The following is a 72,089-nucleotide window of genomic DNA, read 5'->3' on the forward strand; positions in this document are numbered from 1 at the left end:
AACTGCTTTTGTAACTCCTTTCGGACACTATGAATGGAATGTAATGCCTTTCGGCTTGAAAAACGCACCAAGTGAATTTCAAAATATCATGAATGAGATTTTTAATCAATACAGCCATTTTTCGATTGTTTATATTGATGATGTATTAATTTTCTCAAAATCAATAGATGAGCATTGGAAACATTTGCATGCATTTGTTAGGATCATTAGGTCTAATGGGTTAGTCGTCTCGGCATCTAAGATTAAGTTATTCCAAACCAAAGTTAGATTTTTAGGTTACCATATTTACAGGTCTACCATTTAACCAATTGATCGAGTCATCCAGTTTGCTGATAAGTTTCCAGACCAAATTATTGGCAAAACCCAGCTTCAGCGATTCCTTGGATCTCTCAATTATGTTTCAGAATTTTATCCTCATCTTCGTCAACAATGTAAACCTTTGTTTGATCGTCTCAAGGAGAATCCTCCATCATGGACTCAAAATCATACTTCCATTGTCAAACAGATAAAGAATCATGTCAAGACTTTACCTTACCTTGGCATTCCAACTCCCGGCTCTCTCAAAATAGTCGAGACCGATGCTTCTGATATCGGTTATGGAGGTATCCTCAAACAAAAAACTTCTTCCGAATCTCCTGAACAAATTGTTCGTTTCCATTCAGGAATTTGGAATCCGGCTCAAAGTAACTATAGTACTATTAAAAAAGAGATTTTATCAATTGTATTATGCATTAGCAAATTCCAAGATGATTTATTAAATCAAAAATTTTTAGTTCGTGTTGATTGCAAATCTGCAAAACATGTTTTACAAAAGGATGTTCAAAATATTGCATCAAAACAAATTTTTGCACGCTGGCAAGCCATATTAAGTATTTTTGATTTTGACATTGACTACATTAAAGGCAGCCAGAATTGCATACCAGATTTTCTGACCAGAGAATTTTTGCAGGGGAAGAATGGGTTCCAATCCTAATCAAAGAAGGCTTCCAGCCACTCTCACCCAAACCCCAGCACCAGTAAAACAAGAGTCTATTCCCGACTGTTCATCGGCCCTCGCCATTACAAACAGATTTACTCCCTTAGGATCAACAGTAGGAAATATCCGACCAAACTACCAAACGGCCTTAGCCACCCCTTATGATCCCTACTCTTCAGTTTGTTCTCCAACTCCTTCACAGCCTAAAACACCTAGCTATGCTAAAACATCTCCATATGTCCACAATCCCAATTCAGAAAAGCTTTTTAGCATCCCTCTTCACATTGACAAAAACCAACCCCCAGAGCGCATTGCCAAATTACTCCTTCCACCAAATTTTCATTTCTTACCAACTGAATCCTATAAAAGCCTAAAATATTACTAGGCTATCCTTTCAGAAACAGAAAGCATTGCTATTAAGCCAATTTACAGTACCACTCATCAAAACAAAATATTGTATCATTCACTCCATATTGGAAAATTCCTTACCGAACTCGAATGGGGAATTCCCCTTTATCACACAAAACCCCTTCATACTCAGCATATCCTCATCCCAAACAACCATTACAATTACTATGATTATATCCAAGCATGGACCAACATTTTTCTCCACCAGACAGAAGACTTTAGTCATTCATGGTTCATAACCTTTGATAAAAATTTCAGATTACGGTTTCCTACATGGTTTCCAGATTGGTGGGCTTCCCATGGCCCAAGCTCTTCTATCATTCCAGATGACCTTCGTCATGTACTCACAAACAATTTCCTGAGTTGCTAAAAACCCAGGAGCCAATTCAATCCCTATCAGACATTAGTCCGTCATCTTCCCTCAAAAGAAAACCTCTAAGTCCTCCAGCTCAAAGAAAAAGGAGAAATCTGATAAGTCCTCCCAGCTTCTGGACTTGGCTCAACAGCTCATGGCTGAAGCAGCGATGCTACAGAAAAGAAAAGGTTCAGATTCGGACTCTAACGCTTCTGATGCAGGGTCTCAGCCTCCCGCCAATTGGGCTGATCAAGTGGACCTTCAGGACGCACAAGATCCGTTTGATTATTGAACTGCATTTTTGCCCATGTGATTGTGTCAGCCAAACAACATCATCAGCAGTAGCTGCTATCATTCCACAAGACAAGGCATTATTCTTCAACAGTGAAAAACAAAAAGGTTACTGTTCATTCAGCTTTTGTAAAAGAATCAAAGCATCTTCACTATTCATTTAACTTTTGTAAAAGAATCAAAGCATCTTCACTATTCATTCAACTTTTGAAGAAGAAACAATGTGATTACACAGCTTTGCCAGCCTTCTTCAGAATACAGCGGGATTCTCGGATCTATTTGGCAAGCCTCATTCAGTCTCCTCGCTCTATATAAGGAGGACTCATCTTCAGAGGAAAGATATAGTTTTTTAAACACTCTCTGCGTATTCAAAAGAACAAAGAATATTTCCAAACACTTGTAATACATATTATTCAGGATACCTGCGAGCTCCACCTTGTTTACTTGTTTCATCTGCCATTAGGCAATACCTGTTTGTAATCTGCATTGCAGTAAGTTTTCAATAAAACTTATTTTCCAAATATATTTGCATCATTATATTTAATTTATTATTCTTTTAATTCAATATATTGATATGTTTCTTTGTTTTTATATGCTACTCTGTTTTTATATGTTTTACTTCCGCATTTATATGTTTTACTTCCGCACTTTAAATTCTATGGACGGCTTTGCCGCCTGCTGCTATTTTATATTTTACTTCCGCACTTTACATTCTATGAAAGGCTTTGCCTCCTACCAGTAGTTCCACCCCATTTGGTATATATATATATATATATAGGGAATTGTTATTAGCACTCCCAAAATCTCATTTAGCACTCCAAACTTCCTATAATTAGAAAGAAAAATACACTTGTGAAGAGTTTAGAATGAGATTTTTGAAGTGCTAATAACAATTCTCTATATATATATAAAATCCAACGCATTTCGATATGAACATTTCTCCACTTTTAAATTTAAAATCTTAGGATTTATTTTATGATTCGACGCCTGATTATGGAAGACATGTGTAAGCTTTTGATTGCATGAGCCTTGTTGCGGTGTGGGGCAGTTGTAGTTGTACCAACTTTGACATGTCTACACAAAGCAAAAGGCTCCACAAATTGAAAATTGAGCACCAAAAAACTTGAAATAGTGATGTATAAATATACTTGTAGAGCTAATGAGTCCTTACCTACTACAAGACCTCACCCTGACATTATCTTTAGTGTTTATTATCCTTTGCAATATGTCACTCTCTTTACCGACCAATATGTACTATCTGTACCGATATTTTTTTATGGGGCTGTTTTATGGAGTAGGATTCTTTCTTTTTTGGTTTTTTTTTTCCCTTCACTTCCATCTCTTTCTATTTAAGCTGTCACGGTTAAGCTATATCAATATTTTATATTAATTTTTTATAATAAGAAAAAGACAAAATAAGATAATGTAAGACGAGGAGATGGAATGATATGGAAAGAGGACGGGGGATAATCCTAGTCCTTGTTTTATTTCCCGATTTTAGCTGCGTAATCTTTGTAATTTGTACTTAAAAATTCCCTTTGACCAAAAATAAAAAATAAAAAATATCCCCTTTGTTAGGCCACCATGCAAGTTCAATGATTTAGTGCTCTCAATGATCTTAGGAATATATACGATGCCAATATTTCACCGTTACTAGGTCCCACTTCAAGAAATGAAGTGGGTCAACAAAAATTCAGGAAATAATACTGTCTTCTACATGTGTTGATCCTAAAAATTACAAAATTTACGTGACGCGCAGGCTGAGTAATTAATAAGCTAAATACGTCATTCGGTTGAATGCGGGGCATGCCAACTCGTCAGCCGATCTCGGCCGAGGAGTAATATTTGGTCATGTTGCGTTGCTGACTTCTTTATCTTGCGACTGCAGTCGAGGAAGGAACAAATCTCGGCCTTTGGATTTTCGATCATGAAGACAAGGCTGCTAGTTCTGCAAAGTTCACAAATCACCGACGCCGGATTCGGTCACAGTGATTATATTTGTGAGAGTATAAGCACGTCAAATCGACACCAGACTGTACGGACACAAGTATTCAAAGGTGATGTATGTCTTGATGGTGAATGTGGTTCGGCCGTCAGAATGCCGAACTCTGAAACTTACTTGTGAATATCCAATCATAAAATCACTCGGCGTTCAATGCGCCAAATGTCGTAACTCGTAACACCTTACTTCGTCGAGAAGGCTAACAAGATGACCTCTACCAATAAGGATTCGGAAACCCTTCTCGACCGAGACTTGGATAGGTAACTAGTCGGCCTCGACGCAGTGCTGTTTATCCAAACTGAAGGTGCTCCTCGATCGGCTGATTCTACGGCAACAGTGTTGTTTATCCAAACTGAAGGTGTTCGCCAGTTGCCTTCACAGTGCTGTTTATCCAAACTGAAGATGTGTCGGCGGGAAAAAGAAAATAAAAAAAATCTCAAGATGTTTGAGAGGTTTTGCGCATGGCAGTTGTGTGTTGAATTGGAGGTCCTTTTCTGTTTTCTACGCATCTCGTATTTATAAGACTATCATCTTGATGGCCGTCATGTTGTAAAACTGCCGTCAATACCAACGCTTCCTCCTGCATAACAATCTTATGCAAAACAAAAGATTGTTATGCCTTATCACTTACCAGCATGACACCACCACTTGCTAATTAATAGCATATACCCATTATTAGCTCATATCTTTATGCTGATAAGCATCCTAATTTGAAATATGCCAATAACCTTTATGCACGGCTAACCAACTCCAAGCACACATGGAGTTGATTCTCTGTTGATTACGCATCTTGGTATCCCATTTAAATGTATGCATTAATCTTCTCTGCCAATCAATATCCGTTTGCCAACCAACGTCGCAATATATTAAGACTCTTGATAAAATGCTCTAATGCTCCAATCCGTCACGCGTCTAAACTCCAAGAATCCCAAATCAAATTGAACTGTATTGCTTGCTTTGGGGATATAATTTGCATCTCATCTATCTTGTACAAGATAATATCAAGATAACTCACAATTAAAAGATAATTATTATGATAAAAAGATCATAATATTACCCTTTAACAATAATAAAATTATCTTCACTTTTATCCGACGGTGTGGAGCTATGCTTATTCAACGACCTTGATTGCACGAGCCGATAAAGTAAATTTAAGTCCAAACAGCATGAAGACTAATTGGTGTTCTTAAACTATATTTTAATAAAAATAAATAAATATTTTCTAATCATGCGTTTACTTCTTTGGTATATTTTGTTGAGCATATCTAAAAGAGTGATTAGTGTCGTACTAATTGATAGCTTCTTCTGATATGTATTTGCATTTTGTTAGTTTACTTGGTGTTTTTATTTTGTGTGATTAAACTAATATGTCAAATACATACTTAGCAGTTGTAAAGATAATGGAAAACCCTGAGCAGTACCATACAAATTCACAAACCAGAAGCTATGAGACTTAGAGTTGGAGTTCACCCCAGTCAAACATACCCTGTATGAAACTGTCAAGAGCTGGCAGGAGAAGGGTCACCTTCCAGTCCTTACAAACAAGAACAAGATTCCATTAAAATTCAATCTTACTTATAATTGTATAAAGAGAAAAGAAGCATGAGTATGTATGTTCAAGTCCTTAATTGTTTGTTTGTTTAAATACTCATCTTATTTTGGTCCCTATAATAAAGCTGCAACGGTATTTTTAATACTCGCTTCTAGTGGAGGGCACAGTTTTTAGGAAAGATGTTTGCATTCCCATTTCTGAATTCTGAGAACCAAAGAAATTTTGTAATGATGTCAATAACTCTTAAGCCAAAGTATCTTTTATCTTTGGAAACAGTTAATTTTCTGACTTCTGTTCGTAATTTCCAACTAATTATAGATTTGCATGGTAAAAGTTGAGGAAAACATCCCCATGATAAGGAAAGATTTTTAGTGTATTAGGAACATACCTTCATATATCAAGTGTTATTATACAAGTGGATGAACACTTGAAAAAAAAAAAAATTTCTCACTTATTTTATGACACTTGAGTACCGAGCTGTATTCTCAGTACAGTGCAAAATCTCTCTAATAAGCAAATGGATAAAAGGAAATTTAAAAGGAAAGCAAATACTATTGTGCAAAATTGTTTTAACAGTTTGGAATTTTCATTGTACTATTAATACCAAGGTGTGATCGTTTATCTCAGAATACTTTGATACAATTTAGGAAGTTACCACTTAATATGTAATATTATACAAGGACAATTACTTTTTCTGACGTGCGACAATTGTATTTGATTCTCTATTCCTAACAACGCTCTCTCTATCACATAAGTGAGAATATTTGTTCAGTTCAAACGGAACCGGATCCCAATAATCTGAGCTTAAGGATCAAATGATCCAGGCCATTGAAATTTCATTCAATGGTTGCAAACAGGAGATCTCTCTAAAAGTTATAATAATTGTAGCAATTTGATTAAATTTCAACGGCTTAGATCAAATAATTTTTGAGCTTAAATTATTGGGATCCGTAGAGGCAACGTGCCAACTCTATCTGCAACTTCATTTAAGAATTTAATTATTTGAACTGGTTTAGGACTTTGAGGCCTCAAATTCCTCCTAATGTGGGATTTGATGCCATTGTAGGGCGGCTAATTGGATGACTCAAAAAGGGGTGGAATAATAGAAGGGAAAGATATATACACGTAACCAACCGACCAAGGAACAATTGGTTGGTTTCTTGGTGAAGCACGTGCGGTGCGAAGTTGGTCGATTAATTATATTGTTAAACAGTCACAAATATTCAATTGTAATGCTGACCCTTTCAAAGGAAGCTCCACTATATGAGGACCAAACAAAACCTATGATGCCATGCCCATGTATTTCGTAAGCCTGCATGAGCAATATACCATATAAATATTAATAAGGAAATGGTTTTCAATCATTTTCACGTTACACACTTCTCTGTTTAATACTAACTCTTTATTTCATTTTATTATTTAATTTGATGATCATAAATTAAGAAATTCGTGTTAAAAGTTAAAATGAGTGTGCGAAAATTACTTTCCTATATATATATATGTGTGTGTGTGTAATAAGTATAGGTATAGACATTGACAGATCCAAGATTTAAATCTTGGGGATCATAGTGTTAAATACAAGTTTTTTAAATAGGAAAAGAGCGTGAAGCGCTCAAAAAAAAGAAAAAAAATCAATTTATTCACTTGGTGGGCTTGTTATGCACATGTCAATAGATATCGGCATGCGCCGAAACAATCTGATAAGTAATTGTTGACCCGAAAAATTACAAAACCTACGTGGCGCGCAGGCCAAGTAACTAATAAGCTAACTACGTCATTCGGTTGAATGCGGGGCGTGCCAACTCGTCGACCGATCTCGGCCGAGGAGTAAAATTTGTTGATGTTGCGTTGCTGACTTCTTTATCTTGCGACTGCAGCCAAGGAGGGAACAAATCTCGGCCTTTGGATTCTCGACACTAAAGACAAGGCTACTAGTTCTGCGAAGTTCCCAAATCGTTGGCGCCATATTCGGTCACAATGATTATATTCATGAGAGTATAAGCACGTCGAATCGACACCAGACTGTACGGACACAAGTATTCAAAGGTGATGTATGTCTTGATGGTGAATGTGGTTTGGCCGTCAAAATGCCGAAGTTTGAAACTTACTTGTGAGTATCCAATCATAATATCACTCGGCGTTCAATGCGCCGAATGTCGTAACTCGTAACACCTTACTTCGCTAAGAAGGCTAATAAGATAATCTCTGCCAATAAGGATTCGAAAACCCTTCTCGACCGAGACTTGGATAGGTAACCAGTCGGCCTTGACGCAGTGCTGTTTATCCAAACTGAAGGTGCTCCTCGATCGACTGATTCTACGGCAACAGTGTTGTTTATCCAAACTGAAGGTGTTCGCCAATTGCCTTCACAGTGCTGTTTATCAAAACTGAAGATGTGTCGGCAGGAAAAAGAAAATAAAAAAAATCTCAAGATATTTGAGAGGTTTTGCGCAGGGCAGTTGTGTGTTGAATTGGAGGTCCTTTTCTGTTTTCTACGCATCTCGTATTTATAGGACTATCATCTCGATGGCCGTCATGTTTTAAAACTGTCGTCAATACCAATGCTTCCTCCTGCATAACAATCTCATGCAAGACAAAAGATTGTTATGCCTTATCACTTACCAGCATGACACCATCACTTGCTAATTAATAGCATATACCCATTATTAGCATATATCTTTATGCTGATAAGCATCCTAATTTGAAATATGCCAATAACCTTTATGCACGGCTAACCAACTCCAAGCACACGTGGAGTTGATTCTCTGTTGATTACGCATCTTGGTATCCCATTTAAATGTATGCATTAATCTTCTCTGCCAATCAATATCCGTTTGCCAACCAACGTCGCAATATATTAAGACTCTTAATAAAATGCTCTAATGCTCCAATCCACCACGCATCTAAACTCCAAGAATCCCAAATCAAATTGAACTGTATTGCTTGCTTTGGGGATATAATTTGCATCTCATCTATCTTGTACAAGATAATATCAAGATAACTCACAATTAAAAGATAATTATTAATATAAAAAGATCATAATATTACCCCTTAACAATAATAAAATTATCTTCACATTTATCTGACGGTGTGGAACTATGCTTATTCAACGGCCTTGATTGCACGACCGATGATGTAAATTTGATTCCAAACAGCAATATAGAGAGAACTTGTCTAGTATTGTCAATGCAACATGTCGAAATATGCCTAGCATGCATTGCACCGAACATTTAATAGGCACAAAAGGGACCTGTAATAACATTCGGAAGGTCATCAGAAAACCTTCACATGTATATTTTTCGAACTTGGATGGTCCTGGGACCACCTTGGTCCCTACTTCTATCCACCCCAGGGTATAGGGAAGAACATATTATAAATAGTGTGCATATTTGACCGTATGTATTGGCCATATAGGAAGGGTTGAAAAGATACCATAATGTTGCTGCTGCTCAACAAACATCCCATCCCGCCATTAAAAAAGGGGGTATTTTTTCTTCGAAGTTTCACCCATGCAATGTACGTACTCAAGTTCAATTCTAATCCCCACCAACTGTATTTTATTTTATAGTTGCGTAGACTCGTAATTCCAATATTACAAGCAATTTTCTCCTCCATCTCCAAACTGTCCTTTATATTCCCTCCCCCCCCCCCCCCCCCCCCCCCCCGCTTTTTCTGTAGATAGATTGACATTGGCGAAGTAATATATTCTACTTTTAGAACGAGTCATCTTCTACGTACAATAAAACCTTCTATATATATATATATATATATATATTATATAGCTATAACATTGAGACCGAACCAATTTTATTACTATTACTTAATAGAGGCATAATTAAAAAATATATATATATTCTTTTACTTAGCTATTCTTAATGAAAGTTGAATAAATACAAAGAATTACGTGTAGTGAAGGATGTTAATTTTCAAGTTGTAACATTAGAAAAGTAGACACCTAATTATTCAAGAGAGACCTATTTCATGCAAAATGTTGTGTTTAAAAAATAACTCAAGAAATATGAAGTATTTGATAGATTGCTATGAGTCTGGTATGGTAAACAAAGGATTTGCTAGAGGATAAGTATGAAATTATGATCTATTTTATCAATACGAAACATTTCTCACATGAAGAATATATGATTTTCCTACATGTTATATACTTGTTTGGATTATAAACGAAAGACATGAGACTTTGTACCATAGGGAGGACTTACATTTGAAACCTTCCCTACACTCCCCCGATGTGATGTGAGCTCAAGTGCAACTGATTGCATACCATTTTTTATCTCTCTTATCACGTGACGATAGATAAATTGTATGCAAAGCGTTACACGCATGTTTCTCCTCGGTGTGAAAGGGCTGTTGACGAAGAAGTTCTCCCATGCATGTTTTAAGGGGTTGTTTGGTATTCAGTTTGAGACTTGATAGGATGTAAAATGAAAAACTAGCGTAAGTAGCTTATGGGGGAGTACAAATTATATTTGATTTATGTCAAAACACATGGACAAGAGTAGATTAAAAGCTGTGTTATGGATCTAGTTTAGACAACTATTTTCCTTTCAGGGTGCCTAATGTCCGAGAAAAACTGCGTTATTAATCTATCTTGTGCAACTACTCATCAGTCGATATCTTCGGTAGACCTCTTCTGAGGTAGCTGCATGCTCATGATGTCTTCTCTTTCGAGATGATACATCGATCCAGTACCTTGCTGCCCAGTTTCCGTTTTCTTACTTTCAGGTGTTGTTACGCGATTCCAGCCAAATACAATCCCACACCGGAGAATCCTAATATTCCAAGAAAGACAATGCCCACAACATTGAAGTGGTTGTGAAGAAGCAACTTGATAAATCTACTCATCAGGTAGTATACAATTATGGCCATCAGCAGAGAACCAATGATCCAAGTGAGGGCTGAAACCTGCAATTGGAGACATATAACATGGCTGATAAAAACGATTTTTCAAGCTATGGAGCATACAACAGTTTCAGATTGGCTTACTCTAATAATGTGAAATAACGAGTTTACGGGAAATTCATAAGTGCTTTATCTATGCAATGCTGAAGTATGCTAAGCAATCGACGCTCTAGAAACCTTCTAGAAATAAAACTAAAGGACTTGCAATCAAATTTATAACAATTGACTAGCAACATATGTCCGTTGTAAATCTTACCGCAGTAGAGTTGGCATGTGTCCCCATCTTTGTCTTGCAACTTGTGAACTTGAGAAGTGGGATAAGAGAAAAAGGCAGCTCAAATGATAAAATCATCTATACTCACAATGTCAGAATTAAGATTTGTGGTCAGTGACACAAGTGTTGTATTTTGACGAGGACATGAGCTACTGGACGCAGAAATTACCGAACATAAAACATTGGTTTTTCAACTTTAAATTATTAATTATATGCATTATCCAACTTGTTCTTGTACAGTCCACAAACGCAGCACGGTATCAAGGTGAATGATGCAATTTGTTCCATAAATTTCTAAACAAGTAATAGACAAGGACAAATGACATGTCCAATAGGCCAAGATGGAAAAGCTTCAACTTCTTACTCATGTCACATTTTTCCTTCGATCCGTTCCACTTGTAACGTAGTGCAAATGGTTAAATGCCATACAGATGTGGTGAGTCTGGTGGGCTCTCTCCTTATAAAACCACATTAATTAGCCGCTGTTCTTGTGTTTTGCCTCCCCTTATAAAATTATCTCTTTCGCTCCCAACAACCCCAAAAAAGAAAATCTGTATCGTATCTCGTCCGGAAACAAAGCTAATAACCAAGATGCCTGCCGATAGCTCATCAGTTTCCGGCCACGACCAAACTATTTGTGTCACTGGAGCTGGAGGCTTCATTGCTTCTTGGATGGTGAAGCTATTCCTCGAAAGAGGCTACACTGTTAGAGGAACCTTGAGAAACCCACGTAGTTCAAATCATTAACATCTTCTAGGCTTGCATTCACAATTTCACAGATAATTCGACATGTTATGTTGTTACGTTGTTATCAGACCGAATTATAATTATTGGTTACTTAATTATGTTTGCACGTGCAGTTCTTCTTTCAAAATATTCAGTAGATATAATTCGGAATTTGACAGCGTAACATGCCATCCATGTTGCAAGACGTGTGCATCAGTCATTGTTCTTTGTGCGTTTATGCTTTATTTTTTGTGTGGTTTTCTTATTTTGGTTTTGGTTATAGATGACCCAAAGAATGCTCATTTGAGAGAGCTTGAAGGAGCTGCAGAAAGACTAACTTTGTGCAGAGCTGATCTCCTTGATTATGAGAGCCTCAAAGAAGCCATTAACGGCTGTGATGGAGTTTTTCACACAGCATCACCTATCACGGATGATCCAGTGAGTTTTCTTTTCCCTTGACTTTCTCTTCTGCTTTTCTGTTTTTCTGTGTATAATAACAAGTACAAGAATTGTTTGCTCTCTCACTTTCGGTGCTCTTCCGTGCTCTTCTGTTTGTGTGGTCACAATTAAGCCATATCAACATTTTATATTACTATTCATTTTTGTCTCATTATCTCTATAAAAAAAATAATATAAAATATTGACGTGGCTTAACTGTAACCACACAAAACAGGAGGGCACCGGAAGTGGGAGGGCAAACAATCTTTGTCCTAATAACAAGGTGTTGAACTTGGACAAGGATTGTCTGCTCTTCCACTTCTGGTGCTCTCCTGTTTGTGTGATCACGGTTAAACCACGTCAACATTTTATATTACTATTTATTTTTGTCTTATTATCTATATAAAAATAATAATATAAAATATTAACGTGGTTTAACTGTGATCACACAAAACAGAAGGACACGAGAGGACAGGCAATCGTTGTCTCTTGAACTTAGACGTAACCCACAAAAGAAAGAAATCACTGTACTTTTTACTAGAAATAGAAAAATTTGACCTATTTTATTTTCATTAGAAATAATATATGATTATGCAATCCCAAAAATAGTACTATTCAATTCTAGCCTAATATGTATGTACAGGAACAAATGGTGGAGCCCGCGGTGAACGGAACCAAGAATGTGATTCAGGTAGCGGCGGAAGCCAAGGTGAAACGGGTGGTTTTCACGTCGTCAATCGGTGCGGTGTACATGGACCCCACCAGGGGTCCTGATGTGGTTGTTGATGAGTCTTGTTGGAGTGATCTTGAATTTTGCAAGAACACCAAGGTTAGCAGAGCCATAATTATATATAATTTTCTTATTATATATTAGATAGAACACAACAGAGAATCATTGGAAAAAAAAAAATAAATAAATAAATAAAGAAGAAGAAACAAATACTCTATTTACTATTATTAGAATAACAATGATGCTGTAAATAAAAAATGATGAAAAAATATATATAACGCATTAGTCATCATTTTGATGTAACTACAACCTATTTTTTTGGCTCTTGTCACCATTTTCTCATTGGTGACATCATTATCCAACAAAAGCTACCAAAATAATTACTAAATGTAATAGTTGTTGCTCACTTTTTTTGTAGTGAATGAAAATATACATATGCGTTGTGATCAAAAGCTGGAGAAAAATCTACTAGTTAAAAATAAATTTTTTGGTCAATTGGGATGCATGAGTATTGTGACATCTCACATCGCCCAGGGGAGTAATCCTTAAATGTATATTCTCATCTCTACCTAGCACGAGGCCTTTTGGGAGCTCACTGGCTTCGGATTCCGTAGGAACTCCGAAGTTAAGCGAGAAGGGGGCTAGAGCAATCCCATGATGGGTGACCCACTGGGAAGTTGCTCGTGAGTTCCCAAAAACAAAACCGTGAGGGAATGGTAAGCCCAAAGCGGACAATATCGTGTTACGGTGGTGGAGCGGGCCCAGGAAGTGATCCGCCCAGGACCGGGATGTGACAATTTGATATCAGAGCCTAACCCTGGTCGTGGTGTGCCGACGAGGACGTCGGGCCCCTAAGGGGGGTGGATTGTGACATCCCACATCGTCCAGGGGAGTGATCCTTAAATGTATATTCTCATCTCTACCTAACACGAGACCTTTTGGGAGCTCACTGGCTTCAGATTCCGTAGGAACTCCGAAGTTAAGCGAGAAGGGGGCTAGAGCAATCCCATGATGGGTGACCCACTGGGAAGTTGCTCGTGAGTTCCCAAAAACAAAACCGTGAGGGAATGGTAAGCCCAAAGCGGACAATATCGTGCTACGGTGGTGGAGCGAGCCCGGGAAGTGATCCGCCCCGGGCCAGGATGTGACAAGTATAGACTTGGTTGAACATGCAAAATCAATATAAAAGAAACAATTTGGAAAGAAAAATCAATATAGAAAAAAAACCCAACATATAATTTATATTACTTTTGATAATTTGACAATGAATTAACAAATAAAAATTAAATTGCAGAATTGGTACTGCTATGGGAAAGCAGTGGCAGAGCAGGCAGCATGGGTTGAGGCCAAAGAGAAAGGGGTGGACTTGGTGGTGGTGAATCCAGTGCTGGTGCTCGGACCACTTCTGCAATCAACTGTCAACGCTAGCACCATGCACATCCTCAAGTACTTGACGGGCTCAACCCAGACATATGCTAATTCAGTTCAAGGCTACGTGCATGTTAGGGACGTCGCACTGGCTCACATTCTGGTCTATGAGACACCCTCTGCCTCTGGCAGATATATTTGTGCTGAGAGTGTGCTCCACCGTGGCGACGTGGTGGAAATCCTGGCCAAATTCTTCCCGAAATACCCTATTCCCAACAAGTAAGTGCAACATCATTATCCTTGTCAATTTTGGCACAAACCCTTTTACTGAGTAGTTGAGTATACATAGTAAATTTTCTTGTTTTTACCACTGATATTAATGTTGTTATTAGGTTAGTTTTGTGACTTTTGTTTCTTACAAAGATAAAGATGTCTGGTTAGATTTTGGTAAAATGAAATGTTAATTACAGTCGTTCATGCATGCGTAGACAATTTCAAAACATTGATTTTTTTATTTATGCATGCGTAGATGACTCTTAAGTCTTAAGTCATTGATCTAATGTAGGACGGGTGGACGTCCATAGAATTGGCCATGCAAGATCACAAATGTTTAGGCTTTATTTTCTGAGCATACTACAAATAGACATTCAACTTCAAAAATTTAGGGTTTTTAATTGTTAGTAAGACTTGTTGGGCTACTCTTATTTATATACATACATACATACATACATACATACATATATATAATCCAACGCATGTCGATATGAATATTTCTCCATTTCTAAATTTAAAAAATAAGGATTTATTTTATGATTCGACACCTGATTATGGAAGACATGTGTAAGCTTTTGATTGCATGAGCTTTGTTGCGGTGTGGACAGTTGTAGTTGTACCAGCTTTGACATGTCTACACAAAACAAAAGGCTCCACAAATTGAAAATTGAGCACCAAAAAAGTTGAAATAGTGATGTATAAATATACTTGTGGAGCTCATGAGTCCTTACCTACCTCACCCTGACATTATCTTTAGTGTTTATTATCCTTTGCAATATGTCGCTCTCGTTACCAACCAATATGTCCTTTGCAATATGTCGCTCTCTTTACATTATCTTTAGTGTTTATTATAGCTGCGGAATCTTTGTAATTTGTACTTGTCATAAAAACTCCCCTTGACCGAAAAAAAAAAAATTATCCCCTTTGATGGGCCACCATGCAAGTTCAATGATTTAGTGCTCTGAATGATCTTAGGAATATATACGATGCCAATATTTCACCATTACTAGGTCCCACTTCAGGAAATGAGGTCAACAAAAATTCAGGAAATAATGTTGTCTTCTGCATGAAGACTAATTGGTGTTCTTAAACTATATTTCAATAAAAAGAAATAAATATTTGCTAATCATTGGTTTACTTCTTTTGTATATTTTGTTGAGCATATCTAAAACAGTGATTAGCGTCATACTAATTGATAGCTTCTTCTGATATTTATTTGCATTTTGTTAGTTTACTTGGTGTTTTTTATTTTATGTGATTAAACTAATATGTCAAATATATACTTTGCAGGTGTAAAGATAATGGGAAATCCAGAGCAGAATCATACAAGTTCACAAACCAGAAGCTACGAGACTTAGGGTTGGAGTTCACCCCAGTCAAACATACCCTGTATGAAACTGTCAAGAGCTTGCAGGAGAAGGGCCACCTTCCAGTCCCTACAAAACAAGAACAAGATTCCATTAAAATTCAATCTTACTTATAATTGTATAAAGAGAAAAGAAGCATGCGTATGTTCAAGTCCTTAATTGTTTGTTTGTTTAAATACTTATCTTATTTTGGTCCCTATAATAAAGCTGCAACGGTATTTCTAATACTAGCTTCAAGTGGAGGGCACAGTTTTCAGGAAAGATGTTTGCATTCCCATTTCTGAATTCTGAGAACCAAAGAAATTTTTGTAATGAAGTCAATAACTCTTAAGCCAAAGTATCTTTTATCTTTGGAAACGGTTAATTTTCTGACTTCTGTTCGTAATTTCCAACTAATTCTAGATTTGCATGGTATAAGTTGAGGAAAACATCCCCATGATAAGGAAAGATTTTTAGTGTATCAGGAATATATCTTCATATATCAAGTGTTATTATACAAGTAGATAAACACTTGAAAAAATAATAATTTCTCACTTATTTTATGACACTTGAGTACCGAGCCGTATTCACAGTATACTGCAAAATCTCTTCATATAAGCAAATGGATAAAAAGAAATTTAAAAGGAAAGCAAATACGATTGTGGAAAATTGTTTTAACAGTTTGGAATTTTCAATGTACTATTAATACGAAGGTGTGATCTTTTATCTCAATATACTTCAATACAATTTAGGAAGTTACCACTTAATATGTAATATTATAGAACGACAATTACTTTTTCTGACGTGCGACAATTGTATTTGATTCACAATTCCTAACAACGCTCTTTCTATCACATAAGTGAGAATATTTGTTCAGTTCGGACGGAACCGGATCCCTTCCGGATCCCAATAATTTGAGCTTAAGGATCAAATGATATGAGCTGTTGAAATTTGATTCAACGGTTACAAACAAGGAGTCTCTCTAAAAGTTATAATAATTGTAATAGTTTGATTAAATTTCAAAGGCCTAAATCAAATAATTATTGAGCTCAAATTATTAGAATCCGATGAGGCAACGTGCCAACTCTAACTACAACTTCATTTAAGAGTTTAATTATTTGAACTGGTTTAGGACTTTGAGGCCTCAAATTCCTCCTAATAAGGAATGGATGCCATTGTAGGGCGGCCAATTGGATGACTCAAAAAGGGGTGGAATAATAGAAGGGAAAGATATATACACGTAACCTACCGACCAAGGAACAATTGGTTGGTTTCTTGGTGAAGCACGTGCGGTGCGAAGTTGGTCGATTAATTATATTGTTAAACAGTCATAAATATTCAATTGTAATGCTGACCCTTTCAAAGGAAACTCCACTATATGAGGACCAAACAAAACCCATGATCCCATGCGTACGTATTTCGTAAGCCTGCATGAGCATTATACCATATAAATATTAATATGGAAAGGGTTTTCAGTCATTTTCGCATTACACACATCTCTGGTTAATACTAACTCTTTATTTTATTTTATTATTTAATTCGATGATCATAAATTCAGAAAGTTGTGTTAAAAGTTAAAATAAGTATACGAAAATTACTTTCCTATATATATATGTATATATATGTGTGTGTGTGTAATAAATATAGGTAAAGGCAGTGACAAATCCAAGATTTAAACCTTGGGGATCCTAGTGTTAAATACAAGTTTTTTAGATAGGAAAAGAGAGTGAAGCGCTCCAAAAAAAAAAAAAACAAAAAAAAATCAATTTATTCACTTGGTGGGCTTGTTATGCACATGTCAACAAATATCGGCATGCGTCGAAGCAATCTGATGAGTAATATAGAGAGAACTTGTCGAGTATTGTCAACGCAACATGTTGAAATATGCCTAGCATGTATTGCACTGAACATTTAATAGGCACAAATGGGACCCGTAATAAGATTCGGAAGGTCATCGGAAAACCTTCACATGTATATTTTTCAAACTCGGATGGTCCTGGGACCACCTTGGTCCCTACTTCCATCCACCCCAGGGTATAGGGAAGAACATATTACAAATAGTGTGCATATTTGACCGTATGTATTGGCCATATAGGAAGGGTTGAAAAGGTACCACAATGTTGCTGCTGCTAAACAAACATCCCATACTGCCATTAAAAAAGGGGGTATTTTTTCTTCGAAGTTTCACCCATGTAATGTACGTACTCAAGTTCAATTCTAACCCCCACCAACTGTATTTAATTTTATAGTTGCATAGACTCGTAACTCCAATCTCCAATATTACAAGCAATTTTCTCCTCCGTCTCTAGACTTTCCTTTATATTTTCCCCCCTTTTCTGCAGTATGCATTGAGCAGATAGATTGATGCCGGTGGTGTAATATATTTGACGTTTAGAACGAGTCATCTTCTACATACAATAAAACCTTCTGTATACACACACAGATATATATATATATATATTATATAGCTATAACATTGAGACCGAACCAATTTTATTACTATTACTTAATAGAGGCGTAATTAAAAAAAAATTATTCTTTTACTTAGCTATTCTTAATGAATGTTGAATAAATACAAAGAACTTCGTGTAGTGAACGATGTTAATTTTCAAGTTCTAACATTAGAAAAGTAGACACCTAATTATTCAAGAGAGACCTTTTTTCATGCAAAATGTTGTGTTTAAAAAATCACTCGAGAAATATGAAGTATTTGATAGATTGCTATGAGTTTGGTCTGGTAAACAAAGGATTTGCTAGAGGATGAGTATTAAATTATGATCTATTTTGTCAATGTGAAACATTTGTCACATGAACTAATAGGGATTTTACCACTCGCAAAAGGGTTAAAAACTCCTATATTACTTGTAAGAATGACAAGGTTATTGTAGTATAAACGGTTTTTGCAAGGTCGTTCTTCACATGGATTATTAAATAATTCGAAGCAAACCAAATTCCAATTAACTATTGTAAAGTAGAAATTGAGATGATTGATTTTATAACCAACTTAAATTAAAACAAATTTAATTAATAAAAGTAAACTAATCTACAGTATTAAAGGTGAAGAAAAAGGAAACAGTTTTGGAGAAATCAGATTAAGAAAGCACTAGGGATCCACCGTCACCTTAACAATCCTATATAGTTCTCTCAATTACTTATGACTTATACATGCATATTTCGAAGGTTAGGTTTTCCTAATATATGCCTACTTGGACCCCCAACATAGAGCGTATATCAAACATGCAATACGTCTGTGGTATTCATATCAAATCTAAACACGCATGACTCCTTAAGTTCTGTGAAATCTTTTGAAAAATCATACAACCCTTAAGACGTGGAAGTGAACTTGCACATATTAATCATAAGAAGCCTTCGTCAATTTCAGGGACCGGCCCCCGACCAAAATTGCATCAAATTACTTTTCTAAACATCCTAATGGTGATCAAGCATCAAGATAATTAGATAGTTTAAATTAGTACCTGTATGCATATAATCATAAGCAAATTGAAGAGAAACTATATATTTTTATTAAGGTTCGTGGCCTCACCCTAGCAAAAAGAGAATTAGTTACGCATATTCATAATAAAAATCATAAAGTTCTTTATTGAAATAATAAAAGATCGAAAACACCTAGAATGGAAAAAGTCTGAAAATCTCTACACTTGGCCAATTTCCTCTCTTCCAGAACGCATGGAGAAGTAACAAGAATAAAGCCGGCCAAGCTTATTTAACCTATCAGAAATTAAATCCTCCTAATAAAAGGTCTTCCAATCAAACTAGGAAACTAAATACTAAAATAAAATAAAAAACATAACCCTAAATTAAATGGTAAAATTCGCCTAAAATCTGAATAGCCACGTTTTGGACCCCAAAACTGCTCCAAAACCTGCCCAATATAGTTGGATTTAAGGCTTGAAATATTCTGAACACTTATCCAGAAGGCCACGAACCCATCAGACGTCATCTTGGGCTCCAAAATGCAATTTAATCCCATAAACGTCATTTTCCAATGCTGCGCACTGCTCCTTTATTTCATCTCCAGAAAATAACCACTTGGTAGAAAAATGCTAAATTTTGATACAAACATGCCAAAAGACACACGAACGTTGTCCAATTTGAATCACTCCAAAATTCGTCCGTTTGATCATGTTTTGCTGTAGAGGGAGTCGGATGTCCTATATTGGAAATATAAATCAAAGTATCAAAATTCTACCAAAATAATTACCAAAACACACTAAGAATAGGGTAAAATATATAATATGAAATTGACTCATCATGAACAATATACGATTTTTCTACATGTTATATACTTGTTTGGATTATAAACAAAAGACATGAGACTTTGTACCATATGGTTGGACTTACATTTGAAACCTTCCCTACACTCCTCTGATGTCATGTGAGCTCAGGTGCAACTGGTTGCATACCCTTTTCTTATCTCTCCAATCATGTGACGATAGATAAATTGTATGTAAAGTGTTACATATGTTCTCTTTGGTGTGCGAGGGTCGTCAAGGGAGACTTTCTCGTAGGCATGTTTTAAGGGATTGTTTGGTATTCAATTTGAGACTAAAAGATGGAAAATGAAAAACTAGTGGAAGTAGCTTATGGGGGAAATACAAATTATATTTGATTTATGTCAAAACACATAGACAAGAGTAAATTAAAAGCTGTGTTATTGATCTAGTTTAGACAACTATTTTCCTTTCAGGGTGCCTAATGTCCGAGAAAAACTGCGTTATTAATCTATCTTGTGCAACTACTCATCAGTCGATATCTTCGGTAGACCTTCTGAGGCAGCTGCATGCTCATAATGTCTTCTCTTTCGAGATGATACATCGATCCAGTACCCTGCTGCCCAGTTTCCGTTTGCCTACTTTCAGGTGTTGATAGAGCCAAAAGATGCGTAGCCTCCTTGTTTTTACGGAACACCAGATACGCGATGCCAGCCAAATACAATCCCATACCAGAGAATCCTAATATTCCAAGAAAGACAGTGCCCACAACTTTGAAGTGGCTGTGAAGAAGCAACTTGCTAAATCTACTCATCAGGTAGTATACATTTATGGCCATCAGCAGAGAACCAATCATCCAAGTGAGAGCTGAAATCTGCAATCGGAGACATATAACATGGCTGATAAAAACGATTTTCCAAGCTATGGAGCATACAACAGTTTCAGATTGGCTTAGTGGAAAAAAACGATTTTTCGGGAAATTCGTAAGTGCTTTATCTATACAATGCTGAAGTATGTTAAGCAATTGACGTTCCAGAAAGCTTCTAGAAATAAAACTAAAGGACTTGCAATCAAATTTATTACAACTGACTAGCAACATATGTCAGTTGTAAATCTTACAGCAGTGGAGTTGGCATGTGTCCCCATCTTGGCCTTGCAACTTGTGAACTTAAGAAGTGGAATAAGAGCGAAAGGCAGCTCAAATGATAAAATCATCTATAAACACAAAATCAGAGTTAAGATGTGTAGTTAGTGACATGATTCAATTTTAAAATATTAATTATATGCATTATCCAGCTTGTTGTATATATGCAATTCGAAACGAATAATAACAATTCAAAAGTTTCTTATCAGTAAAGCACAGTCCTCAAGCGCAGCACGATATCAAGGCAAAATGATGCAACATATTCCATGAACCTCTAAACAAGTGATAGACACGGACAAATGACATGTCCAGTAGGCCAAATGGAAAAGCTTCAACTTGTCCGTTGATTTCAGGGCTCTCCAAATGGACATAACAGATCCAAATAAAATTATACAATTGTCAGTTCATTTTGAGATCAAATTAATGACCTTTTGCTAGTAAAGAGCTTTGCGCTTTAAAAAACACATCTTCGCTACCAAATAGTCACTCAACCATTACAGAAACATAAGAACTTACGGAAAATATAAAACTTTAGTAATACTCTGATTCCTGTACAGGGATATTGGTAAATGGGTACAGTTACAAAACTCGGTTTGCATGATATAATGTCACTAAATTTAAGAGAAAAATTTAATGTGTTCTACAAAAAGGTAACTTTATGAACTCCAAGCATTAATTCAGAAACAATGTGGTAAAATTCCACTTGTGCTTCTGTCAACAGAATCAGCCCTATCTGTTAAGATAGATTTCCTAAATGGTGCTTGAGTAAGGTTCTCAGAGTATAAAAGCTTGACCATACAGAGGGTTACTTGGTGGCTGGTTTGGTATTGTTGTGCTTTGAAAAAAAAAACTGCTTCTGTTGTGCTGTGAGAATAAGCTCATTTTTGCTGCTTCACGTTTTCAGCTTAAATTCATCCAAAACTGTGAAAATAAGCTGTTTTTAAGTGTTTACCAAACACCGTTTTTAGCTCAGTTTTTTTTTTTTTTTTTTTTATACCCACTTTTTATAAAAGCACCTCAGTACTAAACCAGTACATGTGAAATGCTAAGTCACTATTAAGGAGGCCTTTGGCAGAGATACCTGGTGAAGCGGATCCTTTAATTGACTATACCGGTGGCATAATCAAAGCTACTAAGAAGCCCCATAATAAGGTCTCTCAAGCATGTAATACATTCCATCGGAACAAACTCACAACTCTATGGCATAATTTTCTTACATCAACTATAACTCAATCCATTCAAACAATTTATACTCAAGTACAATGTGTTCGAAAAAAAACACAGCAGTTTTCAGAGAAGGACAACGCATGATTGGAAGTAAAATATAGTATAAGGAGTTTATCTTACTGATGCAATAATAATCAGCTTTCCAGCCACAGCAGAACCGCCAATGACTGCAACAATCAAACTAGGGACCATTGCCAAGCATCTGGTTAAAAAGTTTCGAAGCCGTGGCTTCAGTCGTAAATCAAGAAACCCCTTCAACAGAAAGTTGAGTTAGAAACAAGAATTAGGAAGGTGATCTAGGAATCACTCATCGATGACCAGTACAAAAAATGCTAATACATCAGTACTGTTTTACTTGTTGACTTATGTCAGGAAGACCAGGACAGAGAAGTAACAGCTTATACCCGACAACACTAACTATATTTGAACTCCGAGCGTGTGTATTAAGGGAACGAATGTTATTTTTCCAGCAAGATACCTGCATAACATATTGCCCCGCATATGTTCCTGTTATAGTAGAACTTCGACCTGATGCAAGCAATGCTACACCGAAAAGCTTAAACTCCATCTACCTAAAACATTCTGTAAATAAAAATTATAAAACATCAGGATGAAAGTGACTCTAAATTTGGGATGTAACAAATTTTAACATAACATATGATAACCAATGCCGGACGTACTCTTAGTAAAAAGGAGGCTTTATTCAAATCCAAGTCCTGGCAGTTCATCTTATCTTCAGCATTCAAATCTGGGTAATTGCAAACTGCACCACTTACAGAAATAGCGGATATATTTATTAGGAATGCCACCATGAGAGCAAAGCCGTTTTCTATCGTATAAAATCTGCATGCTTCCTGCAAACAAAATATTATGTCAGATATAATTTCTTAGTATGTTCAGCCATATTCTAAGAACATTATGCTAGGGGACAAATCGAGATAATCTTACCTACAGAAGACTTTTTAGAGGTGATTTCAATAAATTATCCAAGAACCCATAAAGTAAAGGGGGAAGAAAGAGAAGTCGCTTAGCGGGAACAGGGGATTGAAACTCTTCTATACTAAATTTTGTTTTTTTTTTTTTCCAACAAAGTATGCAACAAATTTCTCATAAGTCATAACGCAAGAAATTAAAACCAGTAACGGAAATTAATTACTTTGATGCCACGGATAGATCGTGGTATTTTCCTAGAAAGCACCAATGCAGAGTGGAGGATGAGATTGTGCCTGTAGAAGCTGCTGAGCAGAAAGAACTAAACAAAACAAACCAGTAATGAATATATGAAGTCACTAGAAACCTACGACATAACCATAGCACCATGAAGAGAAATTGCAAGACCAGTAGCACCATTTCCTTTGAGTTGGGGAACAAAAAGCCCGTCCAAAACTTCTGTCAGTTGGACTAAGGGTTTTCTTGTAATATTAAGCGGCAACTTCTGTCAGTCTTCATCCCTACCTCTCTCAATGCTCTCCACCGTGTTTACGGTCAAAAGAGATGCAATAAATCCATTTCCATATCTCTTCGTTTTCTTCCATTTTATTTTAATTGCTAATCTTTCTATGTACTTGTTTATATGACTACCCAACAACAATATCACCTCTTTTTCTTAACCTCCCTCTTCATGTTCATTCAGTATTTCTTTTGATTAAATATTACACCTCTTTTTTCTCAGTTGAATTTGGGCTTGCTTTTGATTTTTGGTTGGTTGGTCGCTGGATTCTATCGAGGTTGACCATGAGCAAGAAGACAGTGTGAGACAGTAGCAATGTATTAAAACCGTCAGGGCTAGGCGTTCGAGAGATAGATTAGCCTAGGCGTGGAGAGATTTTTTAATGTGATCGGCACACGAGATGGTACATCACGTGTCATTATACAAATTGTGGGATATGTGTGTTAAAAAGTTAATAACTTGAAAAATAAAATTTCCTACTATTTACATAAAAACACGTGGTGTACCACTTGTATTCCTGTCACAATAAAAAATTTATCCTAGGCGTGAGGCGTGAGGTGAAGCCTTACACGGACCTAAATTTTTTAATATATACATTGAGCGCACACATATATTATATTAAAAAAAGAAGATTATTAATCAATAATCACCCTGAGTACAGATATATATTATAAATATATATGCACACATATATGTACATATATATATATAATAGAAGATGAAAAGCACAATGAGCACACATATAACAATGCACACATACAGAGTACACATCCATTATATAAAAAAATAAAAATCAGAAAAAAAAAGGCAGAGAGACGATAGTGCAAGGAAGAGGTATGAGACAGTTAAAACCCTACCCAAAATTTGGGTTTGGGAGTTAAAAAAAGAAAAAGAAAAAAAAAAAAAAAAGCAGCCAAACAAAGACGCGTGGACGCCCTGAGGTGCGCCTTCGCCACCTAGGCGGCTTCGGCAACGCCTACCGCCCACTCCCTCAAAACAGAGGTGGCAATCCTCAAGCCCAACCTTAGAGGCCGCCTAGGCACGCCCTGAGGCGAGCCTTTTAAAACATTGGACAATAGTAAAGAAACAAAAGATAGAGAAGAGGGGAGACGTATTGGTTTATGGACATGAAAAGATATGTTTATTCTTTCATTTTAATTGATTTTGACGGAGTTTTACTTATGCACTAAATTGCTAACTGTCTTTGATCACAAGGGTGTAAGTTTTAATTTTTTTACAACGGAGGCCATTATCTGACTATCTTATAACTACGAGAACTGTTTTTCCACTTAAGCCAAAATACATTAAATACAATGTGAGTGTAGAGTGAGATAATGTGTGTTCAAAAATTTTCCTTAGATAAATGGTGATATAATTTCCAACAAAAGAAAAACAGATCTATTTAATTTTGGGTGCACACCAAAATTAATTGGAATAAATCAAACATAGAACCTAATCCCAAGCGACTTAACCAAACCATCGAACCAATTTGATATCGAAAAATTCTCCCTACTAACAAAACCATAACACATTCTATGTCATGTTATGGAATTTCTTGATGTGCGACAATAATATTACATGTCATGTTTACACTTACAATAAAGATCTGATATTATGTATGTATTTATGTAACTTTGTATGTAAATAGTAATTAACATGACATGTACATCACTTACCATATTAAACAGTATCACCACTGGTTTTAAAATGTGACAACCTCTTAACATTTTTCATAAATAAAATATTAAAAAAAAAATTATGATTGCATTCATACGTAAGAATTCTAAAACTAGTCATTTTCAACCCCTATGATTGCATTCATACGTAAGAATTCTAAAACCAGTCATTTAAAACCCCACTAATAACACCAATTAAAATATAATTTTTCTACAAATTAAAGAAAAAAAAATAAAAAGTCATGTTGCTCATGTCACATTTTTGCTTCGATCAGTTCCACTTGTAACATAGTGGCGGTAGGTGAGTCTGGTGGGCTCTCTCCTCCTTATAAAGCTACATTAATTAGCCGCTGTTCTTGTTTTTTGCCTCCCCATTCGTCCAGCACAAACGCACTTCAAACTTTCCCTTTCGTCTCTTCTCTTCTTATCTCTTTCGCTCCCAACAACCCCAAAAAAGAAAGTCTGTATCGTATCTCGTCCGGAAACAAAGCTAATAACCAAGATGCCTGCCGATAGCTCATCAGTCTCCGGCCACGGCCAAACTATTTGTGTCACTGGAGCTGGAGGCTTCATTGCTTCTTGGATGGTGAAGCTATTACTCGAAAGCGGCTACACTGTTAGAGGAACCTTGAGAAACCCACGTAGTTCAAATCATTAACATCTTCTAGGCCTGCATTCACAATTTCACAGATAATTCGACATATTATGTTGTTACCTTGTTATCAGAACGAATTATTATAATTATTGGTTACTTAATTATGTTTGCACGTGCAGTTCTTGTTTCAAAATATTCGGTAGATATAATTCAGAATTTGACAGCGTAACATGCCATCCATGTTGCAAGACGTGTGCATCAGTCATTGTTCTTTGTGCTTTTATCCTTTGTTTTTTGTGTGGTTTTCTTACTTTGGTTTTGGTTATAGATGACCCAAAGAATGCTTATTTGAGAGAGCTTGAAGGAGCTGCAGCGAGACTAACTTTGTGCAGAGCTGATCTCCTCGATTATGAGAGCCTCAAAGAAGCCATTAACGGCTGTGATGGAGTTTTTCACACAGCATCACCTGTCACGGATGATCCAGTGAGTTTTCCTTTCCCTTGACTTTCTCTTCTGCTTTTCTGCTTTTCTGTGTATAATAACAAGGTGTTGAACATAGACGTAACCCACAAAAGAAAGAAATCACTGTACTTTTTACTAGAAATAAAAAAAATTTGACCTATTTTATTTTCTTTAGAAATAATTATATATGATTATGCAATCCCAAAAATAGTACCATTCAATTCTAGCCTAATATGTATATACAGGAACAAATGGTGGAGCCCGCAGTGAACGGAACCAAGAATGTGATTCAGGCAGCGGCGGAAGCAAAGGTGAAACGGGTGGTTTTCACGTCGTCAATCGGTGCGGTGTACATGGACCCCACCAGGGGTCCTGATGTGGTGGTTGATGAATCTTGTTGGAGTGATCTTGAATTTTGCAAGAACACCAAGGTTAGAAGAGCCATAATTATATATAATTTATTTTCTCATTAACCAAAAAAAAAAAAAAAAATCACTTACTAATATGAAGTAGTTTTGTTTATCTACCAATAAAATACTTATTATATATTAGATAGAACACAGCAGAGAATCATTGCTGAAAAAAAAAAAGAAAAAAAAAAGAAAAAGAAAAGAAGAAGCAACAACTACTCTATTTAGTAACTATTTTTGTAACTATTATTAGAATAACAATAATGCTGTAAATAAAAAATGGTGACAATATACACACACACACACACACATATATATATATATATATAACGCATTAGTCATCATTTTGATGTAACTATAACCTATTTTTTGGCTTTTGTCACTATTTTCTCATTGGCGACGTCATTATCCAACAAAAGCTACAAAAATAATTACTAAATGTAATAGTTGTTGCTCACTTTTTTCGTAGTGAATGAAAATATACATATGCATTGTGATCAAAAGTTGGAGAAAAATCTACTGGTTAAAAATAAAATGTTTGGTCAATTGGGATGCATGAGTATAGACTTGGTTGAACATGCAAAATCAATATAAAAGAAACAATTTGGAAAGAACAATCAATATAGAAAAAAACCCAACATATAATTTATATTACTTTTGATAATTTGATAATGAATTAACAAATAAAAATTAAATTGCAGAACTGGTACTGCTACGGGAAAGCAGTGGCAGAGCAGGTAGCATGGGCTGAGGCCAAAGAGAAAGGGGTGGACTTGGTGGTGGTGAATCCAGTGCTGGTGCTCGGACCACTTCTGCAACCAACTGTCAACGCTAGCATCTTTCATATCCTCAAGTACCTAACAGGCTCAACCCAAACATATGCCAATTCAGTTCAGGCCTACGTGCATGTTAGGGACGTTGCACTAGCTCACATTCTGGTCTATGAGACACCCTCTGCCTCTGGCAGATATATTTGTGCTGAGAGTGTGCTCCATCGTGGCGACGTGGTGGAAATCCTGGCCAAATTCTTCCCGGAATACCCTATTCCCAACAAGTAAGTGCAACATCATTATCCTTGTCAATTTTGGTACAAACCCTTTTACTGAGTAGTTGAGTGTACATGGTAAATTTTCTTGTTTTTGTTAGATTAAAATGTAGAAATATAGAGAATAATCTGAATGAAGACTTTGAGGTACGACTTGAATCGTTTCCTCAAAGTGTTATTTGCCCCCACTCGAATGAGTTTGCTAGAGTGTTATTGGCAAATCACTTGCAAGATACAACAAAGTATGAAATATTCGATTAGCAAAACCAAATTATATTCCCTTATAAATAACTAGAAAGAAATTGTATGAATGCGATGGAGAGAGAAGAGAGTAAGGAATGTAGAAACAAATTTTTGAAATTGTGTGTGAAACATTATGCCACAATAGGTATTTATAGGCATTAAGGCACCCGTTCATCGAGTCATTTCATTTTAGTTGAAGATATACAACTCTTCTTAAAAGTGTTGATTCAAAAGACATGTCTTCTATTTAATATTTTCAGAAAATAAATATTGACTAATTACATCTTTTAATTCTACTCATACAATTTGAGTAAGCATCATGTCATTTAACCAAAAGTTGCAATCATTCAACAAAATATACAACCGTAAAAGGTTGAATAAAACACAACCCTTTGTAAGGTTGTTGCACTTTCTGCGCGCACACACATGCTACACAACGCAGCTAAGTCATATATATATATATATATATATATATATAATTTATATATAATTTATATATTTATAATATAATAACATTTCTCTCTTTATAATTAACCACAAATATATTGATATAATCATGTGTACAATAAAGATGTCTTTCAAATTCAAATTAAACATTTAATTAGTGTAAGTAATTCAAAGTTATAACGAATCCGATGGCGACCTAAGTTTAACCACCTATTCTTATGTTAAAACTAGAATCACTACACACATGATTATGTCTTATTTCCTTAAAGAAATTTCTGAACTAATTAAGTACTATTATGGCCTTGTGCTTCATCCTACTTTCATGAACATTTACAAGAGAAAACCCAACTCTTGGTAGAAACGGCACCACTTCTTATGTTCGTATATGTGAGGTTCCTTCCCATGTCCTTGTTACTATAGACATAATTGCAAATAATCTCATTAAGTGATAAAACTCATCCTTCTAAATGTAGCAGTTTTGCACTGATCATCCTGGAATGAGCAATATATTAATTTTCAGTGATTTCACAACCACTTAACAATAACTTGTTATTACCCATTAAACTTTTAAACTAGTGATATTCTAGACAAAGTCAAGTTACCATTATTGGTGGCTAATTTTCAGTAAAGGGTTTTAGCCCCATTCCACTAGATGTACTAACTACCAAAGCTCTTGAAAGTGCTTTCGTTAACGGATCCGCCAAGTTATTACTTGATTTAACTTAAATAATATTAATAACTGCATCAGTTATTAATTGCATGACATATTCATGTCTCAAGCTAATATGTGTAGACTTTTCATTGTATATCTTATTGTATGCTCTAGACAAAGTAGGCTCAATATCACAGTATAAGGAAATGGATGGCATTGGTTGTGGCCACAACTCTATTTCCAATAACAAATTTCTAATCCATTCCGCTTCTTTACCTGCTACCGCTAATGCTATAAATTCAGATTCCATAGTTGAATATGTTATACATGCTTACTTCTTTAAAGCCCAAGAAATTGCTCATCTGGCAATTGTAAAAATCCACCATGATGTAGACTTATTATTATTAGCACTTGTTATCTAACTTACATCTGAATATCCTTCAAGTACTACTAGAAACTCATAATAAGTTAAACTCAGGTTTATAGTTCTTTTAAGATAACCAAAAATTATATTTGTTGCTTTCCAATGAGCAGTACCTGGATGACTAGTGTATCTAGAAAGTTTGCTTACTGTAAATGCGATATCTAGCCTAGTACAATGCATGGTATACATTAAACTTCCGATTACACTAGCATATTCAAGTTGTGCAACAGACCTACTAGAATTATTAAGCAAAGTTTCACTAGGGTCATAAGGGGTATTTGCTTCTTTTATTTGTAGATTCTTAAACTTAAGAAGCAATTTTTCTATATAATGTGACTGACACAAAGCATAACCCCTACTATGCTTCTTTACTTTAATTCCCAAGATAATATCTACTTCATTCAAGTCATTCATCTTAAATTTTGAATTTAGATACTTTTTAGTTTCAGATACACCTTTCATATTTGTACCAAAAATTAGCAAATCATCGACATATAAACATATAACAACACCATAATCATTTGTGGATTTAGAGTATATGCATTTATCAGCACTGTTATGTCTAAATACATATGATAAAATGACAAAATCAAACTTTTCATGCCATTATTTTGGTGCTTGCTTCAATCCATATAACGACTTGACTAATTTATAAACCTTCTTTTCATTCCCGGGGAGAACAAACCCTTCTGGTTGTTCCCTGCAGACTTCTTCATCCAAATCACCATTTAAAAATGTTGTTTTCACATCCATTTGATGCACATGTAAATTATATAAAGATGCCAATGCAAACAATATTCTAACTAATGTGAGCCTAGCTACTGGTGCATATGTATCGAAATAATCTATTCCCTTTTTTTGCTTAAAACCTTTGGCAACCAACCTGACTTTAAATGTCTGAATAGACCCATCTGTATTGTATTTTTTTCTAAATACCCACTTACAACCTATTGCTTTTGATTCTTGAGGCAAGTTTACTAAAACCCATGTTTGATTAAATATTAATGATTCAAATTCATCATCTATAACCTCTTTCTAAAAGGTTGCATCTCTTGAAGTTGCTTTGCTTAGACTTTTAGGATCATCCTCAACATTCAACAATATGGGTATCTTTTTAAGAACCTTTTTTCTATTTCCTTCGACTAAAAATACAATAGATTGAGACAAAATAAAATCAAAGCCTAGAGTCTTTTCTTTTCTTACCCTTTGGCTTTTCCTTTGTTCATTAACAATTTTAGACTGTTTTCTTTTCTCACCTTGAGAATGACTAGTAGCTGGATTAGAGAAAGGTGTTTGATCATTCTCTTTTCCAAACATTGAGTAGTCATTATAAAATTTATTTTCTATAAATTTGACATCTCTAGACTCAACTACTGGATTTGAGTCTAAATTAAACAACCTATATGCCTTTGAATTTTCTGCATATCCTACAAATATGCTTTTAATTCCTCTGGGACTCAACTTGGATCTCTTAGGGTCCAGTGCCTTGTAAAAAGATGCACAACCCCATATTCTCAAATATGACAAATTTGGTTTTCTTCATTTCCAGATTTCATATGGTGACACATGTGTCTTCGTGGATATAATTGTGTATATGGCATGCAGTTAACAATGCTTCACCCCATAAATATTTAGGAGTATTAGCATTAATCATCATAAAGTTAATCATTTCAGTGAGTGTTCTATTTTTTCTTTCTACCAAATCATTTTGTTGTGGTGTATATGTTGCAGTTCTTTGATGTACAACACCATACTCTTCACAAAAAATATCAAAATCATGTGAAAAATATTCACCACCTCTATCACTACGAAGGCATTTAATTTTCCTTCATTTTTGGTTTTCAACTTCAGCCTTATAACGCTTAAAACACTCAAAAGCTTCATCATTATTAGACAATAAATAAACATAAGTGAACTTAGAACAATTATCTATAAATGTGATAAAATATCTTTTTCCTCCTCTTAGTAAAACTACAATTAAATTCACATATGTCAGAATGTATTAAGTCTAATAAATTTGTATTTTTTTCGGTAGTTGGAAAAAGTTTCTTAGTCATTTTTGCTTGAGTACATGTTTCACATTTATCATTGTCATCATCATTGCAAGCAATTAAACCAAGTGTGCGCATGTATTTTAAAGATATAAAATTTACTTGTGCTAAAAGTAAATGTCATAAATGAGAGGAAGATTCAACAATATAAGCAGAAGAATTCAATTTATTAATAATATTTAGTTTGAACATCCCATCACAAGAATACCCCTTCTCAACAAACATCTCATTTTTCGACATTATTAACTTGTCAGACTCTATAACAGTCTTTATACCGTTCTTACAAAATAAATTTGCTGACACAAGATTCTTTCTAATTTCTGGAACATGTAGTACATTAAGCAACATCAATTTCTTCCCTAAAGTAAATTGAAGTTCAACGGTTCCTTTTCCTAGAACTTTGGCAAAATTATGATTCCCCATTAAAACCTTTTGATTGTCCATTGATGCTTCATATGTCTTGAATTGTACCTTATCATTCTACACATGTACAATAACCCTTGAGTCAAGCCACCAGTTAGATGATTTTATTGCCGCTGCCATACTCAATTCGGTAATCATGCTAATATGCATCATTGATACCATTGCAACAATGTTATGAACTCTAGAATTTTCCACCATATTTGCCCTTTTGGTCTTATTGGCATACTCCTGACTTTCTTTTCTGTGTCTACAATCACGAATGTAATGACCTTTCTTTCCACAATGGTAGCAGACAGCATTTGCATTCTTTTGATTGTTGTTGGAATTGGTCTTTTTAACTTCCCTTTGTCAATTTTGACTTTAAGGTTCTTTTTATATTTGTTTCCTTCGACAATGTGAACTTTAGAGGAATCTTGATTTGCAAAATTCTTATCACGATTTCGAGTTTCCTCTTCAATTTGAATACCCTTTTGTAAATCCTCCAAACTAATATCTTCCATCATGTGTAGAAGTTTCTTTCTATAGTTATTCCATGTTTGGGGTAATTTTACCATAATAGCCCCAACTATCATAGGATCCAGAAAAACTATTTTAAGTTCATGAAGCTTTGAGACCAAGACCAATAATTCATGAACTTGGTCTATGATTAGTTTTATCAAACATAGTGAATTCATAATATTTGAACATCAAAAATTTATTGATACCTCTTTTCTCAGTTGTGTATTTGTGTTCAAGTGCTTCCCAAATTTCCTTTGGAGATTGAATGTGTGCATACAAGTCATATAATCGATCAGATAATGTGCCCAAGATGTGTCCTCGATATACCAATTCATCTTCTTCCCGCTTCTTTCAATTAGAAACTATTTTGTCTGAGTTTTTGTCACTTGGTTCACAAATAGGCCACAATTTCGAGTTTAACACATATAGACATTTAGAACAATAAGCATGAAACGCATCTTGTCCTTCCATCGGGTGAAATTTGATCCATCAAATTTGTCTAGTTTGTAGACATCTTGATTGATAATCTTCAAAGCCATGTTATCATATTTGTTCTCCATGACGAAAATAACACTTTAAGATTGTTGGATTAAAATGTAGAAATATAGGGAATAATCTGAATGATGACTTTAATGTATGACTTGAATCATTTCCTTAAAGTGTTATTTGCCCCCACTCGAATGAGTTTGCTAAAATGTTCTTGGAAAATCACTTACTGGATACAACAAAGTATGAATATTCGATTAGCAAAACCAAATTATATTCCCTTAGAAATAACTAGAAAGAAACTGTATGAATGTGATGGAGAGAGAATAGAGTAAGGAATGTAGAAACAAATTTATGAAACTGTGTGTGAAACATTAAGGCACATGTTCATCGAGTCCTTTCATTTTAGTTGAAAATATACAACTCTTCTTAAAAGTGTTGATCCAAAAGACATGTCTTCTATTTAATATTTTCAAAAAATAAATATTGACTAATTACATCTTTTAATTCTACTCATACAATTTGAGTAAGTATCATGTCTTTTAACCAAAAATTGCAATTATTTAACAAAATATACAATCGTAAAAGGTTGAATAAAACACAACCCTTTATAAGGTTGGTACCCTTTCTACGCGCATACACATGCTGCACAACGCAGCCAAGTCATATATATATATATATATATATATAATAATTTATATATTTATTATTGAAATCTCTAACAGTTTTTACAATTGTTATGAATGTTGTTATTAGGTTAGTTTTGTGACTTTTGTTTCTTATAAAGATAAAGATGTCTGGTTAGATTTTGGTAAAATGAAATATTAATTACGGTCGTTCATGAATGCGTAGACAATTTCAAAACATTGATTTTTTTGTTTATGCATACGTAGATGACTTTGTCTTAAGTCATTGATCTAATGTAGGACGGGTGGACGTCCATAGAATTGGCCATGCAAGATCACAAATGTTTAGGCTTCATTTTCTTGAGTAACTTCTGAGCATACTACAAATAGACATTCAACTTTAGAATTTTAGAGTTTTTAATTGTTAGTAAGACTTGTTGGGCTACTCTTATATATATATAATCCAACGCATGTCGATATGAATATTTCTCCACTTCTAAATTTAAAATCTGAGGATTTATTTTATGATTCGACACCTGATTATGGAAGACATGTGTAAGCTTTTGATCGCATGAGCTTTGTTGCGGTGTGGGGCAGTTGTAGTTGTACCAGCTTTGACATGTCTACACAAAACAAAAGACTCCCCAAATTGAAAATTGAGCACCAACAAAAGTTGAAATAGTGATGTACAAATATACTTGTGGAGCTAATGAGTCCTTACCTACTACAAGACTCCACCTCACCCTTACATTATCTTTAGTGTTTATTATCCTTTGCAATATGTCACTCTCTTTACCTACCAATATGTCATGTCTGTACCGATATTTTTTTGGGGCTGTTTTATGGAATAGGATTTTCTTTTCTCTTTTTTTTTTTTTCTTTCCTTTTCCTTCTATTTGAACGGTCACGGTTAAACCACGTTAATATCTTATAATAATTTTTAATAACAAGAAAAAGACAAAGTAAGATAATGTGAGAGGAGGGGATGGAAGGAGATGAGAAGAGAAAGAAAAAGAATCCTAGTTCCTGTTTTATTTCTTGCTTTTAGCCATGGAATCTTTGTAATTTGTACTTGTTATAAAAATTCCCTTTGACCAAAAAAAAAAAAAAAAAATTATCCCCTTTGTTAGGCGGTGCAAGTTCAATGATATAGTGCTCTCAATGATCTTAGGAACATATACGATGCCAATATTTCACCATTACTAGGTCCCACTTCAGGAAATGAAGTGGGTCAACAAAAATTCAGGAAATAATACTGTCTTCTGCATGAAGACTAATTGGTGTTCTTAAACTATATTTCAATAAGAATAAATAAATATTTGCTAATCATTGGTTTACTTCTTTTGTATATTTTGTTGAGCATATCTAAAAGAGTGATTAGCGTCATACTAATTGATAGCTTCTTCTGATATGTATTTGCATTTTGTTAGTTTACTTGGTGTTTTTTATTTTGTGTGATTAAACTAATATGTCAAATATATACTTTGCAGGTGTAAAGATAATGGGAAACCCAGAGCAGAATCATACAAGTTCACAAACCAGAAGCTACGAGATTTAGGGTTGGAGTTCACCCCAGTCAAACATACCCTGTATGAAACTGTCAAGAGCTTGCAGGAGAAGGGCCACCTTCCAGTCCCTACAAAACAAGAACAAGATTCCATTAAAATTAGATCTTGCTTATAATTGTATAAAAAGAAAAGAAGCATGAATATGTTTAAGTCCTTGATTGTTTGTTTGTTTAAATACTTATCTTATTTTGGTCCCTATAATAAAGCTGCAACGGTATTTTTAATACTAGCTTCTAGTGGAGGAGGGCACAGCTTTCAGGAAAGATGTTGTTTGCAGTCCCATTTCTGAATTCTGCGAACCAAAGAAATTTTTGTAATGAAGTCAATAACTCTTAAGCCAAAGTATCTTTTATTTTTCGGAACGGTTAATTTTCTGACTTCTGTTCGTAATTTCCAACTAATTATTTGCATGGTATAAGATTAGGAAAACATCCCCATGATAAGGAAAGATTTTTAGTGTATCAGGAACATACCTTCTATAAAGTATTATTATACAAGTGGATGAACACTTGAAAAAAAAAAATAATTTCTCACTTATTTTATAACACTTGAGTACTGAGCCGTATTCATAGTACACTGCAAAATCTCTCCATATAAGCAAATGGATAAAAGGAAATTTAAAAGGAAAGCAAATACTATTGTGCAAAATTGTTTTAACAGTTTGGAATTTTCAATGTACTATTAATACGAAGGTGTGATCTTTTATCTCAAAATACTTCAATACAATTTAGGAAGTTACCACTTAATATGTACTATTATACAAGGACATTTACTTTTTCTGACGTGTGACAATTGTATTTGATTCACAATTCCTAACAACGCTTTCTCTATCACATAAGTGAGAATATTTGTTTAGTTCAGACAGAATCGATCCCCTTCGGATCCCAATAATCTAAGCCTAAGGATCAAATGATCCGTGCTGTTGAAATTTAATCCAACGGCTACAAATAGAAGGTCTCTCTAAAAGTTATAATAATTGTAGCAGTTGTATCAAATTTCAACGGTCCGGATCAAATGATCATTGGGCTCAGATTATTGGAATCCGGAAAGGATCCGGTTCCAGTTCAGACAGCGTGCCAACTCTATCTGCAAATTCAATTAAGAATTTAATTATTTGAATTGGTTTAGGACTTTGAGGCCTCAAATTCCTCCTAATGTGGGATTGGATGCCATTGTAGGGCGGCCGGTGTAATTGGATGACTCAAAAAGGTGTGGAATAATAGAAGGGAAAGATATATACAAGTAACCTACCGACCAAGGAACAATTGGTTGGTTTTCTTGGTGAAGCACGTGCGGTGCGAAGTTGGTCGATTATATTGTTAAACAGTCACAAATATTCAATTGTAATGCTGACCCTTTCAAAGGAAACTCCACCATATGAGGACCAAACAAAACTCATGATGCCACGCGTATGTATTTCGTAAGCCTGCATGAGCATTATACCATATAAATATTAATAAGGAAATGGTTTTCAGTCATTTTAGCGTTACACACTTCTCTGTTTAATACTAACTCTTTATTTCATTTTATTATTTAATTCGATGATCATAAATTAAGAAAGTCGTGTTCAAAGTTAAAATGAGTCCGCGAAAATTACTTTCCTATATATATATATGTGTGTGTGTGTGTGTGTGTGTGTAATAAATATAGGTATAGGCAGTGACAGATCCAAGATTTAAACCTTGGGGATCCTAGTGTTAATACAAGTTTTTTAGATAGGAAAAGAGTGAAGCGCTCAAAAAAAAAATATATAATAATTCAGTTTATTCACTTGGTGGGCTTGTTATGCATATGTCAACAGATATCAGCATGCGCCGAAATAATCTGATGAGTAATATAGAGAGAACTTGTCGAGTATTGTCAACGCAACATGTCGAAATATGCCTAGCATGCATTGCAGCGAACATTTAATAGGCACAAAAGGACCTGTAATAACGTTCGGAAGGTCATCAGAAAACCTTCACATGTATATTTTTCGGACTGGGATGGTCTTGAGACCACCTTGGTCCCTACTTCCATCCACCCCAGGGTATAGGGAAGAACATATTATAAATAGTGTGCTTATTTGATCGTTTGGTACATAGACGAGACAAGACAGAATGAAATGGGACGGGATGGGATGGGATAGGACGGGACAGAACAGAGGTTCCGTGTTATGTTTGGTACGCGCAGGATGGAATGGGGCAGTTGTTCTGTTCTGCGTTTGGTACGCGTTGGACGGAAGGGAATCAAAAGATTGTATGACTAACTTACCCCTATTCCGTCTGTTGTTTGGTACAATGTTTATGCGTGGGACAGGACGATACAATTTTGTTTTTTTTTTTGTTTTTTTTTTTTTTTTGAACTTGTTCATATTTAAACACATATATGCTTATCTATGATATATTTTTTACAGTAGCACATGACCAAAGATATGCCATTTCTTGATCGAAGACATGGCAGAAGAAGCAAAACGAAAAACAATGGCAGAGAATTTAGCGAGAGAAAGTGAATGACTAAAGATTGTATTTCTTGAGCAATGAATGAATTACAGAGAGAGGTGTTTGTTATTTATACAAGTATTCTTTGCTTCACTCATAGTAACCAACTAACTTCCTTATATCCCTACGAATCCCAACAGTATAACAGCCTTCCTACAATTTGATGTGTAACCTTCATGCTGATGTGTTTTTAAAGCCATACCGATGTATACATATCAGTCAACAGACCCATGGCCTGAAGAAATAACTTCATGTTTCTTGAGTATTCATCTAATAAAAGGTTATTTGGATCTTTAAGATAATCTAATGTGCTGCTACAACATACATGGAGACCTATAAAACAAAAAGCAAAGAGTATTAATAAAATAGAAAAAGTACACAATTTATCAGCAAGCCATGAATGACCAATCTCGTGATAATTCCAAATCATGTTTTTTTTTTTTTTTTTTTTTTTTTTTCGGACGATAATTCATTCAACACTTAAACGATAGAACTCCCATATACAAGGAGGAGAGATGAGCATATGAGAACACCAAATAAACTTCAACAGACTATCTTTTACAATCACACACACTAGTAAAACTGCTTGCAAGTCACAATCTTTCACATTGTTTTTCCTAAACCGCATGCATGCTTCCCCCCTAGCAAAAGCAGTTACAAACTTACATGATGTCTGACATGGTTAAAGACAAGGGCAACTTTTACAAAAGAGACCATTTAGGTTAATTACTGAGTTCAATTCCACGAGAGCAAATGTATCCAAGCTTTCCAGAATTAAAATTGAACTCAAATTTTGTGTGACTCAGGGTTCAGTTACCTACCTGTTCATCGGGGTACCTCTCGAAGTGTGAAGATACTGAACCTAAACTGTCAGTTTCTCCAGAGCTCTTCTCAGAAGACTTCTTCTTCCACAACCACTTGCGCTCCATCTACGGTTCAATTCTCCAACTCCCCAATTAGCACATCACAATGTGTTCATCTACAACACACAATTACAATTTTACAGAGTCATCAAAAACCGACCTCAAATCCTCTTCAAAATTGCATGAAACAGAAGATGAAAGCCTTAAATAGTTAGCCAACAACGAAATCCTTAGAGATTGTTGTTGCAAAACTATAACTCCAACTAATACAGCAAAGCCTTTCAAATTTAGGAAGCAAATTCTTTCCACCAAATCTAAAGCATTTAAGCAAAAAAAGAAAGCCTTCGCTTATCACATTCTCTCACCCTTACTTCAAATCCGCTCCAAAAAACATCTAACCCAAAATATTATCACACTATATAAGAATCAAAACAAAATGGATCTGCAGACTCGCTCACTCTGAAGACTCGATGATTTGCAGCTCCAGCAGCATCACATCCAACTCAATCAATTGCTTCTGAAATAGTGAAAAAACCATGACAATGTGCAATCACTAAATACCCAATTCTCACAAAACAAGAACAACCCAATTCTCGAAATCACAAAAGAAGAACAACCCAATTGATAAATTGATGAAATTTTGCAGAATACCCAGTTTCAGAAGCCAAAATTGCATGAATGGAACAGTGCTTGCATCAGAAAATAAAGGGAAAAAAAACAAAAACCAAAATATCCAACACAAAAGCTCCAATTTAAGAGCAACCCAGAAACTCAAATTCAAAAAATTATCAAAATTTTGAAGTACTAAAATTCAACTTAGAAAGAATAAAAGGAGGAAGACCCAGATTAAAGAACCAGCTTTTTCCATCATACAATGCCAAGCTCACAACTGAACCCACTAAATCGCACAGCTCGGTACCAGATTCAATTCTTTACAAACCAGAATCGTAATAAACCTTAAAAATCAGACTTTGTTCTTTTTCCCAAGCACAAGTTAAACTAGAGAAACCAAGAAAACTACCTTATTTTCTCATAAGCATCCTATTTTCCCAGAAAATTGAAATTTTCATGGAAAAATCAAGAAAACGAACCTGGAGATGCAGCGGCTACGGGAGAAGATCGAGATTGAACCTGGAGATGCAGCAGCTACGGGAGAAGATTAAGATCGGACCTGGAGATGCAGCTGCTACGGGAGAGGATGAGGAGGAAGGCTACGGGAAAAGTCAGCGGCATGCAGAGAAGATGGAGCGGAGAAGATAGAATTTTAGGGTTTGTTTTTTGGATGGTGTAAATATTGATAAAGATGAGGGGTATTTTTGTCTTAAAATGTTATAATTTTGTGCTCCACGGATGTGGAACAAGTCGTTCCAGGGGGTGAGGTGGAACCAAAATTCACCCAAAACTCATCCCGCAACGTGTTCCACCCGTTTTAGGTGCACCAAACGTGGGATGGAACGGCTTGTCCCATTCCGTTCCGTCCCGTCTCATCCCATGTACCAAACGGTACCTATGCATTGGCCGTATGGGAAGGGTTGAAAAGATACCATAATGTTGCTGCCGCTCAACAAACATCCCATCCCGCCATTAAAAAAGGGGTTATTTTTTCTTCGAAGTTTCACCCATGTAATGTACGTACTCAAGTTCAATTCTAACCCCCACCAACTGTATTTTATTTTATAGTTGCGTAGACTCGTAACTCCAATCTCCAATATTACAAGCAATTTTCTCCTTCGTCTCCAGACTTTCCTTTATATTTTCCCCCCTTTTCTATAGTATGCACTGAGCAGATAGATTGACGCCGACGGTGTAATATATTCTACGTTTAGAACGAGTCATCTTCTACGTACGATAAAAACTTCTATTTATATTATATAGCTATAACATTGAGACCGAGCCAATTTTATTATTATTACTTAATAGAGGCGTAATTAAAAAATATATATATATATATATATATATATATATATTCTTTTACTTAGCTATTCTTAATGAAAGTTGAATAAATACAAAGAACTTCGTGTGGTGAAGGATGTCAATTTTCAAGTTGTAACATTAGAAAAGTAGACACCTAATTATTCAAGAGAGACCTTTTTTCATGCAAAATGTTGTGTTTAAAAAATCACTCAAGAAATATGGAGTATTTGATAGATTGCTATGAGTCTGGTTTGGTAAACAAATGATTCGCTAGAGAATAAGTATTAAATTATGATCTATTTTGTCAATGTGAAACATTTGTCACATGAACAATATACAATTTTTCTACATGTTATATACTTGTTTGGATTATAAATGAAAGACATGAGACTTTGTACCATATGGTTGGACTTACATTTGAAACCTTCCCTACACTCCCCCAATGTCATGTGAGCTCAGGTGCAACTGGTTGCATACCATTTTCTTATATCTCCAATCATTTGACGATAGATAAATTGTATGTAAAGCGTTGCATATGTTCTCTTTGGTGTTTGAGGGCCGTCAAGGAAGACTTTCTCGTATGCATGTTTTAAGGGGTTGTTTGGTATTCAATTTGAGACTAAAAGATGGAAAATGAAAAACTAGTGGAAGTGGCTTATGGGGGAAATACAAATTATATTTGATTTATGTCAAAACACAACGACAAGAGTAAATTAAAAGATGTGTTATTGATCTAGTTTAGACAACTATTTTCCTTTCAGGGTGCCTAATGTCCGAGAAAAACTCCGTTATTAATCTATCTTGTGCAACTACTCATCAGTCGATATCTTCGGTAGACCTCTTCTGAGGCAGCTGCATGCTTATAATGTCTTCTCTTTCGAGGTGATACATCGATCCAGGACCCTGCTGCCCAGTTTCCGTTTGCCTACTTTCAGGCGTTGTTAGAGCCAAAAGATGCGTAGCCTCCTTGTTTTTACGGAACACCAGATACGCGATGCCAGCCAAATACAATCCCATACCAGAGAATCCTAATATTCCAAGAAAGACAATGCCCACAACTTTGAAGTGGCTGTGAAGAAGCAACTTGATAAATCTACTCATCAGGTAGTATAAATTTATGGCCATCATCAGAGAACCAATGATCCAAGTGAGAGCTGAAATCTGCAATCGGAGACATATAACATGGCTAATAAAAACGATTTCCTAAGCTATGGAGCGTACAACAGTTTCAGATTGGCTTAGTGGAAAAAAACAATTTTTCGGGAAATTCATAAATGCTTTATCTATGCAATGCTGAAGTATGTTAAGCAATTGACGCTCCAGAAAGCTTCTAGAAATAAAACTAAAGGACTTGCAATCAAATTTATTACAACTGACTAGCAACATATGTCAGTTGTAAATATTACCGCAGTAGAGTTGGCATGTGTCCCCATCTTGGTCTTGCAACTTGTGAACTTAAGAAGTGGAATAAGAGCGAAAGGCAGCGCAAATGATAAAATCATCTATAAACACAAAATCATAAGATTTGTAGTTAGTGACATGAGTCAATTTTAAAATATTAATTATATGCATAATCCAGCTTGTTCTTGTATATATGCAATTTGAAACGAATAATAACAATTCAAAAGTTTCTTATCAGTACAGCACAGTGCTCAAACGCAGCACGATATCAAGGCAAAATGATGCAACATGTTCCATGAACCTCTAAACAAGCGATAGACACGGACAAATGACATGTCCAGTAGGCCAATATGGAAAAGCTTCAACTTGTCCGTTTATTTCAGGGCCCTCCAAATGGACAGAACAGATCCAAATAAAATTATACAATTGTCAGTTCATTTTGAGATCAAATTAATGACCTTTTGCTAGTAAAGAGCTTTGCGCTTTAAAAAACACATCTTCGCTACCAAATAGTCACTCAACCATTACAGAAAACATAACAACTTACGAAAAATATAAAACTTTAGTAATACTCTGATTCCTGGACCGGAATATTGGTAAATGGGTACAGTTACAAAACTCGCTTTGCATGATATAATGTCACTAAATTTAAGAGAAAATTTTAATGTGTTTTCCAACAAAAAGGTAACTTTATGAACTCCAATAACGTTATGAACTCCAATCATTAATTCAGAAACAATGTGGTAAAATTCCACTTGTGCATCTGTCAACAGAATCAGCCCTATCTGTTAAGATAGATTTCCTAAATGGTGCTTGAGTAAGGTTCTCAGAGTATAAAAGCTTGACCTCACGGAGGGTTACTTGCTTAGTGTGAAATGCTAAGTCACTATTAAGGAGGCTTTTGGCAGAGATAAGGGGTGAAGCAGATCCTTTAATTGACTATACCGGTGGCATAAACAAAGCTACTAAGAAGCCCCCATAATAAGGTCTCTCAAGCATGTAATACATTCCATCAGAACAAACTCACAACTCAATGGGATAATTTTCTTACATCAACCATAACTCAATCCGTTCAAACAATTTAGTAAAATGTGTTCGAAAAAAAACACAGCAGTTTTCAGAGAAGGACAACGCATGATTTGGAAGTAAAATATAGTATAAGGAGTTTATCTTACTGATGCAATAATAATCAGCTGTCCAGCCCCAGCAGAACCGCCAATGACTGCAACAATCAAACTAGGGACTATTGCCAAGCATCTGGTTAAAAAGTTTCGAAGCCATGGCTTCAGTCGTAAATCAAGAAAACCCTTCAACAGAAAATAAAGGAATATAAAGTTAAAAACACGATGAGACACGTGAAATTTAATTTTGCTTTTTCAATTAACCAGTGGTACAGAGAAATGTATTTCTTAGATACAAAGCAGCCATATATAAGTTAAAAAACATTATTATGCCTTGAACACTAAATTTGTATACTAAAAGTTGAGTTAGAAACAAGAATTAGGAAGGTGATCTAGGAATCACTCATCGATGACCAGTACAAAAAATGCTAATGCATTAGTACAGTTTTACTTGTTGACTTGTATCAAGGAAGACCAGGACAGAGAAGTAACAGCTTATACCCGACACACTAACTATATTTGAACTCCGAGCATGTGTATTAAAGGGAACGAATGTTATTTTTCCAGCAAGATACCTGCATCACATATTGCCCCGCATATGTTCCTGTTATAGTAGAACTTTGACCTGATGCAAGCAATGCTACAGCAAAAAGCTTGGAACTCCATCTACCTAAAACATTCTGTGAATAAAAATTATAAAACATCAGGATGAAAGTGACCTCTAAATTTGGGATATAACAAATTTTAACATAACATATGATAACCAATGCAGGACGTACTCTTAGTAAAAAGGAGGCTTTATTCAAATCCAAGTCCTGGCAGTTCATCTTATTTTCAGCATTCAAATCTGGGGAATTGCAAACTGCACCACTTACAGAAATAATGGATACATTTATTAGGAATGCCACCATGAGAGCAAAGCCACTTTCTATCATATAAAATCTGCATGCTTCCTGCAAACAAAATATTTTGTCAGATATAATTTCTTAGTATGTTCAGCCATATTCTAAGAACATTATGCTAGGGGACAACAAATTGAGATAATCTTGCCTACATAAGTCTTTTTAGAGGTGATTTCAATAAATTATCCAAGAACCCATAAAGTAAAGGGGGAAGAAAGAGAAGTCACTTAGCGGGAACAGGGGATTGAAACTCTTCTATACTAACTTTTTTTTTTTTTTTCAACAAAGTATGCAACAAACTTCTCATAAGTCATAACGCAAGAAATTAAAACCAGTAACGGAAATTAATTACTTTGATGCCACAGACAGATCGTGGTATTTTCCTAGAAAGCACCAATGCAGAGTGGAGGAAGAGATTGTGCCTGTAGCAAGTAGCTAAAGCTGCTGAGCAGAAAGAACTAAACAAAACAAACCAGTAATGAATATATGAAGACACTAGAAACCTACGGCATAACCATAGCACCAAGAAGAGAAATTGCAAGACCAGTAGCACCATTTCCTTTGAGTTGGGGAACAAAAAGCCCATCCAAAATTTCAGTAGCGTCAGGTTTTGCGTAGCCAAGCTCAGCCAAGAAGCATCCAGCAATTGTGAGTACAAGAAATGCAATCAAGAATTCAAGTTTCCTAACCTGTAAATGAAAAAAATCTTTGGGTAGCTTATTTTAAATTGTACGCATGGAAACCAAAGATCTCCAAGACTCCAGAAATATAAAAAACATATTTACCCCATATTGCTGTAATGCCAGAAGAATCAATGTACTAAGTCCTGTCAGAAGTACGCCAATCCATATGGGTATGTTGAAGAGCATGTTCAATGCAAAGGCAGTTCCAATCACTGGTAAGGAAGATCAGTCAGAACGAAATGAATAAGCATATATCTTATCAACTCACCACTATTAATGGACAGATGTGATACCTCATTATCTTCATATCTTATCAAAATAATCAAAGTTATTTATGAACAAGGAAATCATGGATGTACATATGTGGATCCACAAACATATATATTTTTCTGTTAATAATCCCGAATCTGAATTCTTATATCCAAAATAAATAAATAAAAACAAATTTATTGGCTCCTAAAAAGCACAAGTAAGCAAAAGTACTACAGAGCAAAATCACTTCCTATAGGCACGTGAGACAGCTAAACTAGTTATACCTTTAACATTTATCAAAACCTTCTAAACATACAAAATAAAGCATAATTAGAAAACTTAACTGCTTCTATTCTGACTGAATTTATACCAACATATTTTTTGTGAAGAAGAAACAATTTTTTATTGCAAAGAAACAATAAAAATACAAGAGTGGACAAGAAGTCTGCAAAGGCACAAACAAAACAAGATAAATAGCACCATCACCCTGACATTTAGAAACTACAAAAACAACACAAAACTAACTAACAGCCACATTCCAGTTATACCAAATTTCTGAAAAAGACAAATCTTTAAATTCTGTAGTAACCGAAGCCCACAGAAATGACAATAACCGAACTTTATACCAACATCTGAGAAGCAAAAAATTACCTTCAGGAATGTCACATGCAACTACAGAAATCTCAGCAAGAACCCAAAGAATGAAGTTCGTTACTCTAGGATATTCCGCTCTACAGTGCTCTGCTAAATGCTTTCCTACAAATTAGAAAAGCATTTTATAAGAAATGCAGAGAAAAAATATTGTCAGAAGAATTTACAAAAAAATACTTATAAAATCACATGCCTGTGACTACCCCGAGATTGGCTGCAAGGGACTGAATGACGAGAGCAGCACATGAAGCAACTAATATTATCCAGAGTAGCTACAAAAAGAGATTTTCTCAGAACTGTTACCATCAATTTTTATGGCTTACTTCACTCTTTAGTTACAAGAAAATAATTTGGAAACTAAGCCAGTGAGTAGATGATATCTGTAACTAGTATGTAGTTTTTAGATTGATGAGGTGGCTCATAGGATAGAATGAAAACATTACATTCCAGAGAACCAGGACTTGATATAAAACTTAACAAAATGCCATTTCAAAATGTTCTGTTCCGGATCCTCTCGAAGATGCTAAAATTATCTAATTTCAAAGGCAAAAACACTGCATTAATGATATACACACCCCATACTTGTACTGCGCCCCTGACTGCAAATCTGTCTCAACTGTAAACCAACCACAAAACATGAGGTTATGTTCAAGAGAACAAAACAAATGTAGAAGCATGAAGTAAATAATAAGTTATGATCTCACAATTCCCAGGATCTATATACGCAATTGAAACAAGAAACCCTGGACCCATGTAGGCAAAGAGATTTTTCCAGCTTGTCTTCTGTATGAACAAAATGTTGATGGTCATCTATCAAGGAATTCAGTTTGAACATTTATTATCCCAAACATGCCTCCCATCAGAAATAAATCAAGAAAAATAAATTAATAAATAGACCATGTCAGACAAGCATATAAGCAGAAATTCAGTTGGCATAGACTGACCTGTTCATATGGACAATATAGAGTACAGTAAGAGTAACTCTTTCAGTCTATCATCCACCTGAAGCACCATCTTCAGGTGAACTTCGCATTTTATATGAATCCACGCGCCATTTACCACACAAATTTCAATTTTTTAATTACAGGGATCTCCTAATCTAACTAACGTGGCTTGGTTGTCTATGATCAGCATCAGGATACGCTGATGATTCTTTCAGCTGATGTAACCATGCATTGCTTATTCAAACGACAGAGTTGCTTATAGTTTGACAAAATATTTTTTTTGTATTTTCAGTAGCACCATGGTCAAGGATTTCTACAAGGTTTACACTGTTAATGACCCACTTCCTCAGACACCTCTCCAATTTCACCCAGTAGCAGTGCACAATTAACAGAGGGAGAAGCAACCCCAACATGCTCTGCATTCCTCTCCACTTAGATGGTGATGCATCGATAAAAAACTCCCATGTTTGTCATTCTTCATTTCCAAACACAACACAAAACATCCCTTCTCTGCTTGGAGCAAATCCAATTTTGACCTTATGGTTTGTTCAGCGTAGTTAAATAATTAGCAAACACAACATGAAACATGCTTTGTTCAGCGTAGTTATACAATTACCAAGAAAGCACAAAAAACAAATTCCCCTACAGATAATGGAAATTCATATAATAATAGAATCATAGATAGAAGTCAAGTGTTTAGTTTCAGCCAATGCTTATTGCAACCAATTTGGAGTTGCTTATAGCCTTGTACCCATCTCGTTTTAATTTGAAATTAATAAACAAATTGCTGTGCTTATGGAATGCAATAAACAACAACAATATATACTAAGAACAAAACAAAATGCATAGATATGACAACTAGAACATGAAACTCACATCAGGAACAACAATTTGTTCAGTATCTGTGTCCTCAATGAGCGGTGCATTAGAGAAGCTTCGGTTTCCAGTGCTTGCAATGAACTGTGGCTGCGCAGAAGCCGTACTGGCCACAGCCATTTTTTCCACCCTTTACTTTACCACTACTGTAACAAAGGAAAAAAAGCTTCCATCATGGTGAAGCAAATTCATATTACAGCATTTCTAAGTTCCAACCTAAAGAATTGGGTTAACTTGCAGATAAAATATTAATTACAGCAAATTCAAGATTTCTTCGAATACTTGGTGGGCAACCAAAGAAAACAGATAAAAATAGCAATATCCTGGATTGGAGTCTTTGTTTCTGGAGAATGACTGGAAACAACAGGTCACAGCATATAGAGCAGAACCCTAATGGACTTACTTAACTTGCAGGAACAGAAACTCAACTGTTTCTGTCAACTGGGAGAAAATGGGGCCAGTAGCAGCAGCTGAAAAGCTCTATCCCCGGAGAGCTCTTCTTAAAGGACACATTTGATCCTCTCTTTCTCTCTCTCTAAATATCGCTTTCACTCGGAGCGTGGACTCTTTCTGTTTTGACAAAGGGTGTTTTGTATCGGATCCCACCAATAGGAGAAAAGTGGCTACGTGTTGCGGGAGAAAAACCATAACACGGGCGTGATTTTGGCATCAGATTTGACTTCACTGTTAAAAAATATTGTTGCAATCTTTTTTTACCGTTATTGTTTATTTGGATATTTTGACATTTCTTTTAGAAATGTTCTTAAACAAACTATTTCAAACTAGTCTAATTTCTAAGACTAAGCTGAATTGAAGTGGCTTAAACTAAATATGATAAAAATATTGAAGTGTTTGCTGATGTACCGAACTAACTACATATTGAAATATTTTTAGGACTTAAATTATTTTTTATTACTGTGGTGGAAAGGAGTTGAGTCATTGCATGATAACGTGAGTTCAAACTCCGTCGATGACTAATCTAACAAAATCTATCGTTAGACAAATAAAAAATTATCATTTTTAATTTTCTTTTGCCTTAAAGAACAAAAATTAAATTGTAACAATATTATTTTGTAATTTTCTGCAATTCCATTAAAAAAATCTAATTTCTTCCACTAAGACCAAACCCAACCCTAGGCTTCCCCCCCCCCCAAAAAAAAAACCCAACTCAACACATGCTAAACGTGTGGGCTAAAAGCAAAAGGTCAAACAAAAGCCAAATTCCCCCCAGGATTTAGCCCAGAAATGCTGTGGGCACCACCGGCGGGACCCCACCCATATGGGCATGTCTCCCAGGATTTACTGAATTCAACGGCTGAGATCGAATACAATCAAATCTAACGGCCTAAATTTAAATCCAACGGCTAAAATAATTAAAAAAAATTATTTAACTCAAAATTCAACCAAATTTAGTTATTTTTCAATATTTATCGGAATTTAAATATTTTTAGGTTAAAATGTTTATAAAATTAAATTATGATAGTGTACATATTTCTTTTTTTTTTTAAATTACTTTAAAAGAAAAAATTAGCGTAAATTTATTCTTTGATAATCTTAGGCTAAAAAATTTAGGCCAGAAGGGTTGAAACAGAAAAGTTATTTCTTGGCTAAAAATTTTTAGGTTCAAGCAGAAAAACTGTTTCTGGGCTAAAACCCAAGGGTTCGATGCATTTCCCTTCCCGTCAACTGACTCAAATTTTCATTCAGTCTCTCCCTCCCTCCCTCATCCTTTCACAACTTCATTGACTGCAAATCTTCAAAATCAAACCACAGAGCAAGAAAGAGATTAAAAATTTAAGAGTTGGGAGCCAGTTGCATGTGTGATTGGCTCAAAGGTAGGAGATGGGGGTTGGATCTGGTTTTGAAAATGGAATGATTGCAGATTTTTCTGCTATTTTGTTTCGATTTTGTCGGATCCGGGCTTGAAAATGGTTGTGGTTGCGAGGCTCCACGGAGGGATTATGGAGCCTTTTCTCATGGCTTCGCAAGTACAATAAGAAGAAGATGATTTGTAGAAAGTGCTATACTGTCTGCATCCAAAGGCACTAAACTACAGGAAGAAGAAGTGTGGGACGAGGCGAGCAGGTTTTCTGGGATGCTAGCTAAGCATCTCTAGGGACATCCTCACAGTTGGACGACGGAAATAAATTGAAATTTGAATAACAGTTAGAATTTATAAATTGACATGCAACAATAATATAGAAATTTAATTTCCAAGTGGAAAAATAATTGAAATTTGAGACCTCCAATTCTCAAGTTTAAATTTCGTGCAAATAGGTGTCATTTCTTAATTTATATGATTGAGAGTTTAAAAATACAAATTTCGTATTTAATTCTATTGTTCTTTTAGGTTAAGCAAACAAGAAAATTCATAAATTCTAGAAAATAAAATTCAATCATTTTCAAATTTCTTAGTAATCTTAAATTTTTTTTCATCCAAACATAGTATTAATCTAGGCGTGTCACGCTTAATCTTATTAATTTTAGTCTTGCTTAATCTCGTAAATGTTAGTTCTGCATGATAACAAATGTTGAACTACAGTAACAATTAGTCAAGTCTAACCTCACGAAACTTAGAGAAGCCAAACAAAGTTATTGAAAAACGACTAGTTACAAAGAATTCAATTTGAACCTTCCAATCTTTTGTAAAGAAATATAAAAAAGAAAAGAAGCCTTCGTCTAAGAAACAAAAAAAGTCTTTGGTTGTGACGATGGTAAAGAACATAGAGGTTGAAATAAAATGAGAGAGAAAATAAATTAACTTAATCAAAGAATGGAAAACAAATGTAACATATTACTCTGGACTTTATGGGTGTGTTTGTTTGGACTCACTATCTTTCACTGGACTAAACTAGACTAAGTTTTAGTCCAATCTTGTGTTTGTTCCTTACTTGGACTAAGTTTAGTGGGATTAGCAAGGACTCACCTCAATTGAGTCCCTCGCTTACAGGTCTTAGTGAGACTCCCCAATTCGGAGAGGACTGCTAAGCCGCCTTCTAATCTCGTCATCTCTCTTTTCTTTCATACTTTCGCACATCAACCACAGCAGCTGCAGCTTACTCCCTCGTCGCCTTCGCACTTTCACCCTTTCCTTTCTCCTTCCTTGTCGCACCACATTGTAGCCGTCCTACATATAAACAATTGATGACGAACTTGTATCACTAGCGATGGTCTTTGTTTGGTGCTTTCTGTTGCTTCGTGAAATCGGAGTCCCAGCAACAGAAGGAAAAGAAGACGAACAAGTTTGCGTTGGATTTGGGTGCCCTACTTTCTAATTTCTAAATTCGTTTGGATTTTTCTGGTCCTTCATGTTGATCTTTGTTGAATTGTAGTTGGGTAGAGATGCTTGGTGGACTCAGAGGTGTTTGAACTCTAAATACCTTTTCTACATAATATTGATTTCTTAATTTTCATTTACTAGGTTAGTAGACTGGATTGCCATCTTAGTTTAGGTAATGAAATTTACAACTCTAATTGGGTTGGGTTTTCGGAATATCGTCCGTTTCCATTTTTTCGTGTTGAATTTCAGTGAATTTCCTTCAGATTTGGGAAATTTCCACCTTGTCATTCGTTTCTTTGATCTTCGAAGAGTTTTTTTTTTCTTGATATGATGCTGGTATGAATCTTTGGAGCATAAAAGTTTGTGTGAATTTATTGATTTTGATGTTGAAATAAATCTTTGAAGGATTTTTTCTGGTAACTTACTTATGTTGGTTTTTTGGTAGGAGCAAGATTGTAATTCTAATATGGTTGATATATACTTATGCTGGCATTCAATTAACATAATCACTAACCTTCATGCACGTGCTCACGCACATGCATAAGGCTTTTTTTGAATCATAGCATGCTATGCGCGACGTAAACGCTTTAAATGTATTTATACGCGTAAATTAACAAAGGGAAAGTCAAATATTTGAAGTAAATGAATAATTTTAGATCATGTTAGATGAAAACCCTCATAAACCAATTAAAACAGCTGAATTCACATAATAAAATCGGTCTCTATAGAATTTACATTAAGAATAGAGAAAATAATATTTAATAAACAATTGATTGAATCATATTATTGCTAGCTCATTAAACCATCTCCAATGGTTGGGCTAAAAGCCAAATTTTTTAACCTGGAAAATTTAGCTTTTAGCCCAGAAACAGTTTTTCGGCTCCAACCGTTCTAGCCTAAAATTTTAGCTCGAGATTATTAAAGAATGAACTTAGGCTATTTTTTTTGTTAAATTAATTTTTTTTTAAAAAAAAATTAATATGTAGACTATCGTAAATTAATTTTATGAACATTTTAATCTAAAAAAATTTAAATTCCGATAAATATTGGGTAAAGTCCACTCTGATTTCTGGGCTAAATTTTGGGGGGAATTTGACATTGGTTTAGCATTTAGCATTTAGCCCAAAATTTCCTCTTGGGTTGGAGTAGGTTTGGGGGGTAATTTAGCTTTTAGCCCACCATTGGAGTTGGTCTTATGAGGTTAAGCCCACCACTTCTCCCTTAGTGTAGATAATCTTGTTTGTTAAAAAAAAAAATAATCATTTGATAACTAATTTAATCACATTATTATCCGCGTGCGAAAGACCTTTTTTATAACAAGCATTACACGCCTCTTAAGATGTTTTGAACTTGTTTAAAAATAGATAAAAATAATATTTAATAAACAACTGATTAAATAACATTAATGGTAGCCTATTATGAGGCTAAGCCCACCCTCCTCCTCCTTAATGTAGATAATATCATTTGTTATATAAAAAAAGCAATCATTTGACAACTAATTTATTGTAATTTAATCACATTATTATCCGCGTGCGAAAGACCTTTTTTTATAACCAACATTAAACGCCTCTTAAGAAGTTTTGAATGTGTTTAAAAATACAGAAAATAATATTTAATAAACATTTGATTGAATCACATTATTGCTAGCCCATTGTGAGGCTATGTGACATCCCACATCGCCCAGGGGAATAATCCTTATATGTATATTCCCATGCTTACCTAGCACGAGGCCTTTTGGGAGCTCACTGGCTTCGGGTTCCATGGGAACTCCGAAGTTAAGCAAGAAGGGGGTTAGAGCAATCCCATGATGGGTGACCCACTGGGAAGTTGCTCGTGAATTCCCCAAAAACAAAACCGTGAGGGAATGGTAAGCCCAAAACGGACAATATCGTGCTACGGTGGTGGAGCAGTCCCGAGGAAGTGATCTGCCCCGGGGCGGGATGTGACAGGCTAAGCCCACCCCCTCCCCCTTAATGTAGATAATATCGTTTGTTAAAAAAAAAAAAATCATTTGATAACTAATTTAATCACATTATTATCTGTGTGCGAAAGAATTTTTTTATAACTGGCATTACACGCCTCTTAAGATGTTTTGAACATGTTTAAAATATAGAAAATAATATTTAGTCAACAACTGATTGAATCACATTATTGCTAGTTCATTGTGAGGTTAAGTCCACCACCTCTTCCTTAGTTGTCACATCCCGACCCGGGCGGGACCACTTCCCGGGCCCGACTCCACCGTAGCACGATATTGTCCGTTTTGGGCCCCGATCACGCCAAATTGTCACATCCCGGCCCGGGGCGGAATGTGACAATTTGGTATCAGAGCCTAACCCTGGTCGCATGTGTGCCAACGAGGACGTCAAGCCCCTAAGGGGGGTGGATTGTGGCATCCCACATCGCCCAGGGGAGTGATCCTTATATGTATATTCCCATCTCTACCTAGCACGAGGCCTTTTGGGAGCTCACTGGCTTCGAGTTTTGTTGGAACTTCGAAGTTATGTGAGTAGCGCACGAGAGCATTCCTAGGATGGGTGACCCATTGAGAAGTTCTCGTGTGAGTTCCCAGAAACAAAACCGTTAAGGCGTGGTCGGGGCCCAAAGCGGACAATATCGTGCTACGGTGAAGTCGGGCCTGGGAAGTGGTCCCGCCCGGGTCGGGATGTGACATTAGTGTAGATAATATTATTTGTTAAAAAAAAAATCATTTGATAACTAATTTAATCACATTATTATCCGTGTGTGAATGACCTGTTTTATAACCGGCATTACACACCTCTTACGATGTTATGAATGTGTTTAAAAATAGAGAAATTGAATCATATTATTGCTTGCCAAATGTGAGGTACTAATTAAAAAAAATAGCACAAAAAAATTAATTATTAAAAAATATATTGTTAAAATGACGAAAATGCCCCTACCTTATTGATGCATTATTTTGGGATGTCTTCGAATTTTTTATCTTGGGGGCATTTTTGTCCAAATATGGTGACACCAAAATCACTATTCACGTTAAAATAGAGAAATTAAATCACATTATTGTTAGCTACTTTGAGGTATTAATTAAAAAAAAACAATACAAAAAAACTAATTAAAATGACGAAGGTATTTTTTGAATCACGGCGTGCTACGCGCAACTTATACATTTTAAATGTATTTATATGTGTAAATTGGCAAAAGGAACGGTAAATATTTGAAGCAAACGAATAATCTTAGATCATGTGACATCCCACATCGCCCAGGGGAGTGATCCTTAAATGTATATTCCCATCCTTACCTAGCACGAGGCCTTTTGGGAGCTCACTGGCTTCGGGTTCCGTAGGAACTCCGAAGTTAAGCGAGAAAATGGCTAGAGCAATCCCATGATGGGTGACCCACTGGGAAGTTGTTCGTGAGTTCCCAAAAACAAAACCGTGAGGGAATGGTAAGCCCAAAACGGACAATATCGTGCTACGGTGGTGGAGTGGGCCCGGGAAGTGGTCCCGCCCGGCCCGGGATGTGACAATTTGGTATCAGAGCCTAACCCTGGTCGCGAGTGTGCCGACGAGGACGTCGGGCCCCTAAGGGGGGTGGATTGTGACATCCCACATCGCCCAGGGGAGTGATCCTTAAATGTATATTCCCATCCTTACCTAGCACGAGGCCTTTTGGGAGCTCACTGGCTTCGGGTTCCGTAGGAACTCCGAAGTTAAGCGAGAAAAGGGCTAGAGCAATCCCATGATGGGTGACCCACTGGGAAGTTGCTCGTGAGTTCCCAAAAACAAAACCGTGAGGGAATGGTAAGCCTAAAGCGGACAATATCGTGCTACGGTAGTGGAAGCGGGCCCGGGAAGTGATTTGCCCCGGGTCGGGATGTGACATTGGTATCAGAGCCTAACCCTGGTCGCGTATGTGCCGACGAGGACGTCGGGCCCCTAAGAGGGGTGGATTGTGACATCCCACATCGCCCAGGGGACTGATCCTTATATGTATATTCCATCTCTACCTAGCACGAGGCCTTTTGGGAGCTCACTGGCTTCGGGTTCCGTAGGAACTCCGAAGTTAAGCGAGAAGAAGGCTAGAGCAATCCCATGATGGGTGACCCACTGGGAAGTTGCTCGTGAGTTCCCAAAAACAAAACCGTGAGGGAATGGTAAGCCCAAAGCGGACAATATCGTGCTACGGTGGTGGAGCGGGCCCGGGTTGTGGTCCTGCCCGGGCCGGGATGTGATAAATGGTATCAGAGCCAATCCCTGGCCGGAAGTGTGCCGACGAGGACGTCGGGCCCCTAAGGGGGGTGGATTGTAACATCCCACATCGCCTAGGGGAGCGATCCTTAAATGTATATTCTCATCCTTACCTAACATGAGGCCTTTTGGGAGCTCACTGGCTTTGGGTTCCATAGGAACTCCGAAGTTAAGCAAGAAGTGGGCTAGAGCAATCCCATGATGGGTGACCCACTGGGAAGTTGCTCGTGAGTTCCCAAAAAGCCTCATGTTAGGTAAGGATGGGAATATACATTTAAGGATCGCTCCCCTGGGCGATGTGGGATGTTACAAATCATGCTAAAAGAAACTCCTCATAAACCAAGTAAAGCAGCTGAATTTACATAATAAAATTGGTCTCGATAGAATTTACATTAAGAATAGAGAAAATAATATTGAATAAACAATTGATTGAATCACATTATTGCTAGCCCATTGTGAGACTAAGCCCATCCCTCCCCCTAAGTGTAGATAATATCGATTGTTAAAAAAAAAAAAAAAACAAACATTTGACAACTAATTTAATCACATCATTATCCACGTACGAAAGACCTTTTTTATAACCGGCATTACACGTCTATTAAGATGTTTTGAACGTGTTTAAAAATAGAGAAAATAATATTTAATAAATAATCGATTCAGTCACATTATTGCTAGACCATTGTGAGGCTAGGCCCACCCTTTCCCCCTTCGTGTAGATAATATCGTTTGTTAAAAAAAAAATCATTTCACAATTAATTTAATCACATTATTATACGCGTGCGAAAGACTTTTTTTTATAACCTGCACTACATGCCTCTTAAGATGTTTTGAACGTGTTTAAAATAGAGAAAATAATATTTTATTGTGAGGCTAAGCCCACCCCCTTCCTCTTAGTGTAAATAATATCGTTTGTAATAAATAAAAAAAACAATCATTTGACAACTAATTTAATCACATTATTATCCGTGTGTGAATGACCTTTTTTTATAATCGGCATACACGCCTCTTAAGATGTTTTGAACGTGTTTAAAAATAGAAAAATTGAATCACATTATTGCTAGCCGATTATGAGATACTAATTAAAAAAAGACCACAAAAAAATTAATTATTAAAAAAATACTGTTAAAATGATGAAAATACCCCTGCCTTATTTGATTCATTATTTTGGGATGCCTTTGAAATTTTTTGTCGTCAGGGCATTTTTGTCCAAAAGTTTTTGTTAAATCTTGGTGACACCAAAATCACTATTCACCTTTTCCATTGGCTTTATATATAGACTAGCCTTCATGCACGTGCTCACGCGTGTGCAGAAGGCATTTTTTGAATCATAGCGTGCTACACACAACTTACACATTTTAAATGTATTTATATGCGTAAATTGACAAAAAGTAAAGTCAAATATTTGAAGTAAATAAATGATTTTAGATCACGCTAAAAGAAACCCCTCATAAACTAATTAAACCAGCTGAATTCACATAATAAAATCGATCTTTATAAAATTTACATTAAGAATTGAGAAAATAATATTGAATAAACAATTGATTGAATCACATTATTGCTGGCCCATTGTGAGACTAAGCCCACCCCCTCCCCCTTAGTGTAGATAATATCGTTTGTTAAAAAAAAAAAATCATTTGACAACTAATTTAATCACATTATTATCCGCGTGCGAAAGACCTTTTTTATAACCGGCATTACATGCCTCTTAAGATGTTTTGAACGTGTTTAAAAATAGAGAAAATAATATTTAATACATAACTGATTGAATCACATTATTGTTAGCCTATTGTGAGGCTAAGCCTACCCCTTTCCCTTTAGTGTAGATAATATCATTTGTTAAAAATAAAAAAATAATCATTTGACAACTAATTTAATCACATATTATTTGCAAAAGACATTTTTTATAACTGTCATTACATGCCTCTTAAGATATTTTGAACGTGTTTAAAAATAAAGAAATTGAATCACATTATTGCTAACCCATTGTGAGGCACTAATTTTTTTTTTTAAAAGCGCAAAAAATTTAATTATTAAAAAAGTATTGTTCGAATGACGAAAATGCCCCTGCCTTATTTGATGCATTATTTTGGAATGCCTTTGAAGTTTTTTGTCTTAGGGGGCATTTTTGTCCAAATCTTTTGTTGAAGCTTGGTGACATAAAAATCACTATTAACTTTTCCATTCTCTTTGTATATAGATATTATTAGAAAATGTGCCCGAACGTTTATGCGGACACTGAATGTAATATTTAGAATAGGCATGACTAATTTCCACACAGAGTAAGCAGAAAGGTGGTAGGATCGAAATGCCATTCTCAAATGCAATGATGGAGATAACAAATATTTGACCTAAGTAAATGCACAAAATCATGAATCAACACAGTAATCTTCAAATAATTTAAATAAGCAACATATGGATGTACTGGGATGTTAAATTCAGCAACTTGGTTTTCACATAAATTCAATTCAGCTTACATGAAGATGATTATATAATTGTTCACACCTATTATACCATCTTATATTTTACTTGCACCCAACAAATTATTCATTTTTTTATGCCCCTACATGTGGTTCAACAACGGGAAAGTTCAAAGTTTCAATAGTGGCTAAAAATGGAATGAAATCATATTATTAGTCAATTATATATATGAGATTACAATTTTATTTGTCAAATCCATAATACACAAACTCACTTTGGTTGGGTGGATGATTTGAAAAACCATTGAACATTAATAGTTTCCAGTGTGAATAAAATTTGCAATGATTGAAGCTTTAAAAAAATTTGAGAGTGTGATATGATGGCTTACCTCAACTTTGGTGTCTTCAATATCTAAGTCAGCAGAAATGATTTTGGATCCTTGACTGATGTTGTAGACCTGGATGACTAAAACAATGTAAATTATTGAAACAATGACAGTATAATCTTGTGAGCTGAATTTCACCTAGGTTTGATCTAGATTTGATGTATATGCTGGTGATGGAATACAATAGAAATTGGTTTGAATGTCATGTGTTGGTGGATTTTGAATTTTTGAGACCACTATGCCTATTATATTTGTAGTAATGAATGAATATTCATGTATACAAAAAAAGGTTCAGTTTTTATGTGCCAATGTAGCAATAGCAACCAGTGGCATAGCTTGGTTTCAAAGGTAAAATGTGTGTGCAAAAATTTAAAAGAAAATGCACTTTGGTTTGGTGTTGAAAATTTTAGTACTGATACATAAAATTTATTAAGTATAAGTTTAATTTTAAGTTGGAAGCCGATCTCAAGACATTTTACAAATATGCAAAACATTTATGTGAATGTGAGTTTTAATATTTTCAAAGGTCATTATGTTAACTTCAAATTGACACTAAAATTTATGAATTTTTTGTAAATGATTGTTAAGTTTTGTACATTGATACTTAAGATGTAAGAAAGGTTTAAGCCAACTAATATTGAGCTGAAGTAAGAAATAATATCATAATTGCTAAAAACTAAAACGGCTGACAAATAATTTTATCAAAGCTAACAAAAGATAGTGTTATAATGGCATACCTTATAATCAACGATGATTTGATACAATGTTGTATGTGACAATTTGTTAGTCTGTTTATTGAAGAGTGAATGTGTAAAAAAATAGGCTGCAAAATAAGAGTAAATGAAGCAAAAGTTGAAACAGAATTTTTGGTTGCAAATGAGCTTAGTGTCTCAAATTCCTTGAACCCCAATTTTTTAGGAAAAAAATCTCAAGTTTTCAATCAAACATTGAAAAAAACAAAGTAAAAATCTAACAACATAGATTAAAAAGAAAAAAAGAAAAAAAAAAGGTAATTGACAGAAGACTATTTGACAACGAAAGCACAAGGTAATCGTAGCTATTACCTTTCTTGTCAAGTATCTCTATAAGTATTTTAACCATAGCTCCAAACAACAAACAAAGCAACTGAAAGAATCAAAGAAACAAAAAACCACACGATGACCTAAAACGAAACAGAGTTTGACGTATAAATTAGGGTAAAGTACAAAAAATACCTCAACTATGGGTCAAATGACATTTTCATACCTCATCTTTTAAAATTGATAATGTCATACCTTATCTTACGAATTTATGTCAATGTTATACCTTCCGTTAGTTTGGCCATTTATTTATCAGTTAAATGCTGACGTGACTTGATTCGGGATCAATTTTTATTAAAAAATTAATAAAAAATTATTAAAAACAAAAAAAATCATTTAATATTATTTAAATATTAAAATAATAAAGAAAAGTTATTTAAAAAAAAAAAAAAACCAACATCAATTCGTCCCTTCCCCCCTCTCTCCCTTCTCCCCATCTTCATCTTCTTCCTCTTTCTGCAACTGCAATCCAGAAAAACAGAAGAGAAAAAAAAAAAAAAACCAATTTGTTTTCCCTGCTCCCCATCCCCTCTTCTCCCCACACCCACGCACCCAACCTCCCCACCTTCGCACCCCACCCTCTGCACCCAACCTCACACCCACTACCTACAACCCCAAAAAAAAAAAAAAAACAAAAAACCCATTCTCCTGGGCGAGGAGAAAATGGGCGGTGTGGGGGGGGTGGGAATGGGTGTGGAGGGGAGAGGGTGGGTGCGAGGGGGGGCGGACGAACTGGGTATTTTTTTTTTTTTTCTTCCCTCTTCTTCTTCTTCTTCTACAGGTTGGGTGGGTGGGTGAAAAGGTTTCCCGTTGTGTTTTTTTTTTTTTATTTTCTTCTCTCTTCTTCTGCTTCCCTCTTCTTCTTCTTCTTCTGCAGGTTGGGTGGGTGGAGGGGACAGGTTTGCCGTTGTTTTTTTTTTTTTTTTTCTTCTCTCTTCTTCTTCTTCTTCGGGTTGGGTTGGGGGGTGGGTTTTTTTTTTCCTTCTCTCTTCTTCTTCTTCTTCTTCTTCTTCTTCTGCAGGGGGACGAACTGGGTTTCTGTTGTTATTTTTTCTTTTCTTTTTTTTTTTTTTTGTTTGTTTCCTTCTTCTTCCTCCTTTCTAGGTTGCAGGGGGTTGGATTTGTGGTGGGGAGAGGGGGGATGAACTGGGTTTGGTTTGGTTTGGGAACTGGGTTTCCGTTGTTATTTTTTCTGTTCTTTTTTTTTTTTTTTGTTTGTTTCCTTCTTCCTCCTCCTTTCTAGGTTGCAGGGGGTTGGGTTTGTGGTGGGGTGAGGGGGGATGAACTGGGTTTGGTTTGGTTTGGGTTTTTTTTTTTTTTTTATTCTCTTCTTCTTCTTCTTCTTCTTCTTCTTCTTCTTCTTCTTCTTCTTCTTCTTTTCTGGGTTGCTGGAAGATGATGGGGAAGAGAGAGAAGGGAGATGCACGAAAGGAGAGGTTTGTTTTTTATTTTTTATGTACTTTTTTTTATTATTTTAATATTTAAATAATATTAAATGATTTTTTAATAAAAATGGGTCCCGAATCAAGCTACGTCAGCATTTAACTGAGAAATAAACGGCCAAGCTAACGGAAGGTATAACATTGACACAAATTCGTAAGATGAGATATGACATTGTCAATTTTAAAAGATGAGGTATGAAAGTGTCATTTAACCCATAGTTAAGGTAGTTTTTTGTACTTTACCCTAAAAATTAAATAGTCCATAAAAGCCTTTAACAATTTTATATTTTACCAATACGTTTTCAATCATTTGTTTTTGTTTTGTTTTGTTTTTTTTTTTTTCGTTTAAGCTTAGCTACGTCATTCATCTATCTCTTGGAATGCATTTACAGTCAGATTTACCAAAGGACACTATAAAATTAATTCTTAATACTCACCATATTGAATTATGATTCATGAATGGACAAAAATTTGACTGAACTACTGTAAAATTAATTCTTAATACTCACCATATATACTAAGTCGTGTTCAAAATCCTACTTACTTTGACCACCCCAGAGAAGAAAGTTTGGAGTTGGGACCGGGCCAGATACACACTGTAAGCCAAATGTCATGCACTTGTTGCATGGCAGCATTGAAATTAAACATCCGTAACTTATGAAGAGGGTCCACTTTTACCAGTCAATCGAACGGATATAGTTGTTGCGTAGCGGCGTTGCAAGCTATAATGCACCCAACGTGACGCCAAAAGTTTACGAAACACCAAATTAAATACCAATATTCTAATATCCCCATCAATTGAACAACAACTATCAATTCTAAATAAGCATGTAATTTTTTCTTTTTAAATTGTAGAGATGGATTAGGCGGGATTAGCTTTTCGTCAACAGTCGTGTGCGAGGTGTCAACCCTTTCCTGAAGGAGAAAGGACCGTTGCACTCAGAAACCCCCCGCCCGTCCCCTCTCTACTAGATTTTATTAAGAAGAAAAAAGGAAAAGAAATACAAGCGGGGGAACAAGGTCAATACCCGCTAAAAACAACTTTTGAAGCCAAATCCTAATAAGAAGTAGAAAACTGCTTGAGACACGAAAACCCAGTTAAAACCCAACCTAACAAAAATCGATAATTGGGGCGAAGATTCAATCAAACTTTCTATCAAAATAAAATTACACAAAATTAAATACAACAAACAAAAACACAAACTGCACCGATCTGAATAAGAAATGCATATAGAATTGGAAAAAAACTGAAGGCAAGGAGAGCATACCCAAACCAACACTAATGCTCCAGCTTCTACGAATTCTCAGACTTCTTAGTGGAGGAAGCCAAACGTTTTAGCTGGCAAATTCTCAACAAACCACTACAAATCAACACAAAATAAATTGTTAGGGTTTCTTTCAAATGAACACAAATTCGAAACAGAAAATCACACACAGTTATTTTAGAATATACCTAAGCTTAATACAATTTGTCAGACGATAATTTGAAGAAAGGGCGCGCTTAGAGTCGGCTAACAATTTGTAAAAAAGCTGGTCCCAACTCCAGGACTGCCAACAAATATAGAGACCAACTCCTTGAAATTCTTGTGCCAACGATTGCAAGTTGAGGATAAAATGTTCGAATAAGACAAAAATTACTATATTTTAACATCTCACATACAACCCTAAGATTAATATAATTACTTTATCAATAATTTGAAGAGGTAACACATGATGTCCAAATTAACAAAAAAAAATTTCCTAACCTGCAGATTCTTAAAAAAACAGAAAGAAAGAGCTAAAATTTCTTGCCCTAGAGATGAAGAAATAAAGATAAAACATTGAAAACAAACTGACCTTAAAATTTTGATGCCGACGATGGCAAGATCAGAGCAAAATGCTAACCAACAAAGGGTTCGTCACTGGAGAAGACCGGAAAAACTGGGTTTTAGTGTATGTATAATTTGCTGTGTGTTTGTTTACAATGTGAAGAATATATTTAGGTTTCGATATGACCGATACATACATATGTATAGTCATTTTCCCCAATCAAACTATATAGTGTCTATTATAAAAATAATGGGTATTTTGCAATTTAGGACTTAATTGTGGGCTAGTTAATATACCATGTTGTTGTATAAAATTCCTTTTTCTGTGATTATTCAAGTTCATTTTTTACGGATTTTCGTTATCCTGCTTCTTAGTCCAACACTTCACCCAACACTTCACTAAGTTAGTCTAGATTAGTCTAGTCTAAGCCAGTCCAGCTTAATCCTTGAAGTTAGTTCAATCCAAGATACTTCGGTACAACAAACGCACCCTATGAGTGTAAAACAGTAGAATATTTTCCTTTTTTATTTTTTTTTATATTGATCGATTTTAATATTGTAAAGGCCTTTTTTCATAAAAATGCTTTACTTTAAATTTAGCAATAAAAAATATTGGGTAAAGTACAAAAAACTACCTCAACTATTGGTGTCACGACACTTTCATACCTTATCTTTTAAAATTGACAATGTCATACCTCATCTTTAGAATTTGTATCAATGTTATACCTTTCGTTAGTTTGGCCGTTTATTTCAGTTCGTCCCCCCACCACAAACCCAACCTCGTGCAACCCAGAAAGAAAGAGGAGGAAGAAGAAGAAAGGAAAAAAAAAAAAAAAAAAACAACCCCAACCCAACCCGAAGGAGGAAGAATAAGAAAAAAAGAAGAAGAGGAAGAAGGAAACAAAAAAAAAATGGGAAACTCGTCCTCCCCCCTGCCCCCTGCCCCTTCCCCCCAAAAAAAACATACCCACCCACCCTGCAAAGAAAAACAAGAAGAAGAAGAGAGAAGAGAGAGAGAAGAAAGAAAGAAAAAAAAACCCTGTTTGTCCGTCTTCACCCCCCCCCCCACCCGCGAGGAGGAAGAAGAAGAAGAAGAAGAAGAAGAAGAAGAAGAAGAAGGAAAAAAAAAAAAAAAAAGGGAAAACTCAATTCGTCCCCCCCTCCCCCACATACCCACCCTGCAAAAGAAAAACAAGAAGAAGAAGCGAGAAGAGAAAAAAAAAAAAAAAAAAAAAACCTAGTTCGTCCGTACCCCCCGCACCCACCCTCTTCCCTCCACACCCATTCCCCCCCCCCCCCCCCCCATTTTTCCAATTCCACCTCAACGGATCTAGGTTTTTGTTTTTTTTTTCCTCTTCTTTTTTTTTCTGGGTTGTAGTTGCAGAAAGGGGAAGAAGATGAAGATGGGGAGAAGAAAGAGAAGGGGGGAAGGCGAACTGATGTTGTGATGTTGGTTTTTTATATGTACTTTTTTATTATTTTAATATTTAAATAATATTAAATGATTTTTTAAATAATTTTTTAATAAAAAATGGGTCTCGGATTAAGCCACGTCAGCATTTATGTCACATCCCAGCCCGGGGGGACACTTCTCGGGCCCCCTCCACCACCGTAGCACGATATTGTCCGCTTTGGGCTTACCATTCCCTCACGGTTTTGTTTTTGGGAACTCACGAGCAACTTCCTAGTGGGTCACCCATCATGGGATTGCTCTAGCCTCCTTCTCGCTTAACTTCGGAGTTCCTATGGAACCCGAAGCCAGTGAGCTCCCAAAAGGTCTCGTGCTAGGTAGAGATGAGAATATACATATAAGGATCACTCCCCTAGGCGATGTGGGATGTCACAATCCACCCCCCTTAGGGGCCTGACGTCCTCGTCGGCACACACGCGACCAGGGTTAGGCTCTGATACCAATTGTCACATCCGGGCCCAGGATGTGATCCACCCCGGGTCAGGATGTGACAATTTAACTAAGAAATAAATGGCCAAGTTAACGGAAGGTATAACATTGACACAAATTCTAAAGATGAGGTATGACATTGTCAATTTTAAAAGATAAAGTATGAAAGTGTTGTGACACTAATAGTTGAGGTAGTTTTTTGTACTTTACCCAAAAATATTTAACTTAAACTTAGCAATAAAAATAGTTTTACTCTAAAGGCCTTTTTTCATTAACCTTTACTTTCTTGTTGACGTGATTACTAGAGATGAGCACTCTATTCATGATACTTATATTTGGGATAGGTCTTTACATACTATTGCTAAAAATGCTTTTCTCCTTTACAGGAAAACGATTGTACTCGAGCTTTCTTTCTTTAAATAAATTTATTTCTTCATAAAAAAATAAAAAAATGTTTAACAAAAATAAAACATTCTGATTATTTAAAAAAATGATTTTTAGACAACAACTTTTATAATAAAAACAAGCAGAGTTTAACCAGCCTTACACCCTATACCTCCACAATTGTTGTTGCTATCATCACCACCATAGTCAATGTGGCCGCCCCTACTACTATTGGTACCTTTACACCCCTACCTAGCACACCACACTAGTTACCTAACACTTTTACATTTCTTTGTATACTCAAAATATTTACGGTTTATTTTACAGTTGATTATTTTGAAAACATTTACACTTCTTAAAGTAGATTCGATTAGGGTCTGATCTAATGTGAATCTGAGGTTTATCGTACATAAACAGACAAGTTAAATTTGATGATCCAAATATGATCCGAATCCATTACTCCAATTACAAACGGATCCGAATATTGATAAAGTTTGATTCGATTTGAATCCAACCCAAATATACGTCCAATATTGAAAATTAAAATTATAAAATAATTAAATACACACAATTTGTTTTTTCATTTAATAAAGCAGGAGACTAGGAATGAGCCCATAGTAAAGCCATTGATTGTTTTATGAACAAACCTTGGCTGCTGCATATATAGTAGGAAGTCCTGCTATACAGCCCATGTACATTTTAATATGAACAATATTTGCTTACTCAAAGGAGTAGGAGTTTCTACTCAAAATTATTCGTTGTTAAATTATAAAATTCCGTTTTTATAATCAGAACTGTTCATATTATAAATCACTATATAAGGATCTCCTCTGTAAAAAATCAATTAAAACTAAAGTTATTTAGTCTGTATAAAAACAAATGAATGAAATTGGTAAAAACATTATGAACCGTTTATGTATTTGCTAGAATAAATTAACTAAATGACCTTAGTTTTAATTCATTTTTTATAGAGATGATTTTTAGAGCGTGATATATAATATGAATGGTTATAATCATAAGCATAAAGCGTTGTGATTCGAATACGAAGAGTTTTGAGTAGAAGTTCCTACTCATCTTTGAGTAGCCAAACATTGTTCTTTTAATATTGCATAAATTTTTAGGAAAAAAAAGAAGAAAATCATTGGATTAAACTAGTGAGCAGCCATATGAGCTATTTAGCACGACTTTTTGCTATATATGCAGCAACCAAGCTTTGTTCTTGTTTATTGTTCTCTCACGTCCCACACGCTAAGCCACATAAATTTCATATTGCAAGAGAGAATCTTTTGGTGGGGTAAATGCTAAGAAGATCATTAATTTAAACTAAATTTTGTAAAAACTAGATAACGTGGTTGTTGATGATATGGTTATTTTTAAGTGTTGATTAACGTGTTTAATTTATATTAGTAAACACAACATAGTTTGTAAATTTGAAATGAAAAATTGATCTATTTAGTAGTACTCATTTTGATAAAGACATAATACATCTAATTAGACAAACACTGACAAATCCTGACCGTTGAAAGCTACTTTTCATAGTGGCCCATACATATTCCGACTGTTAGTATTTGGTGTAGTGGTACTGTGGTAATACTAGAGATACCAAATTTCTAAACTAAAATTGGTAAACCAAATGATGTGAATATCGATGATTAGATAATTATTTAAGTATTAATAAATGTATTTATCTCTTATTACTAACAAATTGTTTAATTTGTAAATATAATTTAAAACTTTAATCTATCTAGCATTTTTTTTTATATTAAAATTAAAAAGTAGTTAATTAATTGGTATAACCCACAGTTTCATTTTATACATATTATAAAGTCTCACAAATTCTGGCAAGAACCAAAGTTCCAAATTTGATATAGGATGACTTTAGCATTTCTTCATTCATTCCCATCCAATGGGGTTTTTGATTGAATAAGTTGATTTTTTTTATCTTGTTGGTGTGAAAAAGGACGTTATTCTTGATTGAGCTCCCATAACGACAAAGGCCCGAGCTCGCGGCCATCGTAAGTTGTACGCACTTGGCCGGTGGTTGATATTAAAATAAAAAAGATGCATGCAGGGATAGTGAGACCCACAAATAATCGTTTGTTTAAGTCAAAGGTTCCACCGTGAACGAATTCGATGAAATGGACAGTTGAAGGATAAGCTTGTAAAAAGGCATGGTGGGGGCCTACGAATAGCATCGTGCGTCTGTAATTTGGTGTGTGGTGTGGCTTTGAAGTTAAAACTTTAGATTTTGTGCCGGGACGAGTTGGAGAACTAATCAACGGTTGGTATTGTCCGTGAGTGACATAACAGGTATATTCTTCATTTCACGTACATATTGTCCTATTAATCAACTAATATTCTTCATGTAATGTAAAGCTACTTTTGCCCAAAAAAGAAAAGGTGTACAGCTACTATTTTTCAGTGCTTTTATTTTCAAGTGCATTTTTGCCCACTATCATTTAATGTGCTGGATGTTTACTATATTATTTATTACTGTTAAATTAATTTGAATTTTAAAATTTGTGTTTATCTACTATACCAATCTTAAAATTCAAATTCATCTAACGGTGATAAATATGATGGTGAGCATACACCATATTAAATGGTGGTGAGAAAATTACTCCCTTTATTTTCGTATCTATTTTTGGTTTTATTCGCTCGTTTCTATTTTTACCTTTATTCGCGAACCATGACAATGTGTGTGTTAGGGGGCATCAATGAGATTATTATCTATAGTATATATGCTGCTTTTGAGGCAAAGAACTTAGGCCATCTCTAGTTAAGGGATGTAGGTTATTTTAGCTTGAATTTGTGAAAAATCTGTCATTAAGGCCATCTCTAATCAAAGGGGTTAAATATAGCTCAATTCAGAACTATAACGATGCATAAAAATTATTTTAAATTGAACATATTCATATGGTATCTCCAATTGAAATGACTAAATATAGCCCATTCAACAATTTATTATTTTAAGTTTACACTTTAAATTTATTGGTTAATTTAATTAAATTACTATTAGATGTTTTCAAACCTATCCATTGAATTTAAATCAATTATTGTAGTAGATGAGATGTGCCCCAAAAAAGAGGCTAAGATGGGGCTACATTTAGCCAGTTTGATGTCCCTTTGGCCAAATAATAGCTTTGGTGGACTTTATAGAATTATAACCCAACTATCCATTGGAGATAGATATTTGGACAAATCAGACAATTTTTTTACTTTGGATCTCTAACCTCTTCGATTGGAGATGACCTAACTAAGGGTCAAGATGAACATGCAAGAAAGAGTCCGAACTAAATTTAGTCATGGGCTGACTGCATACAACAAGCCCTCAAACCCTTGGCAGACCCAACATGTGCATCCCAAGCCACGATGGAAAGATTTAACCCTGCATGACTGGAGGAAAAATTTAACCGTACAAATATTCTTTAAAATTTAATTTTTCAGAAGACAAAATAGAGCTAAGGGATACATTTAGCCCTTCAACACTAGAGTTGGCCTTACCCAGTAGCGGAGCCACTGAGGGGCATAAGTCAGATGAAATAAGGAAATTTAATCAATATTTTTTTAAATTGACACAAACTAAACTACATCATTTTGTTCTGTTTTAATTAAAAAATAAAAAATAACTTGAGCACGCTAACTTCTTTCACACGCTGAAGGCTTTGTCAAACACGCACAAGGCATTCTCCACGCCAGGCTCTGTGACTCCTCCACCTCCATGACAGACTCCATATCCTCGATCCCAATTCCAAGTTTCTCCATGTTCGAGTTCGATCGGGCACACCTGTTGGAGTTGGTTGTACTCTTAGGGAATCCTAATTCCCAATCATCGGTATTTTTCTCATCTTAGAGTTTTTGGGGTTCATTCAATTCCATTAGTTAATTTAGTTTGACTCTATACAGGAACTTTTCAACTGGAGTTATATGTAGTCATTATAATTTGCTTTATATGGTTCATGATCATCCGATTTAGATTGCTTGAATACTTAGCTTTATATGAATATGATAATGAACTGAAGATTGAAGTGTCGAATTAAGTTCTTTTTTAATTTCTTTTATTTTTTGGTTGAGTTTGTGGTTGTTAATTTGATCAAACTTGTATTATGTTGACTCTTTTTCTTTTGTATTATTTAAAATAGTTATTGAGAGGTATTTTAAGATAAATTTAACAGAAGATACTCCTTCGTCCTTTACAATGAATATTCTTAAAAGTTCAAATGAAAGTGACATAGAAGGTATACTGGCAAATCTTTCTAAAGATCTTGGGCTTCGACTTCGGAAATCGGAATATGAAGAAGTTTTCACAGAGGGAGTTGTTTCAACCTCGAAGCCATCAATTCCATGTATGTCATTTGCAGGAGTATAACGAGCTATACTTCTGATATGCATTTGTATAATGAATTTTCTAGACTAAAAGGAATTAGTGGTCTTGCACAAAAGTTGGTGGAGAAAAAGAGGGATAGACAGTAACCCTTGGTGAACTTGCTCATCAAATTAGTAGTAATTTTACCTATTGCGACCACTTCCATTGAAAGAGCTTTTTTGGTGATGAAGATTGTGAGGAATCCACTTCGTAATAGGATTGGAAATCTGTAGTCGAATGACAGCTTGGTTGCATACATTGAGAAATATGAGAATACGTCACGGACAATTACAAATGAAAATATTATCTATTTCTGAAAGCTATTTTTTTATTTTATCGTTGTAAATTCTTGAGTCCGCCACTAACCTAATTATATTTAAAAAGTTCTTAATTATTAGAAAGTTAAAAAAGAAACATAGGACCAAATTGATTAAACTGAATTCAAAAAGAACGAATTAAAGTGTTTTGGGGCCAACATAAGAAACAAGATGTGTAATTTTCATAAAATATAAGAGACTATACACTTCCTCTGCCCAAACGTTATTGCATTGGGAAACCTAATTGGTTTTATAGTTCAAGCCAAGTAGCTAGCTAGTTGACAGGTTGGGCACTAGACTACAAGTTCCTCTTTGTCCCTTCTTTCCCACTGTTTCCAGGTTTAGATGACTGGACTTCCCTTTCTTTTTTAAATCCTAGAACGAATGATGCAAGGTTATGCAACTCCTCCCATGCCAATCAAATACAAGTTAAAAGGGTGGAAGGTTGGGAACCAACCACACCCAATCTCAGTATATTCACAGGTCCACAAATCAATAAAGGTACCGAGGAAAGTTATGAACCTATGATATGGTATGATATGATATGATATGATGCATTTCTACAGGTTACAGTTGCATGCACAAACCAGAGCGCACTCTACTTTATTTTATTTTTTTGTAAATGAGGAGCGAACAAAGTATTTCTATTCTGCAAGTTGAAACCTTTTCATAAAATATCGGTTATTAAAATTAAACTATTTCTACATGTTCTATCATCCTTACTTTTTAATTGGTAGTAAGGAAAATTTTTGAAGTTCGGTATCTGGATCACGTGTTTGTATGGCCCCAAAGATAGAAAACACCACACACCTCACCTCTCCCTATTTTGAGGCCCAGTACATCCCCCACCTTATCACATCCTCTCTCTCACATTCACCCCACTTGATTCCCGTACAAAAGAACCTCATTCCAGACTCCAAGACTCAACAAGCATTGACGCCCAATATCAATCGCGCGCCCTTTAGAAGAATTAAACTTAAACCTTCATATACTGTATTCACATGCAAGTTGAATGTTTCAACTTTAACTCATTCGCGTGTTTAAAATCTATTTATGGTGGTTAAATTTTTGTATGACTTATCTCAAATCTTCAATCACTTGAGAATAAAATCTCATCGCATAACTGAAGAAAAAAAAGTCGTTCACCCCTTCAAAATGCATGTATTTACCTTGATCAGTAACCTCACAATGTGTTCCAATACTCAAAAGTCCGATGAATTAGAAAGGAAAAAAAAAATTATTGCACATGCACTATATACATCCATTCCAAGCCCCTAAAATTCTTGCAGCAGGACGTAGTTATAACACAAAATATTACATCAGAATGTCCAAATATACCAGAAAAAAAGGTTAAAACCTATTTCGGATGAGGGATCTCATCAAGTGGTTTTCCTAGATAGTAAACATTAACTCCACGTAGCTTCAAGGGAGTACCCATATAGTTAATGGCAGTTATGTTTTGCAACTTTCTTTTGTGAACATTCATTTTCCTCACCTTGCCAAGTCCAAACAATGTCCTTCAGTGCTGGCCTCACATCCTCCTCACAAAACTTGGTGTATTCAAGAGTGTCCCCAGCCAACTGTGAAAACTCCACCACCGCCACCTCCGCCGCCACCTGATACAACTCCGCTGTCACCGCCAACTTCCCCTTCCTCCCCTCCTTTTTTCCCTGCAACTTCACAGTAAATTCCTTTTCACATGCCACTCTGAAATTCAACCTCTCAGCTACCACCTGCAGCTTCGCCATGATCGTGGAGGCGGAGCACTTGGACGTAAACATGGACCCTGATTTCCTCTTGGTCTCAAACATGTTCGACAAGTCGAATCCCTCTGACATTGATGATATGAACTCGAATGCATTTAAAAATGGCGGAGTAGGAATATTACCACTTCTTGTCCTACCCAAATTTCCAATTTTCTCGCCCTTTCCATTTTCATCATCTTCAATGGAATTTGAAGATGCAATTGACTTAGCAAAATTGGAACCCTTTCGAAACCAAGGGTTCCTCATTATTTGCTGAAAGGAAATCCTCTTTCCCGGGTCAACAACCAAAAGCTTTTTGATCAAACACCTTGCGTCCATAGAAATCCATGGCGGAAATTCATAATCTGCCTTGAAAACCTTGCTATAAGTTCTCATCAAATTCTCATCCTGAAATGGTAAGTACCCGGCAAGAAAAACGAAGAGAACAACTCCACAAGACCATATATCAGCCTTGGCTCCATCATATCCTTTTTTCCTCAAAATCTCAGGTGCCACGTAAGCCGGCGTGCCACATTGCGTGTGGAGCATACCATCACTCCAAAGCTGCTCTGGCAACGCTGACAACCCGAAATCGGAGACTTTTAAGTCTCCATTTTCGTCCAAAAGAAGATTTTCAGGCTTCAGGTCGCGATGTGATACGCCACGACTATGGCAAAATTCAACAGCGCTTACGAGTTGTCGAAAGTACTTTCTTGCCATGTCCTCCTTGAGCTTTCCTTTAGATACCTTGGCAAACAGTTCACCTCCTTTTACATGCTCCATGACGAAGAAGATCTTTGTTTTTGTGGCCATGACTTCTTTTAATTGGACAATGTGGGGATGCCGGACTAAGTGCATGATATAAATTTCGCGCTTTATTTGCTCCATTAGGCCTTCTTTCTTGATGTGGTCTTTGTTTATCACTTTAATGGCTACATTTTCTTTCGTGGCGAGGTTTTTGCCATGGTAGACTTTGGCAAAGGTGCCTTGGCCTAGAAGCCTTCCCATCTCATACTTGTCAAATAGAATGTTTCTTTGTGACTTGGGACTCAACTGCTTTTGCTCGTCTCCGTACTCCTTTCCCAGCATATTTTCAAATCTGAATTTTCTATTGAGAATATAAATGAGAAAGAAATTTTAGGGACTCAGTTTATGCCACGAAACACTAGCGTATCATCCAGAGATGGCGAAGACCCCAGGTCCAGAAAAATGCAAGTGATTTTCCTGGTAAATGGTGAGGGATCGATGATTGGAAGAAAATAATTGAGAAACTGAATTTAGGAGAAGGGACATTTTGTTAATGCTGAAAATGGTCAGAACCCCAGTTTAGGAAATGT

General features: G+C 35.5%; 4 protein-coding genes, 2 long non-coding RNA genes and 1 pseudogene across 15 annotated transcripts in view; 2 read left to right on the forward strand and 5 right to left on the reverse strand.

Annotated features, from left to right (window-relative positions):
- The first annotated feature begins 11,244 nt into the window (after positions 1 to 11,244).
- Positions 11,245 to 15,799, forward strand: LOC108867111 (cinnamoyl-CoA reductase 1-like). Of its 2 annotated transcripts, none has more exons than XM_018647001.2 (5): positions 11,245 to 11,502; positions 11,782 to 11,936; positions 12,562 to 12,765; positions 13,961 to 14,313; positions 15,598 to 15,799. In XM_018647001.2, exons 1-5 carry the CDS (start codon positions 11,364 to 11,366, stop codon positions 15,788 to 15,790), a joined length of 1,044 nt encoding a protein of 347 aa, XP_018502517.2. In that variant the 5' UTR covers positions 11,245 to 11,363; the 3' UTR covers positions 15,791 to 15,799. The 2 variants fall into 2 exon arrangements, with proteins under 2 accessions (XP_018502517.2, XP_018502518.2); XM_018647002.2 differs by having other exon boundaries at positions 11,250 to 11,502; positions 12,580 to 12,765.
- Positions 15,800 to 20,205: 4,406 nt separating this feature from the next.
- Positions 20,206 to 23,694, reverse strand: LOC103945454 (annotated as a pseudogene).
- A 2,049-nt stretch (positions 23,695 to 25,743) lies between these two features.
- LOC103945358 (cinnamoyl-CoA reductase 1) lies at positions 25,744 to 35,689 on the forward strand. The gene is made up of 5 exons (XM_009355915.3): positions 25,744 to 26,023; positions 26,306 to 26,460; positions 26,685 to 26,870; positions 27,551 to 27,903; positions 35,235 to 35,689. The coding sequence occupies exons 1-5, from the start codon at positions 25,885 to 25,887 to the stop codon at positions 35,425 to 35,427; spliced, it is 1,026 nt and encodes a 341-aa protein (XP_009354190.2). The 5' UTR covers positions 25,744 to 25,884; the 3' UTR covers positions 35,428 to 35,689.
- Positions 35,690 to 37,795: 2,106 nt separating this feature from the next.
- Positions 37,796 to 39,946, reverse strand: LOC108867112. 4 transcript variants are annotated; one of them, XR_001953042.2, is made up of 4 exons: positions 39,747 to 39,940; positions 39,021 to 39,172; positions 38,614 to 38,771; positions 37,796 to 38,125 (listed from the first exon to the last, which is right to left on the reverse strand). It is a non-coding gene; the product is annotated as an uncharacterized LOC108867112 (long non-coding RNA). The 4 variants fall into 4 exon arrangements; XR_007258301.1 differs by having other exon boundaries at positions 39,114 to 39,172; positions 39,747 to 39,934; XR_007258300.1 differs by having other exon boundaries at positions 38,614 to 39,172; positions 39,747 to 39,942.
- Positions 39,947 to 41,198: 1,252 nt separating this feature from the next.
- On the reverse strand, positions 41,199 to 47,974 carry LOC103945357 (metal transporter Nramp1). Of its 5 annotated transcripts, none has more exons than XM_048583938.1 (14): positions 47,829 to 47,974; positions 47,400 to 47,545; positions 46,284 to 46,389; positions 46,155 to 46,195; positions 45,773 to 45,851; positions 45,580 to 45,684; positions 44,779 to 44,888; positions 44,501 to 44,682; positions 44,346 to 44,415; positions 43,871 to 44,044; positions 43,667 to 43,771; positions 43,146 to 43,277; positions 41,976 to 42,071; positions 41,199 to 41,730 (listed from the first exon to the last, which is right to left on the reverse strand). In XM_048583938.1, the coding sequence occupies exons 2-14, from the start codon at positions 47,517 to 47,519 to the stop codon at positions 41,386 to 41,388; spliced, it is 1,665 nt and encodes a 554-aa protein (XP_048439895.1). In that variant the 5' UTR covers positions 47,520 to 47,545; positions 47,829 to 47,974; the 3' UTR covers positions 41,199 to 41,385. The 5 variants fall into 5 exon arrangements, with proteins under 5 accessions (XP_048439895.1, XP_009354189.1, XP_048439893.1 ...); XM_009355914.3 differs by having other exon boundaries at positions 46,284 to 46,362; positions 47,803 to 47,964; XM_048583936.1 differs by having other exon boundaries at positions 47,803 to 47,964.
- A 9,007-nt stretch (positions 47,975 to 56,981) lies between these two features.
- LOC125477044 lies at positions 56,982 to 62,914 on the reverse strand. 2 transcript variants are annotated; one of them, XR_007258278.1, is made up of 4 exons: positions 62,069 to 62,914; positions 61,686 to 61,780; positions 61,501 to 61,593; positions 56,982 to 58,499 (listed from the first exon to the last, which is right to left on the reverse strand). It is a non-coding gene; the product is annotated as an uncharacterized LOC125477044 (long non-coding RNA). The 2 variants fall into 2 exon arrangements; XR_007258277.1 differs by lacking the exon at positions 61,686 to 61,780.
- Positions 62,915 to 70,184: 7,270 nt separating this feature from the next.
- LOC103945455 (CBL-interacting serine/threonine-protein kinase 5-like) overlaps positions 70,185 to 72,089 on the reverse strand; it is a 2,139-nt gene continuing 234 nt past the window's right edge. The window contains exon 1 of the mRNA XM_018647004.2: positions 70,185 to 72,089. This exon is cut by the window's right edge and continues 234 nt beyond it. Within this exon, the coding sequence (XP_018502520.1) occupies positions 70,450 to 71,841 (1,392 nt within the window). The 5' untranslated portion in view covers positions 71,842 to 72,089 and the 3' untranslated portion in view covers positions 70,185 to 70,449.

The sequence above is a fragment of a genome, unplaced genomic scaffold (genome assembly GCF_019419815.1).
Source record: "Pyrus x bretschneideri cultivar Hongxiangsu unplaced genomic scaffold, Pyrus_bretschneideri_v1 Contig20, whole genome shotgun sequence".
Lineage (NCBI taxonomy): Eukaryota > Viridiplantae > Streptophyta > Magnoliopsida > Rosales > Rosaceae > Pyrus > Pyrus x bretschneideri.

Coding starts and splice junctions, on each gene's coding strand:
- LOC103945357 (XM_048583938.1), bottom strand. CDS start 47,519: ATGGCTGTGGCCAGTACGGCTTCTGCGCAGCCACAGTTCATTGCAAGC. Junction 44,683..44,778: donor TGGCATTACAGCAATATGGG/GTAAATATGTTT, acceptor TTTCATTTACAG/GTTAGGAAACTTGAATTCTT. Junction 43,772..43,870: donor AAGCCTCCTTTTTACTAAGA/GTACGTCCTGCA, acceptor TTTTATTCACAG/AATGTTTTAGGTAGATGGAG.
- LOC103945358 (XM_009355915.3), top strand. CDS start 25,885: ATGCCTGCCGATAGCTCATCAGTCTCCGGCCACGGCCAAACTATTTGT. Junction 26,461..26,684: donor CACCTGTCACGGATGATCCA/GTGAGTTTTCCT, acceptor ATGTATATACAG/GAACAAATGGTGGAGCCCGC. Junction 26,871..27,550: donor AATTTTGCAAGAACACCAAG/GTTAGAAGAGCC, acceptor ATTAAATTGCAG/AACTGGTACTGCTACGGGAA.
- LOC108867111 (XM_018647001.2), top strand. CDS start 11,364: ATGCCTGCCGATAGCTCATCAGTTTCCGGCCACGACCAAACTATTTGT. Junction 11,937..12,561: donor CACCTATCACGGATGATCCA/GTGAGTTTTCTT, acceptor ATTCAATTCTAG/CCTAATATGTATGTACAGGA. Junction 12,766..13,960: donor AATTTTGCAAGAACACCAAG/GTTAGCAGAGCC, acceptor ATTAAATTGCAG/AATTGGTACTGCTATGGGAA.